We start from the raw sequence: 72,089 nt of genomic DNA, 5'->3' as shown, positions 1-72,089 counted from the left end.
TGCAAGCCATTTTAAGCCTAGCCAATTATCCCTGGTGAGACTCAAACCCTGCATCTTGGGTTTGTAAGGTAAACACCTTAACCATTAAGCCACCCTCCCAACCCATGTCTGTGTGCTGATCAGCTCCATGAAGATTGACCATATGGCCATACAGATATGGATACTCTGGCAAAGAGGTCTATAGTTCTGGTGGTCAGTGCATGCACCACCTCTGTGCAAGGGTATAACAGTTGCTGTTGTTCAGTCATCTGAGGTCCAGCCAATTGTTTCCATATGATTGCAAGGTTTTCCCAATGGTGTTAGTAATTTATGATGGATCTCATGTAGGATGCAGCCTGTGATGTTAGCATGTCCAACAGATGCTGTGTATCCTCCATATGGAGGCCATTTACAACCGGCTCTGTAGATATGGAAGTTATGGGACAGGATGTAGGAATGTCATGTGTCGCATGTAGTGGGGACGGGGTGAAGTTGACGCAGAACATGTTGGACTGCAGGTTAGCTATGGGTACAGACATATTCTATGTGGCATCATCATTATGTATGAGCTAACCAACAATCTGGGCCTGTCCTTTGAGGTTAGATATGTAACTACACTGTGCATTGTGGTTCTGCTTTTTGTGGGTGGCTAATTTTGTCACTTACTGAGTCTACACAACATCACAACAGCACTATGTGGTTGTTTAGCTGAGAAGGTCGTGCCGCAATTTTAGGGGGGCACCGTCACCCCAACTCTCAGACAACAATGTTCACTTCTTATTGTACAGCTGAGTTCATGCAGGCATAATGCTGCTGGCATAATGCATTGGTGTAGAGCTCTGTATACTTGCCTGTCCCATCAGAGAGGGGAGGTGCAGTCGAGCTATGTAAAACATCCCACAGGAGGTAATAAATGGCTTTGTTGAAACATATGTCTGTATTGTCTGCAAGGGGGGTTAGTGCTGGTAGTTTTAATGACATTGATCTGTAGTCAGATCTCACTAAGGAGGGCCTCACATTGGGGGGTTGCAGTGGTCACCTATATTAGTAAACACATGATGCAATACATTGGTTCCCCTTGGGGAATGTCATGGCACTAATCCAGGGCATTGTAGTGAAGGACATAGACTAACCTTTGGGCAAGCAAGCTGCTGCATGACTAAGCAACACAGCTGATGGTCACATAATGCCACCCCACACCATGGTGTAATGATATATCTTGATAGACACACATACATGCAAATACACACAACGGATGTCTGGAATGATGGAGCTGCTCCTGTAGCCAGCTATTGCTTGATTATGTGCCCTTCCAGTACTGAGTGGCACCAGTAGTGTCTCTGGGAAATCATAATGTTTCACAAAATCTGGATGTGTATCCATCCTTTATGAGCATGTATACACCACCTGCATTACCTTGAACACTGCCATTTTGTGGTTTGAAGATGTGGATGGATGTGTAGTCTGGTATGGCTGTGGTGCTGTCCATATCCTTGAACCAGATGTCCTTTGCACACATGTCTGCATAATCCAGTGTGGGGACACATTCTACAGAATGGAGTTCAGTGTTGCCATACCCACTGTGTAGCAGCACAACCATGATGTTGTATAAAGATGGTGTTCTCATTGCCAACTTTTCCCTGAACAGTGCATCTAAGATGCATTGTGGGAGTGTCAGTAGCCATGGCTGGTACTCCAAATCTCAGGGGTGAGAGATGAACACCATCACTGCTGAAGCATTGATGTCTGTTGAGCAAGGCATCCAAGCAGACATGTAGTGGATCCCCTGATGATGACACCATACGCCAAGGCAATTATTGACTTGTCTTGGTTCTGATGTGTATGGAACCATCATCCTAGGTGAGGGTCAACTGCAGCTGAAAGCTATGCATATACCCATGAGAGACACAGACAGGCTAAACACAGTCATGTGTCTGCATACTGGTTAGTGATGTATGTCCCTAGTAATACACACCTGCAGGAACTATGATGTCAATATTATGTTAACTGATATCCCTTGAATTGAGGCAATGTGTGTTAAGGCATATTGTGTCAACCCACAAACAGCTCTCTGTGATCTGTCCCATATGTAACCATATGACACAGACATCCATGTGTCTCACAATGTAATCACCTCTGACTAAGAGGTATGATTTTGTGTTTTGCCTTAGGTATTTGACCAGTGAGAGAGTGGTGCATGCAGTATTATGTGTACTGTGTACTCCAGAGGCAGGATTTTCTCAGGTGTGTGTTTGGCAATGTGTCTAGTAAGGAGCTGCATACATACAGGCGTGTGTGATGTGGGTATAGGTGGTGCAGGATGTGAGCTGTGCATGTTGGCATACTGCTCATTGCCATATGTAATGACTGCTATTGGAGACACTATGGTAGCAATGTTTAAAATGCAGTCACGTTTGTCTAGTTGTGTTTGTGTGTCATAAAAGTAGAGGGGTGGGAGCACTCCCAACATCTCAGCAGCAGGTTCTGCAAAGTGAGGTCCTGCTGCCACATGCTTGGGGTTGACAGCCTGATATACAGTGTTTGCAGGCACACCTTGCAGTGAAGATGCAGATGCCAGTGCATGCATAGAGGACTTGTTCAACTTTGCTGACATTAGGTTGGCCTCACAAACGTACTATTCCTGTCAAGCAACTAGACAGCACACTAGTTGTTTTGTGACATGATGTGGGAAGACAGATGTGTTCTGGGTACATAACTGTACAGTATGACATGCCTAGGACATGTGGCAGGTGGACACACATTGGCCAAAGGTGGCCACTCTGCTGCACAAGGCTTCACAGCCATGTAATGCAATTATCCACCAGTAATCTGTTGAAGGGTAGGATGCATGACTAGCTGTGAAATTGTCACCTACGATGGCTCACCCCCATTGTGCTGATTGTTATAGTAGGACTTGACATCTATATCACTGGACATTGCACATTATATTGTGGTGTTACAGCAATGCTGCAAATCCCCCTCTTGTCAGTTCCCTAGTGACATACAACCAACCCTGGAACAGACAGCATAACACATGCAAAAGCCAACCAATTGTCCAGGTTGCTAAATAAGGCATCTACTTAGAAAAGGGTATGCGAAGCCTACAGAGCATTTCATGATGTGGGACAGCTATAAAGATGAACAAACAGGCTGTGTCCTGCTTGTCATCATGAGCTTCATAGTAATGTTTTGCGTGTAATGACAGAAAATGTATCAGAGCATGGTATCCTATGTGAGAGTGGTGTCGGTGAGACCAGCATTTGTAGTTGCCAGGCACGGGCAATTCCGTGGACTCCACTGCTTTCCATAGTCTTCACCAGGTAATTGTGACCTTCCAGCACACACACCACTTGGGTAATGTCCGACTGCAGAATACCTGTGTAAAACCCCTATCTTACCTTCAAAGAGTATAAATATTACATTTCCCTAACATGTTTGTCTGCACTCTGTACATACACCTTGGATGACTCTCTTCTTGGAACCTGCTGAAAGCAACTCAGTACTTAGTAGCACAAAGGACAACTAGCATGTAGTGCCAAGCAGTGTCCTCAGATCTTCGGGTCATGTGACATGAAATGCCATGAAAGGAGTTAGCACAGCTACAAGCAGTAACACTGTCGTACACCTACTGACACTGGACTACACACCGTTTGTTATACTCAAGGCCAAATCATGCGTACTAACTGTAACTGGTGGACCTCATTGAGTATTACACTATGCAATGGATGATGGGAATATGACTCACTCTACCTACCATGGCCTGACAAGGTGTTTGACAATAATAGGCCAACAGCCCTTGCTGGAAACTGTATTGGCTATCTAGGGTGTTATGTCAGCTGGTGGATAGGCAAGTGTCTACCAGTCATAATCAGGTAAGATAGCATTGGAAAACCTATGCTGCAATGATGTCAGTCACCAGTGGATTTCCCCAGACATCATTGATGGCATACACCTTCTAGCCATTCCCTCACTGCAGTCACATCCACTGTCAGTGCCCTCTGACTGACTACATTTGCAGGTGATTGCATATCAGGTGCTTTCATTGAATTCCACACAGAACAAACAGTTATCCAGTATGGCCTGTGACACACATTCAGTTGTTGTCTGAGCCACTGATGAATATTTCTTTTTTTTCTTCTTTCGGCTTTTTCTCGGTTAGGGGTCGCCACAGCAGATCACCTGTCTGCTTATGATTGGAAGTAGAGTTTTTACGGTGTCGAGTTGCTAGCCCGGCGCACAACCTTCCACAAAAGGCACACACATGCATGCACTCATGCCTAGGGCCAATTTAGTGCATCCAATCTACCTACAGCATGTCTTTGGGATGTGGGAGGAAACCGGAGCACCCAGAGGAAACCCACACGACCCACTGACAAATACTAAATTTATTTATTTTATTTATTTATTGACATTTGTTAACCGGGTTGGTCCAGCTAGGCTTGTGGCCCATTTTCAGTGGAGACCTGAGGAGAAAAGCTCCAAAAAAAAACACAAACAGTTTACAGAGAATCAAAAATTTTAGTCAAAAATATGGCCAAAATCAGTTATACAAGAATGTTAGAGAGACAAAGCAGAAGTGCAAACACATGATATATTCATATCAATATTTTTACAGACTAAAAATATATATTTACATATTTAGAAAAACAGTTAAGTCTAACAGTATTGATTGTAGAGTTTTATAAGTATCCACAATAGTGGAATACTTAGCTGTAAGTGGAGGGACTGAAAAGGTGTATAGTAGAGTTGTGGGGAGCTTAAGTAGCGACTTAAGTAGAGGGCATATTTTGGAGTTGAGCAGATGAAGTTTGGGTTTTTCTTTAAAGTGGAATGGGTGAATGATTTAACAAATGTCTCTTGGGAGTTAGTTCCAGGCTTGAGCAATGGAGTGTTTATACAGGAGTTTGCCAGCTATTTTTTGGGGTTGGTAGATTTGTAGTAGTTGCTGATTAGAGGTACGTAGAGTCCGTGGAGTGTAGATAGAGATGAAGGAAGAGAGAGAGCAGGGCAGGATGAAGGTTTGTAAAGAATAAAGTGTAACATTTGAATTTGTGACAGTAGTAGAAGATGGGGGAATTCTAACCAGTGGAGAGTATTTAGGGCAAGGCAGTGATGTGTATTGTATGGAGAGTTTGTGATAAATCTCACTATCTTGTGGTAAGTTTGTTGGAGTTTATTTAAAGTAGAAGTTTGGATGTTGGTGAGTACTGGAGCAGCCTATAGAAGGGAGGGGATTGTGCCAACAACTGCACAATACTATGCTTTGAAAAGTCATCCACTCCTGGGAAATATAATAGTGTCTGCACACCACACATAGTTGAACCATTACTCATGGACATATAGAAACAGAGAGTAATGTAGCCTCTGACTTTCACTGGTCATTGAGATGTGGGGATGCATGCAATGCTGTACAACTTAAACAAAAAGGTCTGTTATGTAACTCCCAGACTGTCATTACCATAATGAATGCGGCATTTATCACAACTATCATTGTGTACAAGGGCACCCTTGCTATGTCATAACACAGGCATATCTTGCAACTGTAGCAGCCACACAGGTTCCATGGTACAGCAATACACATTTCAGATAACATGTTCAATGGAGTCCATGTCAAGAACGTACATGTGTAGTGTGTCTCATAAATGCTCTGGAGGGGCTGTGTATGGCTGCCCACTGTGTATCTCCCATTTATCCATGACACGGCTAACACTTGTCTTACCTGTCCTACACACCTACACTATCACTGTGGAATAAATGGTAAATACTGGAGAGACAGGTATGTAACACATACATCACATCCTATATGTAACAGGCTCCCCATGCATGTGAAGCACCAATCTGCTGTGACACACATCCTGTTCAGGTTACACAATGGGAAGCAGAATAAGACAATCATAGCTGTTGTTGGACAAATGACTGTACTGGAAACAGGACATTGGTAGATGGGTCATCCCCAGCACCACAGCTTTTAGATGTGTTAGATCCCAAAACACTAGTGACACATATCAAAGGTATCTGACCTTTTCACAGATTAGGGATGAATGAGTATGCTGAATGACACCATTGTCCTTGTCTGTCTGTTATACACATATGGATTTATGGAGCCATGCACCTATAGTGCTGCACCTTGCTGAGGACATATTTCTTCTGTGCTAACATTCTATCCTGTGTTGTGATGTCTATGGTTGTATTTGCACTATGTATCCATAGATGTCCCCAACAGAATCCTGAAACAGAAACAGAAACAGGTAAGTGACACACCTTTCACTGTGTAAGCATACAGCCATTACAACATCATACAACATAAGGTACACAAAATTATGTGGCTTTACTTATTAGAGATATCTGCATACAGTTTCTGTCAGTAACCACTACAAGTGGCATGGCAAAACAACAATGCATTACACAACCACATGTTAATTTATATAGTCACCCTGCACATTAGACACATAGCCTCATTTCCCTACATTGTTGATGATGATGATAGGGGTGTGGCACAGGTATCAACACTTGCACAGGGCGTTATGTGGGGGTGCAGCAGGCCTAGACCGATACAAAAGTTAGCAGCATGTGTGTGAGTCAAGAAGGGAAGCAGGCAAGATGGACCATGGAAATGTGCTGTGTGTGTCTGTAGGTGACCTGCATTTGACAGTGGTGTGTGTGTGTGTGTGTGTGTGTGTGTGTGTGTGTGTGTGTGTGTGTGTGTGTGTGTGTGTGTGTGTGTGTGTGTGTGCATGTACACAGTTAAGCTCAGTTCTAGCCCTGCATGTGAGTATGTTGGACAGCTTTGAACCATGCATGGTAGAGTTGACAGCACCGGCTTCTGAGGGTGTATTCTGACCTACCAATATTCCCATTAAACCGACAACTTCTTTTTTAGCTAAAACTACCGAGTTTCTCAGGCCCAGAGTACGCACTACACCTAGAACACCGAGCAAAGTGCATGCTCAAGCTCCCATGCCTCAAAAACAAATGCTTAAAATGGCTGAAGACCTTATCACCCTAATTAGGGAAAGCCATCCTTCCCCTGCTAAGAGACCAAGAACTGAGTTTCTTTCTAATTCTACAGACCAGGAAACTGATGACTCTGGCCATTCTGATTACCAGGACATACCCTTATCTACCTTTGAGGATTCAGATGCAGAGGAATCCATTCCCTCTGCCTCCCCTCCAGAGGATTTTTCTTTTGGTAAAACCTTGCATACTTTAAGAGAGCATTTCCACTGGGAAAGCCACGATTATCCTCAGTCCAAAAAGAGACTCAGAGAATTTTTAGAGTTGCCTCAGCAAAGGCCCCTAGCTATACCCCCAGTCCTGGATGTTGTAGATGATGTCTTTATGGAATCCAGTCTCACTCCAGACACTTTACTATTGGCCCCTAGAAAACCTGACAGGTACTACAGAAAACCTGATTCTCACAAATATCTCTTTAAGAATCCTACTGCGGATCCGGAGACCATTTCCCAGGGGCCTACAGGTATTACAGCTACTACAGTCAAAAAACATACTCCTTCAGACATGGATTTCAGAGCTTTAGACAGATGGGGTAAGAAGGTATATTCCTCTGCAACTCTTTCCATCAGGGCATTGAATTACCAGTTTCGTATGTTGAAGTACCAGCAACATATTATTGAACAAATTAAACAAAAAATGGTGTTACTTCCAGATTGTGCAGAAAATAAAGATTTACAAGAGTTAATGCATTCTGCAAACAAAGTTAGTAAGCATACTTTGCAGTGTGACTTTGATGCCCTAGAAGCATCTTGCAGGGCTGCAGTCACTGGATCTGTACTGCGAAGGCATGCTTGGCTGAAGGAACAAACCTTGCCAGACCATGTCAAATCAAAATTACTATACACTCAATTGAATCAGGACCATTTGTTTTGCACCAAAGCAGAAGAGGTTCTTAAAAAGATGGAAGAAAAAGCTAAATCTATGCAAACTGTTAAAGAATTCTTACAAGTGCAGCCACCTAGATTCAGTAGGCATTAGCCCATAGCCGGCCTTAGGCATAGGCCAACTAGGCGGCCGCCTAGGGCTCTGGTCTGCCAGGGGCACTTTTCCAGTAATTATTCAGTGTAGGTAGACTAGGATGGGGGCATCAGGTAGTGTGAAGGGGGCGCCGGGGAGCCCTTTTGCCTAGGGTGCCAGATGACATAAGGCCACTCCTATTAGCATACAAAAAACTGGTCCTTTCTAGTCCCTTCCAGGCCTTCAGAGTCCTAACCCAGGGGAACCAGACCACCAAGACTACAGTCTCAGGGTATGCGGAGATCTAAACAATGGAGTACTCCCACCTCAAAAACAGGGAGTAGCAAGCCACCCTCTTATGGTAAAAGTTCACAGTGACTTGGCAATTATCCTTCCCAGCCCTGCCCATCTACTTGCACCCCTAGGAGGAAAACTTGCCCTTCATGCCAAAAACTGGGTGCCCATTACTCAGGACCAATGGGTTCTAAACATTGTATCCCAGGGGTACAGATTCTCCTTCCATTCCCTGCCAACCCCAAGCAGGTTTCCAGAATTTCCTCCAAACCAATTGGCAGAGGCTCAAAAGCAAGTACATTCCCTGCTCAATATCAGGGCCATCCAACCTGTTCCAGTAGAACAAAGGGGACAGGGTTTCTACTCCAGACTGTTCCTGGTGCCCAGAAAAGAGGGCACTTGGTGCCCAATCCTGGATCTATCAATTCTCAACACCTTTCTGGTGGTCCCAAAATTCAAAATGCTAACCCTACAACAGCATCTCCCTATGCTAGCCAAGGATGTCTGGCTAGTCACCCTAGACTTAAAAGAAGCCTATCTGCACATCCCCATGGGGGAGTCTTGTAGGAGATATCTCCACTTCAGGGCAGGCTCTATGCACTATCAGTTCTCTGCACTTCCCTTTGGCTTATCTACTGTGCCCAGAGTATTCACAAAGTGGCTGGCTCCAGCCATTGCATACTGCAGACAGAGAAATATCCAAATTTTCCCATAGTTGGATGATTGCCTGATCAAGGCGTTCAGTCAGGAATTACTACTTCAACACCTAGCATTTGTAAAACAACTCCTATCTTCATCTGGGTACACCATCAATGAAAATAAATCACAACTGGTGCCCAGTCAAAAAATTGTATTCCTGGGAGCAAGCTTGAACACAGCTTACCAGATGGCCTTTCTCACTCCAGAAAAACAGATCTATTTGAACAACTACTTCAAACACATGGCCACCAAAACCCAGCTATCTGCAAGGAAAATACTGCAAGCCCTAGGGTTCATGGCCTCATGCATTCTTCTAATTCCATATGCAAGACTGCATATGAGGAAACTTCAATGGTACTTAAACGTTCTTTGGTGCCAACATTATTAGGACCTGGAAACAGTCATTCCGATCATTCCTTGTCTAAGAGCAGAGTTCCTTTTGTGGGCAGAAGCATGCAACCACAACAAGGGACTGCCTTTCACTCAACCCCTTGCTGTGCAAACCCTGACTACAGATGCATCAGACAATGCATGGGGGGCTCACATGGCAGGCAAATGCATTCAAAGAAAATGGACCCCAGGACAAATTCTCCTGCACATCAATCAAAAAGAGATGCTTGTTGTACAGTATGCTCTGACAGCCTTCAAATACCTAATCCTTCCAGGACAGCTGCTAATAAAAACAAACAACACCACAGTTATGTGGTACATGAACAAACAGGAGGGAACCCATTCTTACCCACTCTGCAGGTTAGCCATGGCCCTGTGGATCACAGCCTTGAGCAACCAAGTGTATCTGCAAGCTCAGTTCCTGCCAGGCAAACCAAATTCACTGGCAGACGACTTAAGTAGAAATCTCCTGGACCCACATGAGTGAAAATTGTAGCCCAACACCTTCAACCTTCTAATTCAGAGGTGAGGGACACCAGAGGTGGACCTCTTTGCCTCCCCCAAAAATCACCAGTTGAGCAAATTGTGCACCAGGAACCCTCACAGCAGGACTGGGAAGATGGATGCTTTATCCTTCAAATGGGAAAATCTCTCAATTTATGCCTTTCCCCCTCTGGCCCTCCTCTCAAGGTACTACTTAGGATCAGACAGAACAGCCCAAGGACAATTCTTATTGACCCAGATTGGCCACACCAGCACTGGTACCCACTCTTATGCAGCCTGACAACAGTGCCACGATTGCACCTTCATCAGACTGCTTCCCTGCTGTCTCAGCAGGAGGGACAGATTTTGCATCCACAGCTGCAAACCCTAAACCTTGTAGCCTGGCTTATCCCTTGAATACTCCACCAGCAACCCTTAGCAAGCAGGTGCTGGACGTCATTCTTGAGGCCAAAAGGCCCAGTACTAGAAAATCTATGCTGAAAAGTGGAAAATATATTGCTCTTGGAGTCAGTCTCATGGAAAGGACACAGCTGTGCCCTCCTTACCTCAAATCATTGATTACCTAGCAGAGCTACTCCACAAAAGCCTGTCCTTCTCCTCTATTAAGATTCATGCCTCTGCCATCTCAGCTCATTATAATACTTTGCCACCTCTATTCTCTCACCCTCTCATCAAACAGTTTCTGAAAGGGGCTAACAACTTAGGCCTCCTAGGAGAGCACTCATCCCTGCCTGTGACCTTAACTTTGTACTAGAAAAGCTCACGCTCCCCCCTTTTGAACCTGCAGTTTCAGCAGAGTTAAAATTACTTTCTTGGAAAACAGCCTTGCCTGTAGCTATAACCTCAGCTAGAGTGTCTGAGTTACAGGCACTAATGGCTATGGAACCCTTCATTATTTTCCATGCTGACAGGGATTCCCTCAGGACTAACCAGTCCTTTATGCCTAAGGTGGTCTCCAGTGTGGCTCTAAACCAAGCCATCCATTTGTCAACCTTCTTCCCTTATCCTCAAAATAAAGGGGAGAGGACCCTGCGCTCATTGGATGTGCACAGACAGCTCAGGTTCTACCTTGACAGGACTAAACCTTTCAGAAAATCTGACCAACTGCTAGTCAGTTTTGCTACAAGGGCAGAGGGCAAGGCCATTTCAAAGCAAACCATTTCAAAATGGATAGCACACTGCATCCATTTCTGCTACAAGCACCATGGAAAACCTACCCCACAGGGGATCAGAATACATTCCACTGGGGCTACTTCTAACTCTACAGCATTTCTCAGGGGAGTCCCTACCAGGGACATTCTGGAAGCTGCAACCTGGAGTTCTGTACACACTTTCACCAAGCATTACCACTTACCTATTTTTTCTAAATCCAGAGCTAGATTTGCTACAGCAGTCTTTCAAGGCCTGCTAGCCAGCCCTAACTCCTCTTGAATGCCTCCACCCTTCCTCAGCTTTGGGAATCAACTCAAGTGTGATGACTGCAACAGTGAAACACGAAGAACATAGAACAGTTGTGTACACTTACCTTAAATGTAGATGTTCGAGTGTATTCATTGTTGCAGTCCTGGTTTTCCTCCCTCCAGCCCCCCTGTTTTTCTCTATCCTTTCTACCTATCCTCTATATGGCCATTTTTTATGGCAGAGGTATTTACTTTTTACTGGTGGTGTTCCACACCTTGTACTAGCTTCCTATTTGGGGGGCTGCTGACATCTGGGGCAAGAAAAACTGATGTAATGGTGTCGGCTGCCTGTTTTATACCTCTGACGTCCTGATGTCATGGAAGAGGCAACAGCATCTGATGAAGAAATCCCAAGACTCTGGTATTCAGGCCAACTGAGGGCTACCTGCAGGCAGATAACCCAAGTGTGTTGACTGCAACAGTGAATACACTCGAACATCTACATTTATGGTAAGTGTACACAACTGTACTTTCTGATCTGCAGGCCAGTGACTTGCATCGTTGACAAGCAGACATTTCATTTGAAATGCATTGTGTGGATAAAGAGGGCATGACTCAGTCATTAATTGCTGGCTTCACAATAATGTAATTTAAATGCTACACACCATGGGATATGAACCCAAGACTGTGTGTTGCAAAATGTATTGTTTGCAAGGCATTTAACAGACTGAGTTACTGAATCACTGTTAGAGCATTTAAAATATATTAGCACACACATACAGGCTGTGACATACTTTTTTTTTACAGCCATCATTATGTGCATGCTTTATATAGATGTATTTCTGCACCAGGTCCCAGTTGTACATGCATTTTACCAGTAATGCTTTATCAGGTATATTTGTAAATGTTGCTGATAAAAGGGGACCTTTACCTGCTATTACAGACCTCACTTACATCCATTATTCTGTGCTTGGCTTTCAAGTGGTGTACTCTTGCACCAGACTCTAAAGTGCACTTCCAATTTTTCCATGTATCTTTAAGCAAGTTTGTGTGACGCAGCGCGATGCATAGCTCTGCTTAAACACACTTAATGAGTGTAACTTCTATGTTTTACTTAAGCCACCTGTTTTAATTAGCTGTGTGGTGTGGCACGTTAATGCAGTGGTCTACATGTGCAATGGTGTTGGGTTTGCAATAGGGGACAGGTGTTTGTATTGTACATGTTTATTATTTAATACACATATAACAGTATAGCTCCATTTAACTGAGCTTAGCAAAGCTGCACAAGTTGGTGTGTCATGCAGCATTGCACTAAAAATATAGAAAGAAAAGAAAACTAGGGAGATAAAAAAGTGATGAAATCGGGTGCAAGCAAGGGAAAAACATAGTAAAAGGCAGGTAGGTATGTGTAGGAAAGAACCAGAGCTATCCTTTTGATGTACAGCAACAACTGTGCACTTTGACAGAATTTGTAGATGGCTTTGGATTCTAACCCCAAGAGAGAGGTGTGAGGACAACATAATTGTGTAGGTGAGGAAGACAGACAAGATGGCAGAAAAGGTGGTGTGTGACACAAGAGGGGGTAAACACCTTGGATGGGGATGGTGTTGTGGAATATCAGTTCAATGTGCCTCCACAAGCTACCAGTGTGACTCACATCCCCTCCCTTGGGACTTACAACACTGCTCTATCACTACCCTGAGGGTGGCACTGGTGGAGGATGGGATCTAGGGCAAGTCTGCCCTACCAGGGTGGCCATCATGATCTCCATATGTCGCAGGCATTGCCCATACCCATTGTAGATGATCCTGCTCATCAACCCTGGCAGTTCATCAAAGGTGACAACCCCCCCTCTACAATTGCTACCAGATGAGGGCTCACCATGTCCTGTGAGGTGGTACTACCCAATGCCACAGATAGTGCAGGAGCAGCAGAGGACGCACCACCAGGCTGGGTTCTAGATGTGCTGGGACTCATGACACGGCCGGATGTGGCAAGGTAGGCAGATCACAAGGAACCGGCCAACCTTGATGCACTGCAGTAAAGCAGTTCTAACACATTAAGGTTAATATTAACCAAACTAATGTTAGTATTAACAGAATGGAACATAATATTTATTAATCCAAATACAAATTAAGGTATGTTATGTGTAACACAACATTAAGTAACATAACACAAAGTATGTTAACAGCAATCCAGTATGAATTAAACCATAAGGCCAACAAAACAGTTAGTTTAACAAAATATTTTAATATTAAATTATAATAATAAATGACAATAATAAATTAAAGAAGATAAGGAGTGGGGAGAGAGAAACATACTATTGGTTACTTCACAGGTAATATTACTACATAAAGTATTACTGCATACTTCTACAGATGTGCAGTGTCAATTGTGATAACAGTGACTACAATTCATCTGTAGCTGATGTAGCATGTACATACCTGTCAAGCTGTTAACATGGGACAGTATGGGCCAAGCACTAACAAATGCAGGTACACAACTACACAGAACAGTTTCACATAATGTGGACTTACATAACTACCAAGGTGTTTTGCAAACAGATTTGAAAATATATTGCATTCCAGGTAATCATGGAACAGACAGATAAGGCAGTTGTGATTACATTAAGAGAAATTTGACAGTTGAGAGGTATGTTTGTGTGCATTAAGTAATCTAGACAGCTGTCAGGCCTTAGTTGGCAGGCATGGGAGTAAACTCCAAAAGCTGTGACTGCAGGGGACATCTGCAAATAATGTAACAATTAACTCCAGCAACTTAGAACCAAAATGAATACAGCCCTAATGCACATATTAAGACAGATTTACTTAGGAAAACACAATGCTGCTTAACACTTTATTGGTACTGCTGTTTATTATCTGTGAAGTCTACATACAATATCTGCCCATAAGGTGGCTACCTCACACATATACCTTTTGTTCCTGGAGTGGGAAGAAAAGGGTGTTATGTAAATGAAACTGGCCTTGAGACAGCCTTGAACCATAGCATGAGTTGATCAATACATTATTCAGGCCATTACTTTTGCATTCTACACTTATTACAATATTAGACTTGACTGCAGCAACCATACTATACATATAAAATGCATAGAGCTCTAGTGCAATTATGTTATGATGCCACAATCCTGCTTTACACCTTTTTGCTTACTGTTATTGGTATTGTTTACTGTTTACTGCAATGCAGTTGCTATTGTTTAGTTATTGCACTACACTTCTAATTGCCCGTTTATTGCAATACAGCTTTGTGTTGTTTATTCTTTATTCCAGTACAGTTTTTTATTCTTTATTGTTTCTTGCTCTACAGTTAGCATAATATATCTGTACTTACCACACTCATGGCGCATCGTGGCCAAGCACCAGGCATGTGACTGGACGTTATGATCCCTCTCAGCTGCAGCTGTTGGGAGAGAAGCACACCATTATACTTACCAGTTTTACACAGATTCAGCTTGCATTTTAGTAAAATATTGGAAGAAATACCTACATATGTCTGGGGCATGCACATCCCTCACCTCTTGGACCCATGTGTCCAAAGTTCCCCTCTTTCTATGCTTCAGGTCCCCATAGTGGTGACAACACTGCTCACCAGGGTGGGGGATGCCAGTAGCACTGGTAAGGTCCCTGGCCAACCAATACCAGGCCTCAACCTTATATTCTGAACCTTGGTAACCACCCTTCAGCAGCCTAGGTTCATAACTGTGTATCAGGAGCCCAACAAAAACCCTGGAATCCTGCACACCCCATCTGTGTACCTGAAAGCAAGAACCTTCTCCAACACCACCTGGTATATTATCAGTTAGACAGACTCCAATGAATGCTGCAGAATTCCCATCTATTGCCCTTAATATAGATGGTTTTCCTGACCTTACATGTCATTCATCAACATTCAAAAAAAGCACCGCAGTGCTTAGCATCACACAAACTATAGTAGCAGTTAATAGGTACATAAGTTCATAGATGTGTACTAGGCTAATGGCCCTGGAGTCTTTACAAGCTTAGCCCATAGGATTACACTGACATCAAGCCACCTGACTTTAGTTCCCAGTGCCTCTGTCAAGTAGAGCTACTGGAGTGATCCCCGGGGTGATGTTTAAGCAGTGCTTAGCAGCACGTAGCTCAGACAAATGTAAAAGTTATGTTTTTAAATTAAACAAAAATTTTGATTACATTAAACAAATGGTAGGTCCACTAGGGACTTAAACCCAGGACCTACGAAGCTTTAAGCTGTCACTCTACCCATTTAGCTACTTGGCTAGTATACAAACTACTGTACCTTCACATACGCTACTAAGCTACCACAGTGCACCATGCAAGCAGGCTTAAAAAAGCAGAAATAAATAATAATTACATCTGGTTTCTATTTATAGATGTCTAGTAGGTGTCTGCTGTCTATGTGTAAGCCCAGCTTGGCATTGGTGAGCTAATCACTGTAGAAACAGACATTAAAAAACAGAAAAAAAAAAAAAAGAAAAAAAGCACATAAAAACAACAGATATCATAACTAATTATATCCGGTTTCTATTTTTAGATGTCTGGCAAGTGTCAGCTGTGTATGTATAAGTGCTGCCTGGCATTGCTACCTTTCGCGCCATGCAAACTGACTTTAACTAAAAAAAAAATAATAATAATTCAGCAAAAATTTAAAACACAAACTATTAATTCACAGCACATTTCAACTGCAGCAGGGAACATTCCAGGGAGCTTCACCATGTAAATAATATCTGACCAGCCTCAGCAATTCTGGCTACATGAATTCAATATTGCTGTAACTATGCTCTTCCTCGGCAGTGTGCCATGATTAATATGCATGGAGTGCTACCGAGGGGGACACATAGCCGTGTAAATGGGTACATTCCATGCAGGCTCTACACAGAACCTACACGGATTTTACTGAATCCTGGGGAATATGTTTTCACCTTCACTTTATTGCCTTAATCTTTTGGCAGTCTCAGACTGTGGTGATTTTATTTTCTCATTTTTTTCAATTTCATCGTTGGATACATTTAAAACCGCAATAAATTGGTACAGAGTATTTTTAATATAACCACATTTATTAACAAAACAATTTCAGATGGCCCAAAATATTCAAATATGTGTGCATCTAAAACCAGCTGTTATACTTTAAGAACAGATAGTACAAAGCAGTGAGCTAAATAATTTTATAATTTTGCTAAATCATTGTACAAACTGAAGCCTGTTTAGCAGGCTGTTATTGGACCCAAATATTATATATATATATATATATATATATATATATATATATATATATATATATATATGTGTGTGTGTGTGTGTGTGTGTGCATATATATATATATATATATATATATATATATATATATATATATATATAGAGAGAGAGAGAGAGAGAGAGTTATTATTATATGTGTGAAACTCACCTTACTGTTGTTCAGAAGGTCAAGTGTAAAGGTGTAAATTTTTAAAACTGCAATTGAAAATCCTGTCGACTCCAAAATGTTGACATGTAGTTCGCATTCATGCGTTTGAGTGTCTCTGTTTTAAACTGGATTGCACTACAGTGGGGATTGGGAAAAGTACCATTTTCCTCACTGTAATGTAATCTTGGAGCTAGAATATATAATTAGCACTGGGTGTGCGGGTGTATAAATGTGTATGACTTGTGAACATTGTTGTTACCAGATGGTGAATGGTACAAAAAATGCTGGATGTCAATCACTGCCTTTCAAACATTTCGACATTAGAGCAGTCGGTGTGACAGTTTCCGATGGTGGGGTTCAGTGATGTGAGCATTGATAGGATCACAGGATCATAGGAAGTTACTAGGCTATTGGCCCTAAGGCTCTTACACGCCTAGCCAAGAATTTAGCCCATGTTCCAACAAGTCAGGACCCTATGCTACTGTCCAGCAGGGAAATAGGTGGAATCCCAGGGGTGTATTTTCTGTTCCCCATCCAGTTATCCAGGTTGCGCTTACAAAGGTTTAATGAGATACTCTGCTTCACATGGAGAGGGAGTCTATTCCACAAAAGGGGGAGTCTCTGGGACACAAATCTGTCCCTCCAGCAAGTCATATTGATGTCACAGACTAGGTTAAGGTCTCGTGTGGGTTACTTGAGTGGAGCTTGAGTTGTGGATATGCAGCAGTCCAATCAGGGCAGGGTCTGAGATTGCTTTCTATGCCAGACAAAAGCCAACTCTGAGGAGTCTGTAGGAGACTGAGTAGAGGGACAGGGCTTTTAGCCTATCTGTGTAGGGTAGGTGTTTGAGGCCCTGGATTCTCTGGATGAGGAATCTCTGCGGTCTGTCCAGCTGCTGCATGTGTTTTGTGAAGTACATGCTGAAAGGGGCATTGTATTCAATAATCGGTCTTATAAGGGAAGAATACAGGGATGTTATAACCACCTTGTCCCTGGATGAGATATCCTTACTAATGAGGTGGGCCATGTAGAAAGCTTTCTGTACAACAGCGGCAATATGGTGGTCAAAAATCAGTTTGCTATCAACCCTTACAACTGATTGTGTTAGTGCCTTATTATCCCTGTGATTACTTGTAGGAACATCATTCTCCCCAGAAGGAATGATGATGCATTTTTTGGCATTCAGTTTGAGGCCATGTTTGTAGCACCAGATTTTTTTTGGGTGAGACCCTCTTGGAAGATGTCCACATCACTAGGGGAATTGAAGAAAGCACCCAGCTTGCAGTCATCTGCAAACCTGGTCAGCCATAGCCCATTAAATTTGGCCTGCACCTCTGAGAAGTATATCCCAAACAGCAGAGGCTCCAACACCAATTCCTGGGGTACACCACTTGTTACATCATCAATAGTTTTTTCATGATTTTCATAGTAAACCATATATATATATATATATATATATATATATATATATATATATATATATATATATAAAACTATGGTGGTGGTGCTGCGGTAGTGTTGTCGCCTGACAGTAAGACGTTGTCCTGTTCAATTCTCAGCTAGAGCGTCTTCTGTCTGGAGACATGTGTGAATGGACGTACCTTCGTTGAAGGTTGTGCGTCAGGGATGGCAACTCAGCACATAAAAATCTACTGCCAATCATTAGTAGATCGGAGTTCCGCTGTGGCGACCCCTAACCCGGAAAAGCCAAAAGACACAACAATATATATATATATATATATATATATATATATATATATATATATATATACACACACACACACACACACACACACACACACACACACACACACACACACACACACACACACACACACACACGCGCGTACACACACACACACGTTTGTTTGCAGGATAATTGTACTAATCAGAATTGATAGTTTCAGGCTCAGCCAATACATCAGAGTAAGTCACTTATAATAAGGGCAAGTCTTTTAGAATCAAGATGTTAATATAAATTATTTTGGGAGTTACTCTGTTACAAGAAATCTTGAATATTTTGATTATAACAATTATCTGTATCAGTCTGAAACTTTAGACTACAAGCTTTCTTGTTGAAACTATGTAGCTTTGTATGCAGGGAATTCTATGAATTTAATGTAGTACTTGTCAAGTTGTTTTCATAATAAGCTTTAACTTGGATCCTTTATTCCACAATAGCTATGGTGTTAACAGAAAGAATCGATTGCTGTAAACTGAAAAAGGACACTGGCATCCAGTTGGCTGTCCCAAGCTGTTTACAATTGCATTGCACATTTGTCTTTTGAATTCGTGCCTCCTTCACATAGCTGCTAATTATCACTTTAAATATGAAATTTAACCTATAAATCCTAACATGTCTGTTTCAATATATGTGAGATACAAGGGAATAGAGTTTATTGTTGTTCATGCTATGTCTGTTTGGGATGTGAGAATGCTTTCTTTCATTTAGCAATTGGTTGTGTTTTCGCTGTAAAATATGAACTAAAAGATTTAATTTAAATCCAAATCTATTATTGTAAAAGAAAACAAAAAGGAAATAGTAAACACACTGAAAGGTTTGAAAAGTGTTTTATGATAATTAGGAAGAGTCATCACCAGTGTCTAACCCATTTTCTTTTATATCCTTAAATACAAGCCATCTCATCTTTTCCACTAGTCATAGCCTAAAATGCTGTTTACATTATAGGTTCATAGGTATTTACTAGGCTATCTGCCCGAGGGCATTTTTAAGCCTAGCCAGAGTATGTTGGCTTTCGCCGCCCCATTGATTAATTAACTGAGCCTCTGTCAAGCAGAGCCAATGAAGTGATCCCAGGGTGTATTTTCTGTTACCCATCCACTCGTCAAGGCTTCTCTTGAAGAGTGTTAGTGAGGGGCTCTGCCTAATGTAGTTAGGAATTTTGTTCCAAAGCAAGGGGAGTCTCTGTGACAGGAATCTATCCCTCCAGCATGTTCTATTTATTGTTGTGGCGAGGTTTAGCTCACTAGAGCGCGTGGCTCGCAGTGACTTGGATTTCTTTAGGTGGAGCATGTCCATCAATTCTGAGTTGGACATGGCTTTGTAAGTCAGGCAGAGATTACCTCCGAGTAAGCGATATGCCACTGAGTACAGCCAGAGTTTTTTCAGTCGGTCTGCATAGGACATATGTTTGAGGCCAGTAATCCTCTTGGTGAGGTGCTTTTGTGGTCTTTCCAGCTGTTGGAAGTGTCTTGTGAGGTACATCCCAAATGGGGCATTGTACTCTATGATGGGTCTGATGAGTGATGAGTAGAGGGGCACTAGAATCTCTTTATTTCTAGATGCGAACCCCTTAGTAATTAGATGGGCCACATAGAAGGATTTCATAACTACTTTGGCAATATGATTGTCAAAGGAGAGATTACTATCTACCTGGGTCCCCAGATCTCTTATTACCTCTTCTGTATTAAGGGGGCTGCCACCTATGTGGTAATTCGTGGGTGTTTTGTTTTTCCCAAATGAGATGACTATGCATTTTTTGGCATTTAGCTTGAGACCATGACTTTGACACCAGGTGTCTGTTTCAGTAAGGCCTTTTTGAAGGATGTCCGTAGAAGCCGAAGTCAATTATGGCTCCCAGTTTGCAGTCATCGGCGAACATGGTTAGCCATAGTCCTCCTGTGTTTGTCTGTACTTCTGAGAAATATATGCCGAACAGTAGGGGTCCCAGAACCGAGCCTTGCGGGACACCACTTGTGACTGCTTTAGAGTCAGACCTGGGGCCCACTATTCTTACCATGTGAGTTTTGTCTGTAAGCCAGTTGGCAACCGATCTTGTGATGTAGGGGTTTATGTTTTACATTTTACAACTCAAGTTAATGCCATACACTATATTAGATTCATGTGCAATCCTCATGCGTGATGTTGCACCAAATCCCATAAGAAGTTGTCTGATTACTTTTCTACCCTATCCCTGTTCTCCCATATGCTTTCCCTTTGTGGTCACCCTAATTTTCCTTTTGGTATGCTTTTCAATCTTGTAGTATTAATACTACTTTCCATTGTTTTTTCATTGCCTCCTCCCCTCCTTTACCCATTCATTTTCTGTCTTCTTCCCCTTGTCCAGGAATCTCTTTCTGCAATATTGTTTTTCTCACCTTCCTGTTTTGAATGATTATGGTACTAAATTCACTACTCAGCTGTTACATAATGTTAATTTCTCTTTGTTTCCAGAAGCTGTCCTCTTTTTTTGTTCCTCATATACAGAATTCCCAGGTATCTCTTCTTATCTTTGAATGTTTCACTAAATCATCTGTGCCTCCTACCAGACTTCCTGTACCCACTGACATTCCCATAAAATCTGCATCATCCCTACTACTTCATCTCGACACCTCCAGTATGTACTAGCCTTTCCTCATTCCTTTACAATTTTCTTGGTGGTTAGATACCATCTATGCAATACTCTCTAGCTTTGATCTCCCACTCCATGTACTTTCTCATCCTCTTCAGCTGTTCTACTTCTCCAGATTTCTTCATTTTACTTCCCTGTCTTTGCCCCCATTGATTTTTGAGGTTGCCTTCACCCTGCTTCATGCATCCTAGTTCATTAAGTGCTGCTTCATTCACTTGCTTTAGTATGCTTCTCCATGTCTCCCTCTCCTGTACTTTCTTTTGCTTAACCTGTTTCAAATCTGTTTTTTACCAGTGAATGATGTTTTATGTCAGCGCATATGTTAGGATTTTTGAGATCCTCTCCTGTTCCCATTCATTATCATTTTTGACTAGTTTATTTTTTCCCCCTTACATATATTGACTCAGTCTTCTGTGCTTTACATTATTTTTTGTAACCTTTTGTCCCCAGGGTCTATTGTTATGCTACATAATAGGTAGACAATTATTGGTAGGATTATCACTCTTGCTGCATTAATTCTCCCAAGCAATGTATACGTCTCCTCCTCCCCACATCCCGCTTGTCCATTCCATTCTTTCCAACTTCTTCTGTGTCCCTCACGGTGTTCCTAACATAGAGCCCTAGGTACTTCGTGAATTTTGCCAGTTATATCTTACCTGGTCTCCCCTTCCTTTTTACAAATCTTATGACTACTATCTTTTTGTTGTCACACCTGAGTCCAGACACTTCCTTAAACTCCTTGAATGTTTTATTATATTTCCCATTGCCACAGCTATATCCTCTGCCGTTAACATGCAGTCATCTGTATAGAACACAAACTGGGATTTTATCTCCTCATTTTCTACAACCTTTACTAAACTGTGTCTGACTTCCACTGGCAGCTCCTCAGTCACAAGCCTGAACAAGCCTGGTAATAATGGGTACCATTGGCTGATCCCCCTCTCTATCATTATCTCCTTACAGCTCTTTCATCTTTCAATATTTCAGTTTCTGTGTCTGGGTATATGGTTTGTAACCAACATATGAACATTTCTTCTACCTGCCTTTCTACGGAGTCTTTCACTGGAATTCCTACCTTACTATGCTAAAGCCTTTATGCAAGTTAAAGAGTACAATGCCATGTGCTGCTTCATGTTTCTTTTCCTTCCTTTGCATAAATTCCAGTAGGTTCCACAAGATTTTTTTTCTTCCTTCTTTCCATTCATGAAGCAATATTGCCTTCAGTATTATTTTTGCCAATACAGTCTTCCTGACAAAATATTCGACAAAATCTTGATACTGACATTAATCAAGTGACAGACCTATCACTTCTGACCTCCCCCTTAAGCCCAAGTCATACTTTTACATATTTTGCCTAAGTACCGTATTCTCTTGTATTCCTCCTCTATGACCTTCTACATTTCCTCTTCTACCCATTTTTAAAACCCTAGTGGGAATCTTCTGACCCATCAGCTTTCCTGTCCTTCATACTGTACATGGCTTTCCATGGCTCATCCCTTGTCATGCCTAAATATAACTTGCCTCTTCTTTTGTCCCCCAGCATATATCCCTCTACATTCTTTCCTTAGTTCAATTTTGAGGGTTCTGTCCCTTCCTGCTGTGTGTAAATCTCCCTGTAGTATTCTTTGAATCTTTCTCTTGGTACATCATCCTCTAAATAGTTTCCATTTCCTGCCCTTATTCTCTTTACCTGTCTTTCTGTTTACATCTTCTTGTATGCCATTGCTAGTTGTTTCCCTTGTGTCTCCACCAACTATTGGCAACCCATAAAGATGCATCCACTGCATAAATCAGAGATGTAGTTTCATACTGAATATTGTCTAGTATTTTTTTTCTTAATCTTGCAGTGACATTTGAAAATATTTTGCTAAACAAATTTCACAAATAAGATCACTGTTATCATTTAGCATGTATATCTCTCATAACTTAGAAATTGGGCCAGATTCAGGAAGCCTCCGTGTAAGAGTTATAACTCTTACACAGAGGCTGCAGTTAAACGGTGTGATGTCAGCATGTCATGCATATGCATGAGGTGCATGAGGCATGCTGAATCACACCGTAACTCTTACACAGTCCATGTAAGACAGTAGGGGGCGTGTCCGTAAGCTAAGCCCTGCAAGCGGACACGCCCCCGGAAGTCTAGAATGGCTGAAAGTAAACAGCCACGAGAGAGGCCATGGAAATGTGAATAAACACACTACACAACACATGCCCTCACAGACCAGCAATGTAAAAAGTGAACAGATGTTATAAAATGAAAATAAAAACTGTTTTATTTTCTTTAAACCCCGTAAATGTTTGCTACTGCGTGCGCTCGTGTGCGCGGGTGTGCTACTAGTGCAACTGCAGTTAGCAATCAGTGGAGAAGGATATAAGAACTAAATATGCAAAGTAAGCCAAGAAGTAATAGCATAGCGGTAGAGTTGTCGGCTTAAGAACAGGCAGGCAAGGTTCGAACCCACACAACAACCTTTTTTTTTTGTAAATAAGCACTAAAAAGGCCCCTGACAGTATTGTACAAATATAAAAGTATTTCCTTTTGTAAAATGGAATGAAATGAAGCATATATTTTCAAGTAATACAATAATAAAATTATTTAGAAATGTAGTGATAGCTAAGCTGCTGTGAGACAGAGTGCCCGTAGCTGAGTAGTGTTTCAAAGGCTGCAAATTGCTTGCCCGTAGCTAAGCACCGGTTTAACAGGCTCAAACTGTGTGCAACTAGCTGTGCTTAGCTCAACATGCGTGTTACTAGCCAATTAAGGTTTATCCCAGCGCACACTGTTTGCGCGGAGGTGCACGTCGCTCCCAGAAGCTAACCGCCGGTGCGCATGCATTAGCTCCACGCAAACGAGCACAGACCTGGTTTTAAGTGCTTAAAAGTGCCTTAGGCACTTTTGATTGACAGGTCCTGTACTCAGTTTGAAAGAAAAATAAATTCCCACTGTCAGTCTCAAACCCAGGACCACGGTGACACTAGTCTGTATGACCTACCACTAAGCCATGACTCTCATACAAGAATATCGTGCTAAAATTAATATAACATGTAATAGTAGGAATCACTATAAAGGCAATATAGGATGTGTACTACCCAAAGTATGTCAGGTAGAATTTTAGTGCCTGAATTACTGGATTCCCATACTAGTTTAGTGTTAACAGAAACAGCCCTGCTAATTGGTAGCTTGTGCATAATAATGTAAGGTAATGTACATATATGAAAGTATGTATATTTACACACACATATATATATATATATATATATATATATATATATATATATATATATATATATATATATATGTATATATTAATACATATGAAATATAGTGGTAGGTGTCAGTATCCATACACACTCACTGCAGGAAACAGGGAAGATAAATGCAGCAACCATAATCTGCAACACAGTCTGACTCCTGTGAGACCTACTAACCCTTTTAACTGCTTAAAGGTGCCTCCAGCACTCTGATTGATAGGCCCTGTACTCAATGTGAAAGCAAAATAAAAGCATACTATTAGGCCCTACCACAAGACCAGTGTAACACTAGTCTGTATGAGCTACCAGTAAGCCATGACACTCATACAGGAATATAGTGCTAAAATAAGTAGAACATGTAATAGTAGGAATGAAGATAAAGGCAATATAGGATGTGTACTACCCAAAGCATGTCAGGTAGACTTATACTGTCCCAATTGCTGGATTCCCATACTAGTTTACTGTTAACAGAAACAGCCCTGCTAATTGTTAGCTTGTACCCAATAATGTCAGCTAATGTACATGTATGAAAGTATGTATATGTACACACACACTCACACACACACACACACACACACACACACATATATATATATATATATATATATATATATATATATATATATATTAATACATATGAAATATAGTTGTAGGTGTCAGTATGCATACACACTCACTGCAGGGAACAGGTGAGAGAAATGCAGCAACCTGAATTTACAACACAGCATGAAGCATGAGAGACTTACTAACCTTCACACTCACAGAACACTGTCACCAGCATACCAGCATGGTCCACGCCCTTACAATCTGAAAGGGCAACGCCTATCTCACATACCCTTTTATAGCACTGTCCTGAAATCACAGTGAGACATGCAATCAGTACACAACTGGCTGCATTCAATTAGCAAATGCTGCCTTACAATTGGTGCAGAGGCCATCACATGGACCTATGCAGATACCTACAAAAGCATCCAGTACTAACACTCCACACATGCAATACATTCATTGCACAAAACCGACGGAGAAAGAGAGAGAGAGAGACAGAGAGAGAAAAAAAAAAGAAAGAGCAGCAACAAAACCAGCAGCAGCAGCAGCAGCAAACAGCAGGTAGCACCACTGACACAGCAACAGCTGACACAAACACAGGTAATGCAAAGTAGCAGGTTAATACTGTGTTTACTGTGAAACCTCCAAATGTATCATAGTTCACTGTCTATAGGTATGTCCATGAGATAGGTTGTGTGTACATAGTCCTGATATATATACATATGTAATATTGCTGTACATGTCATCCATACTTAAAACTTCCATAGCTTAGAACACAAGGCCAGTTATGCATATGATGCAGTAGTTCACAGGGTCAGTAGAGGTTCCTCCTCATTGGTGTGGGACCAGTGTGTATGTATGGCACTGTTCAGGTACATATCCTGTAGTATGGCCAGGGTTTACTATCAGTCTGTAATGTGGTGCTATGTCCTCTAGGGGTGAACGTATCACACATCCAGGGATACCATTTTGTAACAGTGATGCTGTGTGTTCTGCAATGTTGAGGGTGGCCCTCACCTGGACATGTGAGATGATAGGGAGGTTACATTCATCTGTGATAACTAATTCCACTTGTGTAGGAGAATGGGGGGGATACCTGTACCTAAGCTGTCTGCAACAATGTTGCCAATATCTGTGCATTTGGTGAATGTGAAGCATCTTACCACTGCTAACCACAGATGGCTTGCCTTCATGTGAATCTGCCCTGTGCTGCAGTAGCCTCCTGCTATTGTTATACAATGTGCCTGTATCTGTAGTCCACTGGACAGGATAAATAAGTGGTGTGCATACGGTCTGGGTTAGATATGTGTGTGCATATTACATGCACTATGTGGGATGTCTGTGGTAAGCTTTTGAAAAGGGGCCAGCAGTGTGTGTTGTGGCTTCCACTGGCCCAGTGGGCTGCATGGATAGCATCACAGTCCTAACTAGTGAATAACTGTGTAATTACATACATACATAGCAAGGTAGTGTACTGTGCTTGTGGTGTTGTTGGGATATGTATATCCAGGCTGAGTAATGTGTGTCCACATCACAGTGTTGGGTGGCAACACACATACAGTATGTTGGGATGAACACCCAGAGTGTTCCAGAAGTGTTGCCTGTGCAGAAATATCTGGCCATTACCTGCGCATCCCCCACAACTCACACACATGCAACATATGGCAGAAGCAGCATAGCAGTACACATAGGTTCATAGGTTCATACTAGGCTATTTGCCCTAGGGCATTGATAAGCCTAGCCAGAATGTGTTTGTCTTTTGCCACCCAATTAAAATTTATTTTGCTATGCCCTTTTCCGAGGTTAGTATACTGTGCCTCTGTCTAACAGTGACATAGAAGTGATACCCGGGGTACAACTATGATCTCCCATCCACTCATCCAGATTCCTATTGAAGAGAGTCAATGAGGGACTCTGCCTAACCTGTACTGTGAGTTCATTACAGAGTGAAGGGAGCCTCAGGATTATGAATCTGTCCCTCCAGCATGTCCCATTTATTTCAGTGCTAAGGTTCAGGTCTCTTGAGCGTGTGGCCGTATGGGATTCTGATTTCTTGAGGTGCAGCATGTCCATTACTTCTGGGTTGGACATGGCTGTATATGTCAGGCACAGATTGCCTCTGAACAGGCAGTATGCCACTGAGTCCAGCTGGACTTTCTTTAACCGGGCAGCATATGGCATCTGTTTGAGCCCTTTGATCCTCTTGATGAGGTACTGTTGGGGTTTTCCCAATTGCTGTAGGTGTCTGGTTACGCAGACAGTCGCCCATGGGTTCTCGTGGGGGCATCCGTGGCTGTACTACCTCTGGCTGACGTGCCCAAGGAGGTATGTCAAACTCCACTATGTTTCGGACTGTTATGCAGGCACAGGTGCGTATGGAAAGGTACACCAGACAGGGTCTGAGGGAGCTGACAGCATGTTGCACAGCCATGACAGATGGCATGCGTGACATTGCAAATGCTATTCGTAATTTCATAGATGTCATTGACAGACGTTGCGGGGACATACAACAGCTGCTCCACAACCAGATGTCCATGGGCCAGGGCGATGGTGTGCGTTTGCGGCGTCGACATGGCCGTATGCCAGCAACAACAGAAGCTGGCAGTCACCGCCGACAACAACAGGCCCACTCATGCACCTCAAGTGCCAGCAGCAGCCCCAGCAATGCTGGGTTAGTGCTGTCATCAGGACGCCCCAGGAGACCATGTGCACGTGGCTCTGGACAGTCCAACAGGGAACTGTGTCCAGTCAACACACACCCACTTCCGATGACAGTACCCAGTCTGGGTTAGTACCGGATATGGTCCATAGCACCCCTGCCAGGCACAGGTACCGTGTCCATGCCCACAGACACTGATCTGGATGACCTGACAGGTGCAGTCTGTGGCTGGCCACAAAACCCTGTACATGGCAGCCATTATGTGGGACTGTGTGTGTGCTTACACACATGCAGAAATTTAACACCTAGGGCAAACACATACACACACACACACTGCACCAACACTGGTCCACCCTGTACTGCTGCCCCTCACAAACACACATACACACACATGTCAATTGGCGGTAGCCGTGGCTGGCTTGGGCATACCTAACCCACACCCTGTGCATATGATGACATTGTGCCACCTCCTGCATACATCAGTGCAGGAAAGGGTAAACACGTTGCTGATGCACAGGGTGACTACATAGATATGTATAAGTAGTAACATGTTGGTAACTGTTCACTGTTCCACTATGATTGTGTGTATATCCCAGCATTCCTGCTGCAGTAACTGTATGAATGTCCTGAATTGTTATCTGCACCCATACTACTTACCAAAGTGTACCAGCTGCACACCATCACATGCTACCATTGACTATGGGAATGTGCATCATGTGCTGTATTGTAGATTCAACTATATGTATCTGTTCTGTCACACATGCATTTACACACACCCTGCTACCCCCATACATGCACACGTTCACCTGCCATTTCCATTATTTATTACCCTACATGAGTAGCTGTCGACACATGACAGGTACACATTTGAAAAGTGCACTATTCGGATTACTACCGATTTCCTCATCTCTACCTGTACTCACAGGGTGCAGGCAACCTCATTAGTTTAAAAGTGTAATGTGCATCAGGTACTGTGGTTCCCTGATGGCCACATCCAACATGTTTTCCATACAGAAATGCAAACACAGAAACATCCCACATCCACACACTTGCCACATTCAGGTTTCAAAACACTATCTAGGTATATTCTGGTACATGTGCATGTTACAGTAGCATGTAGCACTATACTGAGTACTGGCAGTTGTCTGTTGTCATGTTGTTTGTATAGGGTGCTGTCAACATCACTGTTTGTTAAGGGAAATGTGCACCCTGCAGTGCATAGCCCCATTTGGCAAAAGCCACATCCCACCCCCAGCATTGTGCACACACACTAACCCCACTTACACTAAAACACATACTTTCCATTTGCAAGATTTAAACCCCTACCTAAGTGTGTTATGACACTAGAAACAGACACATTAGCAGAGTGTGCTATTTGCATTAGTTGGAGAAATTGTTTCTAATGCTGTACTTAGAGGATGCTGACATCATCTGTGTTTAGGAAGAGGGATGTGCACCCTGTAGTGTGTTCTCCCAGTTGGCAAAAGGCACTTTTCCCTCACAGCATTATGCACACACACAAACCCTTCATATATTAACTCACATACATTCCCTTGGCAGAATTCAAACCCCTACCTAACTATGTTATGACACTGGAGAAAGACGCATTAGCGGAGTGCACTATTCGCATTACTAGGAGATTTCTTTTCTCCTGATATACTTATAGGGTGCTGACATCATTGGTGTTTAGAAGGGGAATGGGCATCCTGTGGTGTGTTTTCACAGTTGCCAAAAGGGGTGTTCCTTTCATACACACACACACACTAACCCCACTTCACACACACTTGCCACTTGCCGGATTCAAACCCCTACCTAATTGTTATGACACTAGAAATGGACGCATTAGTAGAGCGCGCTATTCGCATTTCGGGGAGCTTTCTTTTCTCCTGATATACTTATAGGGTGCTGACATCATCAGTGTTTAGAAAGGGGAATGGGCATCCTGTGGTGTGTTTACACAGTTGCCAAAAGGAACATTCCTTCCATACATACTTACTAACCCCCCTTCACACACATCTGCCAGATTCAAACCCCTACCTAATTGTGTTATGACATTAGAGATGGACGCCTTAGCGGAGTGCGCTATTCGGATTATTGGGAGATTTCCTTTCTCCTGATATACTTATAGGGTGCTGACATCATCAGTGTTTAGAAAGGGGAATGGGCATCCTGTGGTGTGTTTACACAGTTGCCAAAAGTGATGTTCTTTTCATACATACTAACACACAAACTAACCCCCTTTGACACACACTTGCCACTTGCTGGATTCAAACCCCTACCTAACTATGTTATGACACTAGAGACAGACGCATTAGCAGAGTGCACTATTCGGATTACTGGGAGATTTCCTTTCTCCTGATATACTTATAGGGTGCTGACATCATCAGTGTTTAGAAAGGGGAATGGGCATCCTGTGGTGTGTTTACACAGTTGCCAAAAGGGATGTTCCTTTCCTACACACACTAACCCCCCTTAACAAACACTTGCCACTTACTGGATTCAAACCCCTACCTAACTATGTTATGACACTAGAGACGGATGCATTAGCAGAACACGCTATTCAGATAACTGGAAGATTTCCTTTCTACTGATATACTTGTAGGGTGCTGACATCATCAGTGTTTAGAAAGGGGAATGAGCATCCTGTGGTGTGCTTTCCCAGTTGCTAAGAGGAACATTACCCTCACACAGACTTGCACACAGACCAACCACAATCACCCACACACACACACTCTGGATAAGCTGTCATTCCCTAGGGCAAACAGCCTAGTGTGGACCTCTACACCCATATGTTTAACTGTCAGATGCACATTATTTGGTGCTGATAGCAGTGTTTGCAGGTCTTTATTGCCATAACATTACCTGTTTGTATGAACAACTTGTGTATCTATGGACGATGTTTGCATATGGGGGACATCCACTATATCATGTATATCTCTGTAGTCATTTAAGTGTGAGCACTGGTCACATTGCTATAATGTTGTTGGTTACTGGAATAACACGTACATATACCAGATATATGTGGCAAAATGCTAAACTGATATTTGGACTAAGTGTGTGAGCATGCCCAGTTCAGCCTTCCCATGGCATGTTGTGTGAAAGATGTCTCATTTATCAAAGTGTGTGAGCATGCCCAGTGTGAGCTTTCCATATGTTAAACTCTGCAGCCCATCACATTTGTGGATGAGTGTGAACTTCAACAAATATCCCCTGTTTATGGTTGTGTGTTCTGTGTCATGTTGTGTAGTTACTGTCCAAATGCTTTTTGTGTGAACACAACAGGGATTATACTGTGCCTGCAGGTTTTGCATGGGATACTTTGCATACAATTGTCAACATCTGTTCATACTGACCTAACACTGTAGTACTGTATAGTGTAGTGGTTCAGTACTTTCAATGTGGTGGACAGTATCCTGGGCTTTAGTCCTATCACTGCTTTACATTTCCATAGTGAGCACAACAGCCTGGTTAGGGTCCAGTTGTGCACATCTGCACAAAGATGGTGCCTGTATGGACCCTGGTAATTACCGCCCCATAAGCTTAACAAGTCTAGTCTGCAAAGCTATGCAGAGGATCATAATGGAGCTCATAAAAAAAGATATAGGGAACATGCAGACATTGGACCCGTCCCAGTTTGGCTTTGTCAAGGGCAGATCATGCCTTTTGAACTTGGTCGACTTCTTCAAAACAGTCACTAAGGCCATTGATGAGGGAAAGGCAGTCCATACAGCCTACCTTGACCTTGCAAAGGCTTTCAACACAATACCCCACTCGGGTATTGTAGAAAAACCTACCAACTTAAATGTAAACCCATATGTCACAAGATGGGTTGCAAACTGGCTTAAGGACAGGACCCACAGGGTTAGAGTTGCTGGCGCTATGTCAGACTCCAAGCCGGTCACAAGTGGTGTCCCACAGGGCTCAGTCCTTGGCCCCCTATTGTTCGGCATCTACTTCTCAGAAGTACAGGCCAACATGGGAGGACTTTGGCTGACAAAGTTTGCAGATGACTGCAAACTGGGCGCCATAGTGGAAAGTGCATCAGACACGGATATCCTTCAGAAGGGACTCACGAAAACTGATAGCTGGTGCCAGAGCCATGGCCTGAAGTTAAATGCCAAAACATGTATAGTCATACCCTTCGGGAAAAGCAAGGTAACCCCAAGCTACCATATAGGTGGCAATCCTCTAAGCGCAGAAGAGGTTATCAGGGACCTGGGGACCCAGGTTGACAGTGGCCTTTCTTTTGAAACTCACGTTGCTAAAGTGGTTAGAAAGACCTTCTACATTGCCCACCTGATCATGAAGGGATTCACATCCAGATCTAGTGAGGTCATTGTTCCCCTGTACTCTTTACTTATCAGACCAATGATCGAGTACAATGCCCCATTCGGGATGTATCTCACCCGACATCTGCAGCAAATGGAGAGACCCCAAAAGTCCCTCACCCAAAGGATAAAGGGACTCCAACATCTGTCATATGCTGCCAGATTGAAGAAACTCCAGCTCTATTCAGTCGCATACCGTCTGCTCCAGAGGTGACATGTGCCTGACATACAAGGCCATGTCCAACCAGGAATTAATGGACATGCTCCACCTCAAAAACTCCAAATCCACCAGAACCACTAGGGCAAGTGACTTAAACCTTAACAGGGATATAAGTAGGACATGCTGGAGGGATAGATTTATCACTCAGAGACTCCCTATGCTGTGGAATAGAATCCCGGTCCATGTGAGGCAGAGCACCTTGCTGGCTCTGTTCAAGAGGAATCTTGACCTGTGGATGGGAGACCGTAGGTTTACCCTGGGAATCATCTCTGTGTCACTGCTGGACAGAGGCACAACAAACTAATGGGCACAGTATTGTTTCCATATAAGGGTGGCGTAAGCCACAAAACTCTGGGCTAGGCTTATAAATGCCTTAGGGCAGATAGCCTAGTATAAACCTATGAACCTATCTGACCATGTTGCATTATGTTCAGATATTAACTACTTAAAACAGCCTCATCCAACATCAGTAGTGCATTCCACAACATAGGCGTACATTGGCAAACACTACTGATGTGCCCTAGGCCATTTCTAATGCTAGTCAGAGAGTGTGTTTGTCCTTTGACACATTGTAAGTGTAGTTTGCCATGACATATGTCATGTTTAGTATACTGTGCCTCTGTCTACCCGTGTCATAACAGTGATACCCAGGGTAAATCTACCATCTCCCATCCACTCATTAAGATTCCTGTTGAGGAGAATCAACGAGTGACTCTATGGATAACCTGTACTGGTAGTTTACTCATGCGTGGGGGTGGCTTCTGTGTTATGGATAATGCAGTACAGCTTGTCCTATGTATGTCAGTGCTGGGGTTCAGGTCCTTCATGTGCATAGCTCACTGCCATTCAGATTGTACAAGGTGCAGCATGTTCATTGATTCCAGCTTGGACATGGCTATCTACATCAGGCACAGCTTGCGTCTGGGTGGCCAGCATGGCAGTGTGTGGAGTTGTATTCTGTTTAATCAGGCAACACATTACATCTGTTCAAGCTGTTTTATACTCCTGGTGGGGTACTGCTGTGGACTTTACAGTTAATGGAGGTGTCTGCTGAGGTACACCCCACAAGGGCTGTTGTAGTCAATTGTAACGCTGATGAAGGATGACTGCAGAACCACAATGACCTCCCCTTATCTAAATGTCATAACCTTCATGATTAGGTTGGTATATGGATTGTTTCTGTTAACACTACAGCCACATGTTTGTCCAATGCAGGATATCTATCACCTTGTGTACCCAGGTCTGTCATTACATGTTAAGTATGTAATGGGTTAACACCTATGTGGTAATTGGTAGTCACTTACTGTATATCCACAGAGGTTGACTATACAGTTTTCTCCATTTAACATGCTGACATGGCTATGGCACCAGTTGTCTGTTTCTATGTGGCCCTTTTGTGGGATGCTTGTGTCAGCTGGAGTGTCTGATATGTTGGGTGGTTTGTAGTCCTCTGCAAACATGTTCAGGCACAGTCCTTACATGTTGGCCTGTGCCTATGGGGCATATATACCAGACGGGGAAGGTCCCAGGACCAAGCTTTGTGGGATACCTGTTATATGTGGTTTGTAGTCTGACATGGCTGCAGCATGTCTGACCATGTGAGTTCTGTCGTTGGTCTGGTTTGCAACCCCTCTAGTGACATAGGGGTGTATATATAAGCTGGTGAGCATATCTATATTGAACACGTAGGGTATTGTATGGAAGGCTTTGCAAGGTCCAGCTACACTGTGTGGACCACATTGCCCTCATCAGTGACCTCAATTACTGTTTCAACTGAGTCACACATGTTTAGGGGCAGGGTCTGCACTTAATAAACCCACACTGGGTAGGGTCGGGTGTTAATAGATCCCCAATATCTGTATGTCTGAGGTACATGCTGAACCTTTCCATAGCTGTGCAGACCAAGCTTCTCAGGATTCTGTGGTGTTTGATTTTAGTATCCATTCAGGCGACACCTTTCTTGAGAACGACCACTGTTGTTGTACACTCCTCTTTGGGCACATATCCTGTGGTAAGGCTGACATAATGTCAGGGAGGCAGCAGTCTGCTAGGAAAGATATTTTCCATTATGGGGGGGGGGGGGTTGCACTGCACCTGTCAGGATGTATGTTGGCAATACGTGTGTGTGTTTGGTATGTTGTTTGTAATATTTGTGTGATCCAGAGCATATCTGGGAATTCACAACACGCTCCCTACCATCAGTTGCAGCAGCCTTGGGGTTATCCTTAGTGTCCTGTACAATTGTATCATAATAGGTTCATAGGTTCATACTAGGCTATCCACCCTAGGGCCTAGGGCATTTGTAAGCTTAGCCACAGTGTGTGTGGCTTTGCCCTGCTATGTGAATATTATGGCCATTTATGATTTACTTAGCTGTGCCTCTGTCTGGACATGACACAGTAAAGACCCCCAGTGTACATCTACAATTATCCTTCCATTTTGCTAACTTCCTGTTGAAGAGTGTCAGTGAGGGGCTCTGCCTAACATGTAGTGGTATTCCGTTCCAGGGTGTGGAGAGACTCAGGGTTAGGTATCTGTCCCTCCAGCACATCCTATTTGATTATGTGTTGAGGTTGACATCTCTGACTCACACAGCTCCGATGGCTTTGAGTTTTCTGGGGTGGAGCATGTCCATTACTTCTATGTTGGACATGGACTTGTACAACAGACATACAATGCCTCTGTGTAGGCAGTATGTGACTGCATTCAGCTGTGGTGTCTACAGCCAGGCAGCATATGAGATATATCTGAGACCCTTTCTGACTCTTGGTGAGGTACCTTTGAGGTCTTTCTAACTGCTGCAGGTGCCAGGTAATGTACATCCGAAATGAGGCATTGTACTACAGTATGGTCTGATAAGGGAACAGTATAGGGGCACATTGACCTTTGTTGACGTAGATGTGAATCCTTTCATGATACAGTGTCCAATATAGACAGTCTTCCTAGCCAAATTGGCGATGTGACTGTCACATAACAGGTTACTGTCCACTTGTGTCACTAGGTCCCTGATTACTCCTTCCACACATAATGGTTTACCACCTATGTGGCAATTTGTGTACCTTGTTTTGTATTTGGTGGTATATTCATACTGTCCACTGTCTTCAGGACAGTGGGGTGGGGTTCCTGTGTGTGAGAGTGTGGTCTGTAGCATGCTACAGACTGTACAGCAGTCTTGCCTATGGTTAGTTGCACATGGGTGGACTGCAATGACATAAGCATTGTCAGTTAACTGGACGTATAGGTGTCTGTGCTGAATATGGATACTCACCCTCCTTTTATGTTTTGTTCCAGGTTTTATGGCCATAACACATGATATGTGGTATTACCTGGTAGTGCTGGTGTGCTGTCATGAGGCTTGCAGCAAGTTTCTATCACTGGACAGACATCAATGTTCTCCATACTGGGGAGGGCCTCAGGAGCATGCATATTGAGGTTTACACATCTGGCATTGATCAGCATTACCCTTCTGTTTCTTTCCAGTTTTGTTTTCTATGGTGGTTGGTTAGTCTTTTCGGCCTTGCCTACGAAAGGATCTCTGTAGGTTGCAAAAGCCTTAGGCAATATCAAGACGCTCATGGGTAACAGGTGCAAGCCATCCCTGGAACAGCAGCATGTCTCACTATGGAGTCACCTATTACAACTGTATCAGGCATGTTGTTTCTCCTTCTGTCCTGTGACTGTTTGGCACACCAGCTTTGTGTACTATGTGTTTCATGTGCTATGTATGGAGGTTGTTTTATTGGGTGTCTGCTTTGGAGGCTTGTGTTGGTGTTGTGTGTTTGTAATTAGGGTCTCTGGGAATGTTTTTGTGTTTATGTGTTTGGTTTACAGTCGTTGTAGGTCTATGTGGGACTGGGTTTGTGGTGTATGTGGTTACCTTGTCCTCCTGATTAATTTTAACAGTAGTGATTTGGGGGTGCTCAGGCACCGGTTTCGCTACCTGGTTGCGTCTATCACATATATTGGTATTTATTGGGGTGAGTTGTTGCTGTGTGTGTACTTGGGACAGGTGTCACATTGCCACTGGATTCACAGATTCTACTTGTTTTGCCTGGCCTTAGTGGATTGTATGTGTGGACACATTTTATTGCCATACTAGTGATCACTGATTACTTCACTTTTTATGTTTGATCTATCATGTGGTAGCTTCCTCATTCTCTTCAATGGTTTAGTAATTGCTGGAGTCCAGCATGACAGATGCCTGGGTGCATGGCATTGTGTCTTGTTGTTATTTGTGATTGCAGACTCCAAGCACTCTTGGCTGTGTTCATGGTATGCCTGTATGACATGTTCTGCAGTGTGTCCCATATTCTGGACTTGCACAGGGACTTTCATGGATTCCACATTGGTTTGTAGGGGTGCAAGCTATGCTTTATACATGTGTTTCACTGTGGTATTCTGGCCAGGGACTGGAGTCAGGATGTGTAACTACAGTGTGATTACTCTATGGTCTGGTCTTACCAGTGAGGGATACACTTCTCATCTTGACATCCATTACACATATTTCTGATTATCACATCCAGTATGCTTACCCCTCTTGTGGAAGTGTTACATTTTGCATGTCCATTTTGTTTGATGGATTCTGGGAAATTGTCTACAAATGTGTCGGTGCTAGTATAATACAAAGAGTATAGTGACAAACGTCTCAAAAGCTGACTTCACTCTTCTTCAGACTGAGATGGTATCCTTTAAGCCCACTGGGCCAGTGGAAACCACAACACACAATGGTGACTCCTTCACAGACGCTTTCTACGGACATCTCCAAGAAAGCATGGACCATGCAATCACAAATAAAACCAAGACCTTCTCCACCAGGGGAAAGTGGCCTGTCTGGTGGACCCCAGCCATAAACAAACTGTATAACAACTGAAGGATACTAATGCAAGACAGAGCTACATCTCCTAAAGGGAAGGCAGCTGTTAATAGCACTAATAAAAAGCTACATTCTCTCATAAGGACATCCAAGGTCAACTTTGAGACAAAAATCACCAAAGACAATTAAGATAACCACAATGCCTTCTTCAGTTATGTCAGAAACCAAGGTGGGAACCCTCAGATATGCTCAGAGTTGGTACACAACAACATATATTTCAGTGACCTGACAGATATTGGCAACATTCTGGCAGACAGGTTCAGTGCAATTTTCCCCCTCCCTCACCCCCAAAAGAAGATAGTTATCACAGCTTAATGTAACCTCACTGTCATCTCAGATGTCCATGTGAGAGCCGCACTCAGCAAAGACAAGAACACAGCATCAATGGGACCTGATGGTATCCCCAGTTGCATGCTATGTGAACTCCAGAAGGAGCTAAACCCGTATATACAAATGCTATTTAACCTTAGCCTTGCTACAGGATATGTACCTGAACACTGGCGTACAGCAACAGTGGTCCCACTCCACAAAGGAGATGCCTCCACAGACCCTGGGAACTACCACCACACAAGCTTAACCAGCCTTGTCTGCAAAGCTATGGAAAGAGTCATTATGGAGCTCTTAAACAAAGACATTGGTGACCTACAGACCCTTGATCCCACCCAGTTCAGCTTTGTACAGGGCAGATCCTGCCTTTTGCACCTAGTTGACTATTTTGAAACTGTCAGTAGGGCCATTGATGAGGGCTAGGTGGTCCACACAGCCTACCTGCACTTGGCTAAGGCCTTTGACACAATACCCCACTCAGGCATCACAGACAAGCTCAACAGCTGAAATATAACACCATATGTCACAGGATAGGTTGCAAAATGGCTAAGAAACAGAACCCATAAAGTCGACATTGCAGGTGCCTTGTCAGATTCAAAGCCAGTCACAGGTGGTGTCCCACAAGGATCTGTCCTGGGACCCCTCTTATTTGGCATTTACTTTTCAGATGTGAAAGCAAACATAGTAGGGTTGTGGCTGACAAAGTTTCCAGATGACTGCAACCTAAGCACCATAGTGAATACATCAGCCGGCACACACATCCTACAGAATGCCCTCACAAAGACAGATAGCTGGTGCCGGAATCATGGCCTGAAACTGAATGCAACTGATGTGTAGTCATCCCTTTTGGGAGGAACAAAGTACCCACAAATCAATACATAGACAGCAACCCACTGAGTACAGAAAACAAATCAGACACCTGGGGACCCATGTAGATAGTGACCTCTCGTTTGACACCCATGTTGCCAAAGTGGTTAGAAAGACTTTCTATCTTGCCCACCTTATCATGAAGGGTTTTCCATCCAGATCAAAGGAGGTCATTGTACCCCTATACTTCTCCCTTATCAGGCCCATGATTGAATACAAAGCCCCATTTGGTATGTACCTCACCCAGCACTTGCAACAGCTGGAGAGACCCCAAAAGTACCTTACCAAGAGGATCAAGGGTCTACAACACATGTCATATGCTTCCAGACTAAAGAAAATCCAGCTTTATTGAGTAGCATACCGCCTACTTACAGGTGACCTATGCCTGACATACAAGACCATGTCCAATCAGGATTTGGTGGACATGCTCCACTGCAAGCAATCCAAATCCACCAGAACCATGAGAGCTACAGATTTGAACCTCAGCACATACATGTATAGGACATGCTGGAGGGACAGAGTCATAACTCAGAGGCTTCTCACACTCTAGCAAAGAATCCAAGTTCATGTTAGACAGAGTCCCTCACTGACTCTCTTCAACAGAAATCTGGACAAGTGGATGTGAGATTGTAGGTTTACCCCAGGGGTCCTCCCTGTGTCACTACTACACAGAGGCACAGTCAAGTTATTCGATTAAATAAGGGGGTCATAATGTGTCACTACTAAGTCAGAGGCACAATATTCGGAATCTATTCTGTACACTTATTACCACTATAAGGGGTGTCAATAGCCACATCACTATGGCTAGGCTTATAAATGCACTAGGGCAGATAGCCTAGTAGTAAACTATGAAACTATGGTGTATGTGTAGGTATTGTCAGTCAAGCAATATAATGTGGTTTGGAGGGCTTGATATCTTCCTGTATTCCAACATTTCTTTGTCTATTCCTTCTAGCATGTCGAGGGATCAGTTGCTAGTGTCCTCTCCTGCTCAGCTGGTGAACCTGGGAATATTGAGGCAATGTTACACTTGCCTCATGTACACAGACAACCCTCTCCTTCTCCCACAAAACACAAATACATGTGAGAGATGCAACTATATAGCCAAACTGGAGGCTGAGCTCTCTCAACATAGGACTGGCAAGACCAGAGAGGAGGAGAAGGTAACCACACACACCACAAACCCAGTCTCACATAGCACTATCACAACTTCAAATCATACACATAAACACACAAAGACATACTCGGAGGCTCTGATCAAAAATCTACCAAAACAGCAGAGGCCACCAAAGCAGACACCCAAACAACTGCCTCCACAGGGCACAGCACATGCAACACATAGACCACAGAGTCAGTGTGCCAAACAGTCACAGCCCTTAAGGCTAAACATAATGCCAGACACACTCGTCATAGGTGACTCCATAGTCAGACACACTGATGTCCCGCTCACCAGATTGAGTAAGGAGAAGGTCACAGTAAGCTGCCTATCGGGCGCTGGAATCCGCCACATAACGCAAGCATTCAGGTCACTCAACTGCAAGTACAAGTATGACTCAGTCATTGTCCATGCTGGTGTGAATGACCTGAGATGTACCTCCCTAGACTACATGAAAAGAAACATAGAGGAGCTCTCTGATTATGTAGCCCAGGCAGGTATGACCCTGACCTTGAGCAGTATCCTACCTTCACCAAGAATGATGCCACAATACAGAGACAAGATGATCAGCTTTAATAATTGGCTTAAACTATGTTGTCATTCAAAGGGGATCCAATGTCTGCCTGCCTGGGATGACATGCTGGACAAGCCACGCTGCTTCGCAAGGGACGGCTTGCACCTGTCACCCCTGGGCTTCCGGATTTTGGCTAAGGCTCTTGCCACCCCCATTGTGCCTTTTTTAGGCAAGGCTCAAATTCTAAACCTACCACCCTAGAACACAAAATAGGAAAAAAACTAAGGGTAATGCTGCTCAATCCCAGAAGTCTCAACCTCAAGATGCACGCACTCGAAGCCCTTCTCAGTATGGAGAACATCGATGTCTGTGCTGTGACTGAAACCTGGTTCAAGGCTCCTGAGAGCACCCCGGCACTATCAGGTTTTACCTCATATCATGCGTTCCAGCCCCAAAATCCGGACAACACCAAGAAAGGAGGGGGGGTGTCCATATTCATCAAGGACACCCTCTCCTCAAGGTTGCTGGCAATGCACGATGCATCAGAGACCATCCAGGTGCAATTAACCGTAGGCAAGACTGCTCTGCAGTTTGTAGCATATTACAGGCCACCCTCTCAAACTCAGGAACCTCACACAGCTTTCCTGAAAACACTGGAGGGGATAAATGTATCTCCAAACACCATCATACTGGGTGATTTCAACTATCCAAATATAGACTGGGATCACTACTCAAGCCCCAACACTCTAGCCCAAAGGTTCCTAGAGTTCATTAACTCAAATGTCATGGAACAACTAGTCACCATCCCCACAAGAGGAGAAAACATACTAGATCTCATCATCACGAACATGGGGTCACAATGTTCAACACCAGAAGTATACCCATCATTGGTGAGATCAGATCATAAACTAATCTCACTGGAAGTCCACATCCCACCCCCACCCCAGATAAAAAAGACCACAGTGAAGAACTTCTCAAAAGCCGACTTCACACTTCTAAAGACTGGTGTGGTCTCTTTCAAGGCCCCCAAGCCAGCAGAAACCATTACCCAAACAGCTGAATCACTTACAAATGCCTTCTACCAGCACTTCCAGGACTGCATGGATCAGGTAATCCCAAACAAAACAAAGACTCTTTGTACCAAAGGCAAGTGTCCAGTCTGGTGGACCCCAGCCATAAACAAGCTCTACAACAAAAGGAAGAAGCTACTACAAGATAGAGCAAAATCTGTAGAAGGGAAGACACCCCTGATCATTATAAGTAAAAACCTGAGATCTCTCATAAAATCATCCAAGGCAAATTTTGAGGGAAAAATCGCTAAGGACTCAAAGACAATCATAAGGCCTTTTTTAGCTATGTTAGAAACCTGGGAGGAAACTCCCAGATATGCTCAGAATTAGTTCAAAATAATGTAAAAATCACTGAACCTACAGACATTGCCAACATACTGGCTGACAGGTTCAGTGCAGATCTCCCCCCCCAAAAGGAGAGATATCTATACCAGAGGATTGTAGCCCCCCAAACATCTCAAATGCTCAGGTGAGAACTGCTCTATCCAAGGCGAAAATCACAGCATCCATGGGACCAGATGGTGTCCCCGGTTGTGTGCTCCACAAACTCAATGAGGAATTAAACCCGCAGTTAGGGCAGCTGTTTAATCTTAGCCTCACCTCAGGATACATACCCAAGGAGTGGCGTACAGCAACGATGGTCCCACTTCACAAAGGAGGTGCCTCCACCGACCCCGGAAACTACCGTCCCATCAGCTTGACAAGCCTGGTCTGCAAAGCTATGGAGAGGGTCATAATGGAACTCATAAATAAAGACATAGGGGACTTGCAGACTTTGGATCTAACCCAGTTTGGCTTTGTCAAGGGCAGATCATGCCTTTTAAACTTGGTTGACTTTTTTGAAACAGTCACCAAGGCCATTGATGAGGGCAAGGCAGTCCACACAGCCTACCTTGACCTGGCAAAGGCTTTCGACACAATACCCCACTCGGGTATCATTGAAAACTCACCAGCTTAAATGTAAACCCATACGTCACAAGATGGGTCGCAAACTGGCTAAGCGACAGAACCCACAGGGTCAGAGTTGCTGGCGCCATGTCAGACTCCACGCCTGTCACAAGTGGTGTCCCACAGGGCTCAGTCCTGGGCTCACTTTTGTTCGGCATCTACTTTTCAGAAGTACAAGCAAACACAGGAGGATTATGGCTGACAAAGTTTGCAGATGACTGCAAACTGGGCACCATAGTTGAAAACCCATCTGACACAGACATCCTTCAGAAGGGTCTCATAGAAACGGATAACTGGTGCCAGAGCCATGGCCTAAAGTTAAACGCTACAAAATGCATAGTCATACCCTTCGGGACAAACAAGGTTACCCCTAGTTACCATATAGTTGGCAATCCTCTAAGCACAGAAGAGGTTATCAGGAATCTGGGGACCCAGGTTGACAGTAACCTTTCGTTTGACACTAACATTGCCAAAGTAGTTAGGAAGACCTTCTACATTGCCCACCTGATCATGAAGGGATTCACATCTAGATCAAGAGAGGTCATCGTTCCCCTGTACTCATCACTCATCAGACCAATGATTGAGTACAATGCCCCATTCGGAATGTATCTGACCCGACACCTGCAGCAGTTGGAAAGGCCCCAAAAATTACTCACCAAAAGGATAAAGGGTCTCAAACATATGTCTTATGCTGCCCGACTGAAGGAACTCCAGCTGTATTCAGTCGCTTACCGTCTGCTCAGAGGTGACCTGTGCCTGACATACAAGGCCATGTCCAACCCGGAATTAATGAACATGCTTCACCTCAAAAACTCTAAATCCATCAGAACTACAATGGCAAGAGACTTAAACCTCAACACGGCTATTAAGAGGACGTGCTGGAGGGACAGATTCATCACCCAGAGACTCCCTATGCTGTGGAACAACATCCCGGTACATGTGAGGCAGAGCACCTCGCTGGCTTTGTTCAAGAGAAATCTTGACCAATGGATGGGAGATCGCAGGTATACCCCAGGGATAACCTCAGTGTCACTGCTTGACAGAGGCACAGCAAAATAATGGGCATATTATCCTTCAAACTAAAGGGGTGGCGGAAGCCACAAAACTCTGGGCTAGGCTTATAAATGCCCTAGGGCAGATAGCCTAGTATGAACCTATGAACATAGGCCTGGTGCGGTTCCTGCTATTAGGACAGTGGTCTGCAGCAAGCTATATAGTAGTAGGCAGTTTTAGCCATTGGTATTTGACCAATGCTAATCCATGTTGCTTCTCGTTGTGGTACCAACATGGGGGTGTGGTTATCCATGACATTTATTGCTAGTCACCCTTGTTTTGTAGTTGTTCCATGTTTTTGCAGATGTACATCACTGTATGAGGTGTGACCTGGTAGTGTTAGCGTCCTGATGTGGGCTTTGACCCAGTTTTCTATTACAGCACTGATATCTGCATTCTCTATACTGTGTGCATTTACACTGCATGCATCTTGCTGTTTATACTTCTGGCATTGGGTAGCATTACATCTAGGTTCCTATCCCCTGTGGTACCTATGAAGGTGGGTTTGTGTTTTTGTGGTTTATGATTGGTGAGGGTGGATGTTAGTCAGGGTCCTCGGGTGTGCATATGGTACATGGTGTTACATTACTTAACACATGGCATTCATGCCTCAGGTGGTGCTGCAGGGCTGCCTCTGTCGGATGCACATACTACACTCCCTGTACATGTTTGGAAGCCGGTTGTGTCATGTTAGGCGTCCCTGTTACTATATGAGTGAGTCGGAGGGGGTATCAGTCCCAGTGTTCCTACTGAGCTAGTGTATGAGCTATGCGTTGCCTCTTTGCCAAGGCCAGGGCATACTGGGCACGCCTCCTTCTGCCTACTGGGGCAAGGTCAGGTTGTTCCTCCTCCGAGTCACCCTCTGCCTGTGGTGGCCTTGGCAATGGTGGGGGTATGTTTGGCCCAGCCCTATGCTGGTCCTGCTGCAGCTGTTTCTGCAGGATCATATTATGTAGCATAGCACATATCATGATCATTTGGGTACATGTAGTTGGTCTGTACTGCAAGGCTCCACCAGATGTGTCCAGACACCGGAACCATGACTTGAGCAGCCCAAACACACGCTCTATGACATTACGTGTTTGTGCGTGTGCCTCATTATGGCGTTCCTGTTCGGGTGTGTGTGCATTTCTGATGGGTGTCATCAGCCACGGCTCAAGTGCATAACCTGCATCCCCCACTAAGTGTCCGTGTGGGAAGTCCCCACTGGCAAATGATTGGTACAGCTGCTTCAGATGCCAGATGTGGGAATCGTGGTAGCTCCCAGGGCAGCCAGCACACACATTCATTATTATGCCCTGGGCATCACACATGACCTGGCAGTTGATGGAGGGGAGTCCCTTGTGGTTAATATAGGCTCTACCCCACTCACCGGCTGGTGCTTTGATGCGTATGTGCATGCAGTCTATTGTACCCAGTACCTCAGGGTATCCCGCTATTTGCTGGAAGAGATGCATATTGCTGGCCAATACCTCACGGGCATTGGGGAAATATACATGATCACCGACATGTGCTGACATGGCATCCAGGAACTGGTGCAGTACCCTGGAGGCTGATGCCTGTGATATCCCCATCATATCACCAGTTGGTCTCTGGAAGGTACCTGTTGCTAGTATTCTTAGGCCAACACATACCTTGGTTTCCACTGGGATGGGTTCCCTCTGTTGGTTCTGTGTGTGAGACGTGGCCTGCACAGCTCAACAATTTGCTGCAGAAGGTCTCTGTCCACTCTGTAGCTCTACTATCTCCAGCTCATGTAACCCATGGTAGGTGACCCTGGGCCTGTATACTCTCCTCCTTCTCCTCACTCTGGGTTGTCTGTCAGCATCTGCATTGTCACCACCCTCAGCAATTCGCCTATGCCTGATTATAACAGCTATGGCAGCCCCTAGCATTTCTGCTCTGAGTTCAGCTTTTTCAGTTTTCAATTCTGATAGCTTACTCCTTTCTTGCAGTATCTCTTGAGAGAAACACCCTGCACTGCTGTTTGCAGTGTTTTAAGTGCTGGGTTGGGCTTCTAGTCTGCCTGTGTAATTGCCTGCTTCCAATTGTTATCACCAATTAACTCCAGCAGTATCCTCTGGCAGCTTCCTTGTATTCTGGTTGTTTTCTTCTTCCTCTCTGTTTCCTCAGGGGGAACAATGTGCACACCAGCTTAAGCACGCTCACAGTTACTTAAACGTGCGCACACATCCTTACACGGTTTGAACTGGGCTGATTCATGGTAAAACACGCGCACACAGCCTTATACATCAGGCAACAGGCTTCCTGCTGTTTACATTGCCTTCCACACGTGCACACCTGCGCAAACCGTTGTAAACGGTTTGCAACACGCTCCCACATGTTGAACCTGTCTTAAACGCGCGCACACGCGAGCATGCACGTATATCAAGAAAGTTTGAATGTAGAGATAGTGTGCACCCTCTATTTCTTGACTTTCCTAGTGTTCTGTTGGGACACATCTCTCTCCCTGATGTCTGTCTGTCATCTGTCACGTTACACTGCCCTCCAATGTGATACATTTATTTCTATCATTCCCCCCCATGATGTCACCTACCTCTTACTCTATTCCTCCCCCTTCTATAACTCTTACACTACTCAGAAAGTGCTCATTACCTATGTGGCAGTGTGATTCAGTATTGTAACCCTCATTTACATAGGATTGCCTAGTAATGCTTAGTTACATGTCTTACACGGAGCTACCCCCCTTGACAACCACTACACGGAGGCCATATTTTTTTTGGTCTGCTAGTCCCTGCATTGTCATTCCATGTAATACATAAATCCCACAATTGTGGGCTTATAAGATTTGGTTTTCATTTTTTAGCAGCGCACCCCATTTGCGCGGGTGTGCGCTGCAGTTAAACATCAAAATCCCCCGAAAAAAAAAAGTTAGTTTAAATAATTTTGCAACACTTTTTAATGCCAATGGCCACATATTTGGCCATTGGCATGCTAGATGAAACATATGCACCCTTTATTTGGAGCTGACATAGCTCCGTTGTCAGTTTTGCAGAAATGTACTCAGTTGTCAGCTGAGTACATTTCTGCAGCTAAAACGTCCGTTACACGGACTGCTTTGGGCTTCCTGGATTGCTCAAATACCTCATTTGCATATCTTTCAGCTACAAATGAGGTATTGAGCATTTCCACGCCCAGTCCGTGTAAGAGATGTTTTAGCTGTCTCTTACATGGAGGTTTGGGCTGTTCCTGGATCGGGAGGCTTACACTACTCTTAAACTCCGAGCAAGCCTTCGTGAATCCGGCCGATTATTTATTATAGATTGTAGAGAAGTGACATAATTTGGGAATTTAAATGCCTCAAGGATGAAGTCCTATCTGCCAGTCTTCGACTCAATTTGCCTCATGTATTTAGTCATTAGGAAATAATGTGCATGCAGAAAGTGAGATGTACAGTTCCTTTATTAACTGAAAGTATGTTCAACTAGATTTAAGTGGTATGAATGGATGGATGAAGCAAATCACCACTAGAGATGTAATATACTAGCAAATCGTATTTAATTAAACATGTTTAGATACCTTTTGTGGAGCTAACAGTTACAATACCTTGTAGATATAGAAATCACATTTCTAAATGTGCTTATACTAAAACATCCTTCTGTCACTGCTTAGCTCTTTGCTGAACAGAAAGTGGAAGCCATTATTCCATGTTTTGCATCCTGACCTCACTCATATCCCATCAAAACAAAAATGTTTTCATCAATTTTCATATTGGCAGTTTCTGCAATATTACTACAGATCTTCTTCTTGAACAATTTAGGATGTAATGGAGTCTTTGATCAAAAATTTCTTTAAATGTCATTCTGACTGTTTCTCCTTCTCATACATACATATATATATATACATATATATATATATATATATATATATATATATATATATATATATATATATATATATATATATATATATATATATATATATATACTTCAGTAGATCAAAGTTTTACTAGTTTGAACCACATATGGCAGAGACCAAATGTTTGAGCTCGTAAAAGTTCGAACACTGACGTAAATCCACATAAAACCAAAAAACACAAAACTAAACGTCTACTGCAGGGGGACCTGCCACATCCCCCTTACTTAAATATATCAACTCTGAGACTGCACTACATTGCAGAAATGGGAAATCTTCCCTTTTACTCTGTACGGTGATCTCCATTCAGTCAGATCGGACTTTTAAAAGTTTGAACATATGGTCTCGGCCATATGTGATTTGAACTTATAAACGTTCGATCTACTGAAGGGGACCCATGTGTGTGTGTGTGTGTGTATATATGTGTGTGTGTGTGTGTGTGTGTGTGTGTGTGTGTGTGTGTGTGTGTGTGTGTGTGTGTGTGTGTATATATATATATATATATATATATATATATATATATATATATATATATATATATAAATCATTTCTCATATTTCTATCATAGTTTTATTTTGGTTTCATCTATGTTTCATTCAATAATTCTAAATTTTTGTTCTGAGACTGAACGGCACTAACAAATTGAAACTCAACCATTATCCCATTTTATAATTCTAATTGTGACAAACTTAAACTTATTCATAGTTGCAATCTTCACACTTCCACAATGGTTATTTTCAAACAGTGTGGCTATGCCTATAAGTAAATAATGTAAGCTCAAGTTATTTTCGATCACTATAGCAATATAAAGCTTTTGCTAAGAAATGCCCACTTACATAAAATGCTTAAAGTTGGTGATGTTATGTTTTAAGTATGTGTGAAGTTGTATTTTCAAATGTAAATGTTCAGATGAATTTAGAATGTTTCAGATATATTGGATAAGTGCAGCAATTCACATGCCCATTAAAATTGCTGAAAGGTAAGGCAAGTGGCTCACCATGCAGCTATATATAATAAGTTTTAAAAATATAAAAGGGTTTATGCATTTTCTTTAGTGGTGTGGACACCCAGATTATGGGAAAGAGACAGATAATAAAGAATGAAAAATGGGAGACACAGCAAAGAGAGACAGACAGAAGAAACACATCAGGAAAGTTTTGCTAGAGGAGGTGGAACAGGATGGATTATGTATTTTTGGTGGGCGATATACCACCTATCTTCAGAATGTTTTATATAAGTGGATAGTTTGGAAAGGAAGTAAGTTAGAGGGTTTAAGAGAGAGGATTAGGGAAGGAGGGAGGTGAGAAGGAGTTGTCACTAGACATATCTGGTCTGCAGGATCTCAAATATTTCCACTACCTCACAGTTGTGCAGTGGAATGTCCCAAAGCTGAGGGGTGCTGGCTGCCTGAATGTAGCAGCAAGTCTTGCACTCACAAAAAAGCAAGATGATCTCACATGGGCCAAAGCTGACTCTCCACTGACCATGCCACTATGTCCTTTGCTAAGTCCTGAAGCTCATGAGATTCATGAGTTACCAGACTGCACTTGAGACAGGGTGCCTATTGGACCTTCACTACCATCCTGACCCTCTGTGTACATCGCTGGACATGCATCGGATGAATGTTCCATGTCCTGGGAGGTACATGGCTGGTGGTCCTTGGGATCTCCGGACCTATGGAAAAATAAACATAAATGGGATAGAAAGGGAAAACATAGAAATGTAAAGTAATGTATAATGAAAATAAGAAAGAAAAAGGAGGGTAGTTAGACGCACTGAATGGGCACAGCAAATTCACTCATAATTCGGTATACTTGAGTATATACTTTATTAATAGTGCTTACATAGCATATAAAATGCAAGTTTAAGAAATGAAATTTTTTTATGGGGGACAACCCCATTTAACCCCTGCTCATTATATATACCAACTCTGAGGTTTCACAACAGTGAGGAAAGAGCATGTACACTTTCTAAATATAACTACTCCAATTTTGTCAGTGTTTTTCAGTTTAGATATTTTTCAGTTTACAACTTTTTACTTTTAAATACTTTGTTGTTGATCATTTTACTGATGATTATATGTTGTTTTGATCATTTCAGGTACAACTACATATATATATATATATATATATATATATATATATATATATATATATATACATATATATATATACATATATATTTATCTAGGACTTTTGATTGAAAGATCAAAAGTCCGAATTCATTATCAACGAACATACTTTACCGAAAGTGCTTTCACTGAAAAAGCACTTATGGTAAAGTATGTTTAAAAAAAAAAAACAACATTAAACCTACTTCTATGCAGTGGGGCAAGCCCCCCCTGCAACCCCACACCCCACTACTTTAATATTCTCACTCCGAGGTTGCACTACAGTAGGGAAAAGGGAATTTTCCCTTATCTGCACCATAGTTGACCAGAACATTGAGCATAGTTATCCGAATGTGCTGCTTCGGTGAACACCACTTGCGGTTATGTGTGCTCGGGGATTTCTGCTTCGGTGGACAGTGCATTTGGGGATCTGTACAGATCCTATACATATATATATATATATATATATATATATATATATATATATATATATATATATATATATATATATATATATATATATATATATATATATATATATATTTATTTTTTTTTTTTTTTTTTTTTGAGAGAGAGAGAGATAGCTATAGATAGATAGATATCGTAACTGAATGAATTTGTTCTGATGAAATTCATTTGCTTAAGGGAAATCAGTCATTACTACATTAGATTGTCACTTACCTATAATTGTATTTGATGAAACCAAGTAATGTTTTTACCTGAAGTCCACATTTCCCATTATAATCATGCATTTAAGTGTTATGAAATCATGATATTTGAATGTGTGATTGAGGTAATCCTATCAAAATTATGTTTTAGTGAGTGGAATTATTATTATTTGTGTTAATTTACTGTTAGAAGGAGCTAAGGTGTTCCATATTATAAAGGATGGCTATGGATTAGCCTTCATTATGTTCTAAGCTACAAACTGAATTGATACAGTTTTCTTTGAAACTGCTGTCTTTGAGACTACTGTCAGATAACGAAGTTGCATTTGGACATGTCATGTGCTGCTAAGCATTCTCACTGCCAGGAAGGCCCAGAGCAATTTACCCACATCCACCTGAAAGAGTGTTTATAGCTATTCGACCACACACACACACACACACACACACACACACACACACACACACACACACACACACACACACACACACACACACACACACACACACACACACACACATACACACACACAAACACACATTACTGTAATTCATAGATGCTTGTGGTAGATGCTGATGAAAAGTGCAAACTTTTTCAAGTAAGATAAATATAGCTTCAGTTTTATAAAGCATTAGCAACCTATGGAAATTCAACTTAATGGATAATTGCATCTACAAAAATGTATTTTTGTTTTAAACTGAAGTCAGTGTCATATGCAACTGTTGTATGTTAATAGCAGTAACAGTGGTGGGTAATGACAGGAGTAGGGAAGTGTAATTTGTTAAAGCTAAGCATCCATGGTATTGTTATTTTCATAGGAAATGTATAGTGAGAAGTCACAGAGCACTTCATTGTGTGCAGATCTATTTGCAGAGCATACGAGGACACTAGATAGCATAAAACGTTGCTATTTATTGTGTTCAACTTTCTGTCCTAAAAACAGCAACGACTTGTGTCCTTTTCTTTTCTGGCAACATATTTTTAATAATCACATGCCAAATTCATAACAGTTTTTGCTAAATCGTACAGATAAAAGAATTCTGATTGTTGTTTGATAGAAACCATAACAGAGTATCACAAATCACTAGTTATATAACAAGCATAACTCAAACAAAACATCTAAATGTATACAAGAACCAAACACCCCATTCTTATTCATACATGCACTAATAGAACTCACTGACCTGTATAATGGGCTGGTAGTAATTACATCTTGGGTTTATCTCCTAGTGATGCATCCAGAACATTCCACTACTTATTCTTGATTTCTACACAACAGTCACATTTTCTTAGGTGTAGTATACTTGGAAAGGTTCTCAGTGTTTCCCTGTCTAATATCTCCTACAGCTCTGGAATCTGTGCAATGCCAATTTTTCCAATTTTCTTGTAAAAGGTCAAAACTTAGAATTTTCTCTTACTATCACTCCATCTTTGGGCCATATTCACAGTTATGTTAACAGGATTCCTTGCCATCTCTTTTGGTAGTACTTTGAATTTCCACTGCACATATTCTTTACTTTTTATTAGTCTCTGTACCCGCTGCTCCAATCCTGCAAAATATCCTACATTTTGTTCCCTTGTCACTCAAGACTCCTCTTTTTCCTTCAAGAGTGCATTCCATAAACATATAAGAAAAATTATCTCAACAGATTGCTATCAGTATTGCTTTCTATAGAGCAGTGGGGCTAACTACAATAACACAATAAACCCAGTATTAATGCGTCTGAAGGTAAAATCTTCAGTTTTTGGCATAGGATGTTAACTGTCATTTACCTTCAGTTGCCATTGCTATACGATTCCAATCATCATGCAAATTCTGACATCAGAAATAGAGAAATTTGTTTATGGGTTATTTCTGGAAATTTGTCTGAATCTGTTTTTTTGACTAGATTAAAAGTGTGAAAAGGGGATGATAGGATAGTTGTAAATATGAGGGACATACGAAGGGTAGACCCTGTAGGGAAGAACTGTGCAGGATGGTGATGGGAGAGCAAGAAATCTATGTACTTCTTCACAAGATAATAGTGCATTTCTATAAATAATTTGAGGAATTTAGACAGTCACAATTAAGAGTGAATGACAACAACTTAATAATACTGTATGCCCAATTGGGAAAAATTCAGTGTGTCATGCATACTCAGAAATGAGGTGGAGAACTATGTATGGTGTGTAATTTTTGTTGTGGAGAAATGCCCATTTCATTTTTTTTTTTTTTTTTTTTTTTTTTGAGAGAGAGAGAGAAGAATGTTGGGCAAGGTATTTAGGAATAAGGGGGTAGATAGAAAGTTTTGATTTGGTAGCAGGTGCAGACACACAGGGCATACTAGGTAGACAATGATGGTGTTGGACACAAAATGTTGGGGGAGAGTATGACTGAGGATGAGGATGGGACTTTGGCGGTGCATACTCATCCAGTACAGTGAGAATCTAGAAGTCACATTTTGAGCTATCATCACTGTCTCCAGTCACAGGTGCATTAGACAGAGACAGGCAGGGCATTAATTTGGCTAGTAGCTGAAGGATTTTTTTTATTTTCTCTAATGTGTGCATTGAGGCTCCATTCCATTATCTCCTTCATCAGCTCTGTCAACCCTTGATGGGTTGCATAATCCCTACTCCCACTGGCAATACTCTCAGTGGGTACAAGTGCACCAGCCTCTGGGGAGAAGTAGCCATTGCAGTTGGTGCCTGTATTTCAAGAGTTGTGGAAGCAGCATTGCCTATTTAGTGCTGGGTACAAATGTTACCTCTGGTGGTGCAACTGCAACCACCTATGGAGCGATGGCATTCTTAGCCCCCATGGCTAGTCTAGTCCCCATGCTGGTGGTCATACATGTTGCAGTAGAAATTATAGTCCAAATAACATTAGAGAAAAAAATAAATTGGGGAGAGAGAGAGAGAGAGACAGTTGGGGGACAGACAACACAGAAAAATATCAAAAATGTCATGTAATCACAATATATCACAGTCCATTAATACTGCCACATAAATATTTAAAGATTTGCCACATCCACACAAGAATATGTAACCATACATGCATGTTAAACTACACACAAATCTCATAAATATTATACATGTTATACCAAGAGTATGTCTATTGCATATATGCTGTTTACATTGCAATTAATAAAATGTCCAAGTAAAATTATTACAAAGTCATTCTAAATTACTGATTGCAGGAAAATTAGACTTTTAGATAATGCAGACTAATTGCTGTTTCTTTAATGTGAGTCCATACATAGCTATATTGACTGAAACATTGCTAATGCAATGTTGCAAGAACTATTTGAGCAGGTATGTGTGTTCATTATATATAGACTACACCTACTCATTTGTGATTATGTTGGGCAATTCTGGACTGATGTCCACAGAATTGATAAATAATAAAGTTAAATGTATTACTGAATGGCTGTCATTCATACCTGAGCCATACTTACCCTATGCCTCCCTTAGGTGTTGTAGTCTCTCCCAATGTACCTCCCCATTTCTTTCCATCTCCACAGAAGCTATAAAAAACTAAAAAAAAAAAAAATAAGAACACCTTTTTGTGCTGTCAATTCATGGTATTATATTGGCTAGTGATGGGCCACTATATCGACTCAGCAAAATCTGTCATTGGTCCTAAAATACTCCTGCAATTGGCAATGTAGTCCTTGCACCTTTTCAAGTCACAGTGGTGGTAATTATTTTATTTATTTATTTTATTTTACATTTGTTGACCGGGCTAGTCTGGCTGGATACATGTCCATTTTCAGCAGAGGCCCGAGGAGAAAAGCTCCACTATATACTAATAAATATTAATAAAAAAAAAAAATGTAATGACATTGTTTGTCAGTGTATTGAATGCCTGTTTCAGTGGTCACAACCTTGGCCGAACTATTCCCTGCCTCCGCTTTGTACTGCAGGCTGGTATAGGTGTTCTGCATTAGCCTTTGACTGAAACATTTAATAAGGAGTCAAACAAAGATCTTGTATGCCTCCTGCTACCACCTTTGTACTCTAAATTGAACATCACCTTCATCTTGACTGTCATGAATTCTCAAAGATATCATAAAAACATGGCAGGGAATTTACAGCCAATTAAGATCTCCTGTGGACAAGCTTAAAAGTAACAACAGACAGGCTAAACAACTGCATCTGACTGATAGAAAGCATAGACATTTACTGGAAGACTTGGCCAAATGTGTTAATCAGTATATGAACAAATACTCCACAGCAATTCCAACAACTGTTGGTTAATTGTTGGTTAATGTTGATAAACCAGCTACAGTTCAAATAATATGATAGTATTTCTGGGCATGTCCACTGGGATGGCTGATAGCAATCATACCTAGGACATTGTCACAAATAAATATACAATGAAAATCTGAATGATATTATTGTTGTTCACTGTTTTCCTTATGCAAATATTGTTTAAGTGCTACACAGTAACTTGTGTTACAGACTGTGAGTGATAGCACCTTGAAATTAAACCCAAGACAAAAATAAACCTAAACTTATTTGTTTTGTAATAACTTTTAATGCCACAGGAGAACAAACATTCTCAGAATATAAGTTAAGGTATACAATATTGAACATGGCTGGGTATAGACCTAATTCAGACAACCATTTAACTGTTGCACTTTGATGTGTTTCTTATTTTTTTTTTTAAGTTGTTGTATTAGGACATGAAATGTCGGATCTCTACAATCATTACTGCATACTGACAGTGCTCTTTACCAACTGTTGTGCAAAGAAAAAAAACACATTTAGAATGCTGCCTTTGTGTGATGGCCTGCTGTTTTCATTAACCACATGATGCATTTATGTTATACCACATTCTGAAGAAGAAGCCATACAGAGTTTACAGCACTAGATATTTTACAAAGTATATATCAGTACAATGTACAATCAGGCTAATGAAAACTATTATTCCACTGAAGCTGTGTTCACACATATTTCTCAACCCATTTTACTCTACTCTTCATATTTCCCTAAACCATAATATTATGAATTGTGCTGCCTCTTACTTTTGTATAAGAACTATTTGTAATATCATGCACATACAAGTGTGCTTTAGCTTGACTATATTCAGACTATAATTACTACAGCTGACATCATTCATAGTGATTGTGTTCAGCATCCATTATATGCACTTGTGTTGCAACATTCATGTTTCAAATTGCAAGTGTAGTTCATGATCAAATTATTCTTCTTCTTTCGGCTTTTCCCGGTTAGGGGTCGCCATAGTGGATCACCTGTCCACTCATGATTGGCAGTGGAATTTTACAGTGTCAAGTTGCCAGCCCAGTGCCCAACCTTCCACAGAAGGCACATGCACACACTCACGCCTAGGGCCAATTTAGAGTGCCCAATCCACCTATAGCATGTCTTTGAGATGTGGGAGGAAACCGGAGCAGCCGGAGGAAACCCACGTGACCACAGGGAGGACATGCAGACTCTGCACAGAAGGCACCCCAGCTGAGAATTGAACTGGAGAACCTCTTGCTGTGAGGCAGCAATGCTAACCACTGCACCACTGTGGCCGCCTTTAGTTCATGATCCACTACAGAAAAAAAAGTAGAAACTTTATTCTGACTCCTAAATTCAAACTATCCCTAATGTGGATGCAAATCATATACACCTTCTGCTGTTTTTTCAGAATTTACTTCATTAACACATTGAACCGCTGAGAAAGTTACATAGCAGGTGTATTTTCTGCATTCAGTAATGTTCAGAATCCTGACTAAGGTGTAACACTGCCAGTGTCATTTGCACAACCAATAACTAAGTCTTTGCAGATACAAAATAAAATTTAAATGTTTGCCTTCAGAAGTGAACTGTCATTCATTGTTGCCCACCACTTATGAGCCTAGACATGCAATGCCAATCAGAGCACAAAGGATGAAGCCAAAAAAATTAAACTTAAATCAGCGTGATGATTTCTCAACTTTGTGTCCTTATACAAGTAAAATGATGGCAACAGGTCCCGACTCTCAAAGAGATGTCATTTACTATAGATTTTAACTCTGCACCTGTGGGATTACCATTAAACATTGACATGATTAGCATTGTTTTCCACCTGAACATTGACAAAGTAATATATAGAATGTTAAGCAGTCAGCTTTGAACTTCTGACATTTAGTTTTAGACATCAATATAATCATGTTTTCTCACAGTTGTCATTTGTCCAGATACAGTATAAGTCTTGCTGAATGTGATCCTTGCAGAAGTGATGATAGCCAAGCCTTGCCATTTGTACCATGGATGTATAGTTCATAATGAATTGGACCTGTTTTGTGTATTTTTACTTTGTATATATTTGATATGACTTACAACCACTTTGCCACCACAGACAGGTAATCATCTTACAAAGCGTAAACAAACTTTGTATCGAGATTCTCTCCAAAGCCAGTAAATAAAACATTCTCAGTAAGATTTTCTATCACGGTTCTTTCTTAATCTAGTAAATAAAACATTTTCAGTAAGATTTTTCTCTCTGACACACCCTCTGTAAATGTACTTCTCATTAGCAGTAGTGATAATGAAGTAATTGAAAATGCAGAACTGCTAATGAGTCACACTTGCAAGGCATTACCTAGCCAAAGTTATTATTCCCTCTGTCTTGCTCAGATGTGTGCATGTCACTGTGTAGGTACTAATGCCATGTTTACCTGCCAGACATTTTCAGCAGATTGAGTGAATTAGGAATGATAATGAGCTGACATATGATTTACATATTCAACATACCTAGAATGTTTAATCTTCACTATATAAGCAGGGGCTGGGGCTATGGAACTTCTGTCATGCTAGGAAAATCAGCTTGGTTTCCCAAGTGCTGCCAAACTAAACTACTATTGCTAACTCTTAGATCTGTTGCATTTATGATACTTTTTTGTAGAACTCTTTTAAAATCTCTTAAGGTATGCAATGCTTTCTACAAGTACTGCTTACAGGTTTATATTTTGAATGCTTTTACTTACAATGAGTGTTGTCTAACTTTGAAAAGTTATATTTGTAATGAACATATAACCATTGTTATTACAGTGCTCTTTTACTTCTATTTCATGTGTTTCTGGCTACAATTCAAGGATGCAGACACATGCATGACTTGTGAAGCTTATGTGGGTTATTGTCCATTAAGAAACTGCTCTCTGCTAATGATATTCCTTCTGCATAATACTTGTAAATTTGAATTCTTCTATGTCCCTGAACTCAGTTTGTGTTCCTCTCTGTAGTAGTTGTTGTCTAGGGGGCACATTTTGAAATTGTACAGGTGTTTTTGGTATAATTCAGATTTTTTTAAATCATTCCCTGCATAATGAGTTTTTTCCTACCCAGTATTAGATCAACTTGAAACTTTACACCCCCTGCTGTGGTATATGTTGTGTATGATATATTATTTCTTCACAACAGGGACATGGCACCAAAACCAAGAAAGAAGGCATCAGCCCATAGAAACAACCATTCTCAGATGTTGCAAATGACCTCATAGTTCAGACACTGTCTCTACTAGGTATGGATCTTAGATCCTCATTAAGCTGACAGGCCCATCAGTAAGCATGTCTGGCAGCAGGAGGTCAATGAAACAAATGCTGTAGATGGCCATGTGCATGACTCAAAAGCATTATCTGTCAAGAATGATATCAACAGAACCAAAGCTGTGGCACAGAAATGAATAACTACTAGAGGATGGGCCTTCTACCAAGCCACCTCCAAATGAGATGGAAGAGTTCCTGTTGACTACATGAGATGCAGGTAGCTCAGAACAGTTAGAGTTTTTTTGGATATGGAGCAGAAAAGGAAGACAACTACAGGATGTCACCTAGAGATGTTCCAGGTCTGATATTCAAACATATAAACATAGTAAATTTTTAAGATTTTTCATAAGCAGTCTTATGTTTATAATACCTTATCAGCTACAATTTGTACATCTAGGGACATCTGGCATTGAAGTTCAATGACCACCTGCACATGTTATGGTCATAGTTTTTTTTTTGTTTATATATATATATATATATATATATATATATATATATATATATATATATATATTGGGCATCATAAGCAAAGGTTCCAGTGCATATCGTGCATCCTCCACTAGATCACTAGATGTCCTTATGGAAAGTCTCCCCTTAAAAACTTTAGGTACAGGTCACAAATGTGCATATTTAGGAGTCCTGGAAACTGCAAGATTGACCTGTACACTTTATATATATATATATATATATATATATATATATGTGTGTGTGTGTGTGTGTGTGTGTGTGTGTGTGTGTAGAGAGAGATAGATTTTTATATATATATATATATATATATATATATATATATATCTGTATGGTAAATATATGACACCCTGTGCCGTACAGACCACCTGACAGTTGATGGAGAGATAACCATTTATATTTATGTATCTGCTTCTTAGTTCACCAGGTGGAGCTTTTATTTCAAAGTGGGTATCGTCTATGGTCCCCAGTTCCTCCGGAAAATGGACTATGGCAAATAAATTTTGCATGTAGGTAGTTCTCTCCTTTGGGGTATGGAGAAATCAGATATGCTCCCCCACATGTTGCAGCTTTGCACTCAGAAACTGGTGGAGTATTCTTGAGGAGAGGTGAATGACACCCCCAATGCATCTCCTATGGGCTGCTGAAAAGTCTCTGTAGCTATTATATGTAGTACTACACATGCCTTAGTTTCCACAGGGATAGGCTCTCCACGATATCCATGGGGTCTCAGGTGTGGAGAGCATATGTTCATTATTTGTTTTATACTATCCCTGTCCAATCTGTAGTGATCTGTTATTTCTACTTCATGTAGCCCATGGTAGGTCAGATATGGTCTGAGCACCCTATGCCTTCTAGGCCAAGGTCTGCAGCAGCATCTTATATTAGAACCTGTTGCCCATACATATTTATAATGACTGCAGCAACTCCTAACATTATTCATAAATTCCCCATGGCTGTATTCCAGCATGTTTTGGATTTCAGAGCTAAAATGAGAGTAATATATCTGCACTTATTTGATATGTTTCTGAATCACTCCACCATGATTATTTGCTTCATTATGAAGTACTGCAGCTGTTTATTCACTCATTTGACTGGAACTGTTTGGCATTTTGCATCTTTTGCCAGAGGTCCTGAGTAATTCTGTTTTAATCCAAGGCATCCAAGAGAAAAATCAAGAAAATAAGTATATTATAATATGTAAGTATTTAAGTATATGAGTATATAAATATATTGTGTGTGCCTATTGCACTTTTTAAACTGCATTTTGTCTGTTCACTACCTTTTTTTCTGATTTTTGCTGCTGAGACTGTGTATTTTCTGCACTTGTTTCAAAGTAAATTTTCAGCCTAGATAGCATTGTCTATATTCACACCTGCTGAATCTAGCATGTTTTTTTCACACATTAGGAAAGAGTCCACTTGTACCCTTGTGGCAGAAGAGCACAGATTCAATATTGTCTAAGCTGGAGATTACTGGAGGAAGGTTCATTGTGTACTTTCCTATCTGAAGATTAATTTAAAACTGTTTAATTTTGCCTTTATTTAAGCCTTACACATTGTGCAATGGTGGTTAGCAGTGCCTTGTACAGACACAAATACCTTGAAACACAGTTTTTCCCTCCAACTGTCAGTGGAACCCTCACAAGCTTCTCTGTTGTACTAAAAGCAGCTTAGTTGCGCACTGAGCAGAGTCGCCATACCTGTCATCCACAGCCCTGAGCTGAACAACCCTTGATAGTCAAAAAACTAATTAACCTAGCCCACTCCATTCAATAATAGCTCATATAGAAAAACAAAGCTGTTATAATGGAGCATCCAAAAGTCAAGAGGACTCCAGAAACTATACAATTTGCCCACACTGTTACACAAATTGAAACCACTACACATAATAATGCATACAAATGTGTCTCAGCAAATAAGCTCTTAAAGCAAAACACATCTAAACTTAATGTCCTGGTCATAGGTGACTCCACAGTGAGACACACAGATGTTCCCCTGTCCAGGCTGGTTAAGGACAAGGTCACTTCTATGTGTCTGTCAGGTGTCAGGATCTGTCAAATCATGCATACACTCAAGTCACTCAAAACTAAGTACATGTTATGACTCAGTCATAGTTCATGTTAGGGTGAACGACTTGAGATGTACCTCTCTGGACTATGTGAAGAGAGAAATGACAGAACTCTCTGATTTTGTCTTTCAGGCAGGAATGACACTAGCGCTAAGCAGAACTCTACCTTCACCTAGGATAATGCCACAGGATAAACATAAATGTCAACTTCAACAATTTGCTTTAGCTTCTGCTGTCAGTCCTGGAGGATCCAGTATCTGTTAACCTGGGATGACATGGTTGACAGGCCATGCTGTTTTGTCAGAAATGGTCTGCATCTGTCTCCTCTAGGTTTTTAGATACTGGCAAAGGCACTTGCCTCCCCTATAATGCCTTTTTTTAGGCAATATCAAAACAACAAAATTTCCGCCGTAACAAAATCCACCCAAAGCAAACTCAAGGTTCGGCTTTTTAATTCTAGACATCTAAACATGAAGCTGCACTCCCGGGAAACACTCTTCACCCTAGAAAATGCTGACATCTGTGCAGTCACTGACACATGGTTAAAGGCTGTGGAGAGCAGCCCAGCTATGAAGTGCTGCTATGCTTTCCACACATTCAGACTTCAAAATGATCATAAAAAACAAAGGTGGAGGGGTATCCATCTTGGGTCTATATTATATCATCGAATGCTTAAAAAAGCGAACGCTGATTGATCGACCTAATTTAAGTGAAAGCTTACAATCTCGAACTGTCAGATCAGCGATTTTTTTTTCCCAGGGAAAAAAATCGCTGATCCAAAACACATACATACAACACAAGCACACCAAACAAACAGAAATCTACACACATACACCTAAAATCTGATACGTAACCCTACACTAAACTATGCACACACCACTAACTACCCACTTACCTTAACCCAAACCCTAACCCTAAGGTCCAACACTATCGCACACTCACCTCACCCGCTCCCTAACCCTAACTCACTTAAATCCGCCGTAACCCTCATGTCCACTCAATCGCACACACACCTAACCCGAGCCCTAACCCTAACTCACCTAAATCACCCTAACACTCACATCCACACAATCGCACACTTACCTGAATCCGACCGGTAACTTTCCACCATAACACTGAAAATACCGAAGCAACAGAAATGGACAACCAAATTCTTTCCCTAGGAAAAAGTTTGAGTTTCTGCTGCTTCGATATTTTGCAGTTTTGCGAAAATAAGTTCGATCAATCAGCGTTCGCTTTTTTAAGCGTTCAAGGATATAATATAGAACCTCCATCTTCATTAAAGCCAAGTGCACCCTGAGACTGGTCAAACAGGATGACTTTTTTGAACTAGTTCATGTCCAATTAACTCTAGGCAAATTCCCCTACCACATCATTGTTAGCTACAGGTCCTCCATTATGAACCAAGGAAAGCACATTGCCCACCTGGACTTATTGAAATCACTCTCCATACAGCCCAAACCTTAGTAATGGGTGATTTCACCTATACTTCCATCAACTGGGTGGCATACACAAGCTCAAACATGCTCTCCAGAAGTTTCTGGACTTTGTCAACTCAAATCTTCTGGAACAGATAGTCTGTACCCCCACAAGGGGCTCAAAAATCCTAGACATAGTTTTCGCCAACACGGGGAGTCACTGCACTCCCTCAAGTGTAATGCCTTCCCTGTTAAGATCAGACCATAATACCATCTCATTTGAAGTAGCTTTTGGACTTGACAACCCCACAGGAGCAAAAAAACTGAAAAATGTTTCCAAAGCAAACTTCAGACTACTAAGCAATGGTATAAATTTGTTTTCTGCCTCCTGCACTCACAGAAAGCAATGATTCCTGTGCAGAGGTATATTCAGATTCCCCTGTACAAACACCTAAACAGCTGTATAGACTTGGCTGTACCTGAATGGATCAAAACCAGGTACTCCTGAAAAAACAAGCTACCCTAGTGGACCTTAAGAATAAACAGGGTATATAACAAAAGGAAGAAACTGATGTCCAAGAATAAGAGGGGACTGACTCAGCAGAGGAATTACCTGTTCAGGTTGAACAAGCAAATCCGAACTCTAGTGAAATCCTCTAAAGCTAAGTATGAAGCTAAAATAGCATCTCTAGCTAAAGTTAATCATAAAGAATTCTTCAACTACATCTGATATCTAAAAGGGAATGGCCAACTATGTGCAGAACCAGCAAAAGATGGTACCGCTCATACTGCACAGGAGGAAATCTTCAACCTGCTAGCCAACAGATTTGGTGCAAACTTCATCCCCCTGGCCCTACTGGCCATACCCCAAAGCATACCGGACACCAGTCCTCTGTCTCCTATCTCTGGAGGTCGGGTCTTATATGTGCACTCCAATGCCAAAAACACAGCCTCAATGGGTCCAGATGACATCCCAGGTTGCTTATTAAGCAATCTAGAATAGGACCTAGGAGATCCACTTAGCTTTCCTTCTAACCATAGCCTGAGAACTAGCTTTGTCCCAGCAGAGTGGAGAACAGCAACAGTAATTCCTTTGCACAAAGGGGGGCTATCAACAGATGCCTGAAAATATAGACTCATAAGTCTAACCACTCTCATCTGCAAGGCTGTGGAAAGAATCATCAGGGACCTTATCAAAAAGGACATAAGTGACCGTAACACTCTATTCCCAACCCAGATTGGCTTCATTAATTGTAGATCATGCTTATTAAACCTAGTGGACTTCTTTGAGAGAGTCTCCAAAGACCTGGATGAAGGTAAGACAGTGCATGCTGCCTATCTTGACAAGGCCAAGGCTTTTGACACAATCCTCCACTCACTCTCAAAGGTTCATAGGTTCATAGGTTCGTAGGTATGTACTAGGCCAATGGCCCTGGATCATTTATAAGCCTAGCCCAAAAACATTGCCCAGGCGCCTTGCCACCCGATGTTAGTTCACAGTGCCCCATCCAGCAGGGTAACTGGAATGATCCCTGGAGTGACCTTTCTGTTACCCATCCACTCGTCAAGATTTCTCTTGAAGAGGGCCAGCAAGGTGCTCTATTTGCATGAATGGGAAAATTTATTCCAGAGTATGGGCAGTCTTTGGGAGATGAACCTGCCCCTCCAGCATGTTCTGTTAATTGTGGCAATGAGGTTGTGATCTCTTGAGTGTGTGTTGCGGGGGGATTGGCATTTCTTTAGGAGTAGCATTTCAAATAGAGCTGAGTCAGACATGGCTTTGTAAGTCAAGCAGAGATCACCTCTAAGTAGATGATAAGAGACTGAGAACAGCTGAAGTTTCTTGAGTCTGTCCATGTAGGACATGTATTTAAGGCATAGGATCCTTTTTGTGAGGTGCTTTTGTGGCCTCTCCAGCTGTTGTAGTTGTCTGGTCAGGTACATGCCAAACAGGGCATTATATTTGATGATTCTTCTAACGAGGGATGAGTAGAGAGGGATGATGACCTCTTTCTTCCTGGATGTGAAACCTTTGGCTATAAGATGTGCCACATAGAATGCATTTCTGGCCATAGTGGCAATGGGGTGGTTGAAGGTGAGGTGGCTATCGACCTGGGTGCCCAGATTTCTTATGGCCCCTTCAGTGTTCACTGGGCTCCCATCAATGTGGTAATTCATGGGAACTGAGTTTTTTCCAAAGCGGATGATAATGCATTTTTTGGCGTTAAGTTTTAGGCCATGGTTCTGACACTAGTCATTGGTCTCAGAGAGACCCATTCATAGGATGTCTGCATCCCTTGGGGAGTTGATAATGACTTCTAGCTTGCAATCATCAGTGAACTTGACCAGCCAGAGTCCTTCTGTGTTGGCCTGGACTTCTGAGAAGTAGATGCCAAACAGAGGGCCCAGGACTGAGCCCTGTGGGACTCCACTCATGACTGGTCAACAGTCTGACTTGGAATCCGCAACTTTCATCTGTGGGTCCTGTCTGTGAGCCAATTTGCAACCCACCTAGTGATGTAAGGCTTGATTCATAGGTTCATAGGTTGGTACTAGGCTATCAGTCCTAGGGCCTATACAAGCCTAGCCATAACAATTCCCTGGCTATTTCTTCCCACACTATTTACTTACCTGGACCTCTGTCTAGCAGGGTGACTGATGTGATCCCCGGGGTGAATTTCCTTTCTCCCATCCAGTCATCAAGGTTCCTTTTGAAGAGGGCCAAAGAGGCACTCTGCTTGACATGTATGGGCAATCCACTCCAGAGTCTGGGGAGTCTATGGGTCAGGAACCAATCCCTTTAGCATGTTTTGTTTATTGTGATGACAAGGTTTAGATCCCTGGAGCATGTGGCTCTGAGAGATTAGGATTTCTTTAAGTGTAGCATGTCCAACAGCTCTGGGTTTGACATGGCCTTGTATGTTAAGCAGAGATCGCCTCGGAGTAGACGATATGCGACAGAGTATAGCTGGAGTTTTTTAAGGCGGTCAGCATAGGGCATCTGCTTTAGATCTGTGATTCTTTTAGTGAGGTTTTCTGTGGCCTTTCCAGCTGTTGCAGATGTCTTGAGAGGTACATACCAAATGGGGTGCTGTATTCTATAATGTGTCTAATGAGGGATTAGTACAGTGGGACAATGACCTCTTTTTTTCTGGATGAAAAGCCCCTAGTGATGAGGTGTGCCACATAGAAGGATTTCCTGACTGTTGTGGCGATGTGGTTATTGAAGGTGAGACCACTGTCCACCTGTGTCCCTAAGTCACTTATCACACTTCCGGTGTTTAGTGTACTGCCAACTTTGTGGTAATTCATGGGTACATGTTTTTCCCAAAGGGGATAACTATACATTTCTTGGCATTGAGCTTGAGCCCATGACTCTGGCACCAAGCATCTGTTTCTGTAAGGCCCTTTTGCAGAGTATCAACATCATTTTGGGATTCAGTAATGGCTCCCAGTTTGCAGTCATCTGCAAACTTTGTTAGCCAGAGTCCCTTAGTGTTGGCCTGTACTTCAGAGAAGTAGATGCCAAACAAGAGAGGTCCCAGGACTGAACCCTGAGGTACTCCAGTTGTCACTTGTCTGGAGTTGGATTTGGAGTCAGCTACTTTTACAGTGTGGGTTCTGTCAGTAAGCCAGTTGGCAACCCATCAAGTGACGTAGGGATTAGTGCCCAGCTTAGTAAGTTTATCTATGATTCCAGAGTGGGGGGTGGTGTCAAAGGCCTTGGCAAGTCCAGATAGGCTGTGTGGACTGTCTTACCCTCGTCCACGGCTCTGGAGACTCATTCAAATAAGTCAATCAGGTTCAGGAGACAGGATCAGCCCTTCACGAACCCAAACTGGGTGGGGTCCAGTGTTTTAAGGTTGCCAATGTCTTTGTTTATGAGTTCCATGATAATACATTCCATGGCCTTGCAGATCAGGCTCATCAGACTGATAGGACATTGATTCCCAGGATCCAAGGTGGATTCCCCCCTTGTGGAGAGGGATAACTGTAGCTGTGCGCCACTCAGTAGGCATGAAGCCTGAGGTGAGGGTATGATTAAACATGACACTTAGGTGAGGTGCCAGTTCATTTTGTAGTTCATGTAGTACACAGCCCGGGATGTCATCTGGTCCCATGGATGCTGTATTCTTAGCTTTAGAGAGTGCATTTTTTACCTGTGTGGCCATTATTACCAGAATTTGGCAATCTTCCAGTATTGAGATGGGCCATTTAGGGGGTGAGAGGGGGTGAAGTTGGCACTGAATCGATCTGACAAGATATTGGCAATATCCTTGGGATCAGTATATTTAATGCCATTCTGTTGTAGCTCAGAGCAGATCTGAGCATTGCTATTTAGATTCTTGACATAGTTATAGAATGCCTTGTGGTTGTCTTTGGAATCTTTGGCAATTTTATTTTCGTAACTAGCTTTGGAGGATTTTATGAGGGATCTCAGCTTCTTACTGAGGCTGATAAGGGAGTTTTTTGCATCCTGGGATTTTCCTCTTTTCTGCAACAGTTTCTTCCTTTTGTTGTAAAGTTTGTTTATGGCAGGGGACCACCAGATTGGCTTCCTTTTTTGGAGGAGAACATCTTGATTCTATTTGGGATGGCACGATTCATGCATGAGTGGATGCACTCGTACAGTGCCTTAGTGTAGGACTCAGCAGTCGAACTTTTAGTTCCCATCTGCATGGGTGTCATGAAGTTTGTAACTTCTGACTTGAGTAACATGAAGTTGGCTTTGGAGAAATTTTTTATGGAGGTTTCCTTACTGGGGGGTGGGGGTGGGATGTGGATGTTAAGGGTGATTAGCTTATGGTCGACCTGACCAACAAGGGGGTGACCATAGGTGTGGAGCATCGAATTCCCATGCTGGTAATGACCAGGTCTAGGATATTTGAGCCCCTGGTGGGACTATGGATTAGTTGATTCAGGGCATTGGAATTTATGAATTCCAAGACCCGTTGGGCAAAGGTGTTGGTACACGAGTAGTTTTCCCAATTAATGGCAGGGTAGTTGAAATCACCCAGTATTAGGGTGTTTGGTTGTATATTAATATTTTCCAGTATGTTTAGAAAGGTGTAGTGAGAATCTTTGGGCATGGTGGGGGATCTGTAGCAAGCTACAGTTTGGATTGCAGTCTTACCTAGTGTTAGTTGCACCTGGAGAATTTCAGACACATAGTGCTGGGCAACTAACCTGGTGGTGTGAATATCCTTGGTGAATATGGACACTCCTCCACCTTTAGTGTTTCAATCCTGGTTTGGATGCCGAAAAGTGTGGTAAGAGTTGTAGCCTGGTATTGCAGGGGTGCTCTCTGGAGCCTTGAACCAGGTCACAGTTACTGCACAAATATCAATGTTTTCCATTTTTAGGAGTTCCTCAAGAGAGTGCATTTTGAGGTTTAGACTTCTAGCATTGAGTAGCATTACCTTCAGATTTTGCATATGATTTTGCAGATGCCTAGTTTTGTGAGTTTATCAATGATACCTGAGTGTGGAATGGTATCAAAGGCCTTGGCCAAGTCGAGATAGGCTGCATGCACTGACATACCCTCATCCACAGCCTTGGTGACTGCCTCAAAGAAGTCAACCAGGCTCAGCAGGCAGGATCTCTCCTTGACAAAACCAAACTGTGTGGGGTTAAGAGTTTGGAGATTACATATAGGTCCATGATGATGTGCTCTATAGCTTTGCATACCAGATTCATCAGGCTAATGGGGTGATAGCTCCCATGGTCTGTAGTTGCTCACCCTTTATGAAGCAGGATGACTGTAGCAGTGTGCCATTCATTAGGGACACAAGCTGAGGTAAGGCTGTGATTGAACAGAGCACACGGATGTGGTGCCAGTTTGTTTTGTAGCTCATGTAAGATGCAGCCAGAGATACTGTCAGGTCCCATGAATGCTGTATTCTTGGCTTTGGACAATGCAGCTTTTACTTGTGCCACAGAAATGGTAGGGACCAGGCTTTCTTCTGGTATTGTGATAGGGCTCTTTGGGGGGGTGGAGGGGTAAAGTTGGCACTGCATCTGTCAGCCAATATGTATATCTGTTGGCTCAGTATAGGAGGTGCCATTCTGCAATAACTCAGAACAAATCTCAGCTGGAGATTAACCCTTATATCACTAAATAGGTAGCCACCTGGCTCGCTGACAGAGCACTTGCTGTCAGAGTTGGTAGTTCCACCTCTACCAGTAGACCTGTCAACAGTTGCATATCAGAAGATTCTGTACTGGGCACTTTACTATTTGGAATCTACTTCTCAGAAGTCCAGGCTAAATTATCCAGCCATTGACTCACTAAGTTGGCTGATGATTGCAAACTGGATGCAATCATTTAGTCCCCCAATGATGTTAACATACTACAGAAAGGGCTAACATAGACAAATGATTGATGCCAAAACCATGGTCTAAAACTAAACACAAAAATGCATTATTATTCCCCTCTGGCAAAGTAGACTTTCCTGCTAACTATAGTATTGACAACTCCTCTTTATACTCAAATCCAGTGGTGTGAGACCTGGGAACACAGGTAGATAACAACCTGAACTTCAACCACTAAGTTTCGACTGTGGTAAGGAATTCATTTTACTTATCATACATCATAACTAAGGACATTGCATCCAGGTCTAAGGATGTTAGAGCCCGACTGTACTCGACTCTCATCAAACCACTAACAGACTGCACTGCTCCTTTTTGCATGCCCCTCAACAGATGCCTGCAGCAGCTGGAGAGACCGCAAAGGTTTCTCACCAAGAAAATACATTGTCTCCAAACCATGACTTATGTAGATAGACTAAAAGCCCTGTCACTGCACTCTGTATCATATAGGTTGCTGAGAAGATACTTGTACCTGGCCTACAGGGCAGTCTCTGACCCTGCCCTGATGGGTATGCTTCACATCCACATATCTAACAGTGCAAGAGTCACTCACTTTAGGGATCTAAGCCTAGCCTGTGACATTAGCAAAATACGCTGGACCAACAAATATGTCTCCCAGAGACTGCACTCCTCTAGAACAAATTCCCATTTCATGTGAAGTACAGCTCCTCACTAACACTATACAAGTGCAACCTGGACAATTGGATGGGCGACCACAAATTCACCCTGGGGGTGGCACCCATGTCCCTCATGGACAGGGGGAGTCGATGTTGACCATAGACTAACTCTGCAAAGTACATGCACTTAATAAGTTCAAATGGGGCAATTTGGGATTAACATGGTTAGGTTTATAAGGGCTATTAGGATGGTAGCCTAGTAACCTCCTATGAACCTATGAACCTATTATCATATTTGGTCACTAACCCTTATTCTGCATCCTTATGCAATGAGTACTGCTGTTTGCTGACTTACAGAGCAAGTGAGCTGAGAGTAATGTGTAGGCATTCCTGAATGCTATTCTTTACATTATTATTGCTGTCTCAAAAGTCTTAATAAAATCAAAGAAACTCATTTTAGCATACCATTTATATGCCCCTGTCTCACTATCTGCAGCATAAAAGTTGTGCACTTCTGTCCTGAAAACTGATTCACCTATGCATTGCTATATCAGTTACCAAAAATGAACAATACAAAGATAATTCCGGAGATCATTAGCTTCTCCTGTAGGAATATCTGTTTTAAACATTTCTTACAGATTTATGAAAGCTTCCAAAATTGTGAATATGAACATGTTTTTAATGTCTTCATTCAAAAGTTTTGCATATTCCTTCTAGAGCCTTTGCTGAATAACTATTATAGTATAACCTGTTCAGTTTGCCATACATTTTGATCCAATACACATTAACTGAAATAATCATATTGGGCAGAACTACAGAAAGTCAATGCAAGGGTAGATGAGTTTATTTATTTATTTAGCTAGTTACTGACATTTGATTACCAGGAAAGTCCGACTGGGTAAGAGCCCAATTTCACTGAAGGTCTGGGTAGAAAAGCTTCAAAGTATTACAACAGATTCTAAGAATAATATTTTTTTCAGTCTTTAAAAATAATATAAAAACAAATACAGTTTAAATAATTATACCAAATCAGACATAATCTGACAACATTGGTTAAGAGTAGATACAAGTTAGATGGCAATGATTCAATAGTCACAGAAATGTTAGCCAGTTTATGGAGAAATTATAGGTAAGTTACTATAACAGAAACAAGAATTCCAGTGCAAAGTGAGAGAAAAGCCAGGGGAGGGAAATTGAGAGAAGTAAGCAGGCGAAGAAGGGAGACTAAGGAGATATAAGGTATGAAGAGGTATTTATTCACATTTAGGAATATAGTTTATCATGGTGTTGAGCAAGAACAGAGCCAGCTTTTGGCTAAGAAGTCTTTCATTATAGTTTTGAAGGATGAGAGGGAAGATAGTGACTTGATGGACAGAAATAAGGAGTTCTAGGCCATAGCAAAATGGTATAAGTACAGACAATGCCCAGCAGGTTTGATAGGTGTGTAGACGGACAGGAGCTTTTGGTCATTGAATTGTAATGACTAACTAGGAACATAGCTGTGTAGAACATTATTTAGTGCCAGACAAGCAGATGGATTTTGGATAATTTTATAGGTGGTAAGAAGAGTTAGAAGTCTACCTAACATAGCCTCATGAAGGCTAGAATTTTTTATATTTATTAGTGAGACTTAGAGCATACTTATTTTTTTGAGTATATAATGTACATAACAGGTGACTTTGCCCATATCATGGAAAACTATGTGTTTTTCCTACTTAAGTATAATCTCTCATTCACAGTGGGGATTCATTGTTGAAAGCAAACTGAAAACATGTTCTGTACAATTCAGCCAGAGAAAATGTCATAAAATGCTAAGTAGTGACCAGTCTGAGCATGTTTTTCGCAATACCTTTTTTCTTTCTAGTGCTAGATTGCAACTCCTCACCTGTGTTTTAACTACCTTTCTTTTATTTTGTAGCAGTAAGATTGTATAACTATGCTTGATCACCTACCTACTGAGATGATGGTGACATTGCCCTACCCCTTTTGGGTTTGTTTGACATATGGCTGCTTACCTGCCTATAGTATGGTGAATACAGCCTTGTAATATCTACAGATTTTAATGTTTTGAGCCACATTTTACACTACATACATTTTTAGGCTGGATTTTTTAATGCTGAAGTGTACACCATCTGAGTAAATAGACAACACAAGCACAACTCACATCTTCTTCCTCCTAATTTTAGTTTTCCTATTGATTTTGTTGCAGCCTTAAATATCAAAGGGGAGTCATAAAGGATACCATAATGTGTAGACCATTTAGTCTAATCTTTATGAGTGAATAGACAGCACAAAAATGTGGTAGGGATGTTCTTGAATACAGATCATGTATACTTAGTGTACACAGTGTAGGCGTTCATGCATCTGGCTGTTTATTCTGACAATTTCTGAGGTCATCTGCAACCTTTAACATTGGCAAATGCTTGTTTTAGTTTAGGAAATTGTGAAAAATGTCTTTTTTGTAGATGTATGGATGACCATTGTTCTGGAAAATAACTTATGAAGTCACCATGCATCATCTAAGTTTTGTGCATGCAGCAATGGGCATTTAAGGGGCTGACAGTTTTGGATTTATGTAACTAAACATCATAGATGATTATTTTCTAAAATAAACAATTACACACTGTCTGCTAATTTTACATATGTTATGTTTGTAACTTTAGATTTTTATGATTGAGCAGCAAGGCATATTGCTACAAAGTATGCTTTACAGAAAAAAGGCATAGATTAATCTGGGCCTTCATATTTCTTCATGAAGCAATGCTAAGGTATGCAATATAAATTTAACATAGGTTTTCCAAATAAAAAGCAATATACTAACCTTCATATTTTAAGACCTCTTCATAATACTCAAGAAACTTCTTTAGCAAGAATGTCTCATTAGTTAAACCTTGCAGAAAACAGAATAATGTATTCCTGGAAATCAAGACAAGCAGTAATGCTGCTTCATTTTTTCAGTTATTCAAGTGCCAAAGGAAGCAACTTTAGCTGTCAGAAGCAGCTGCAGAGATTACCTATCACTATATATTTCTGATTACATACCAAGTACTTCCTAAATGTATCACTGAAATGCCTTGAGCCGATACTGTGCTGCAGGTATTAAATGAACTCAGAAGCAGACATATTGCTGTAGGTCTTTCTGCATGGCTGAGCTCTGTCAAAGATGGAAATACCCACCAGTGATAGCTTGCTTTAGTGAACGGGGGCATAGGTCAGCTCACTCATTTATACTGTAGCTCCCAAGTGGTATCACAGACACTGAGAAGGATGCTGACAGACAGGCCTCTCCTGTGCAGGCATCACTGCTGTAGACATTCGTCTGGCAAATACACACCAGGACAAAAACATAGAAAGTACAGAATCTACTTCAGTGTTGAAAGATATAAGTACCATAGCTTCCTTAGCATATTGATCTGTTTACAGTGTTGAGAGTTTCAGGAAATGTAATATTTATGACTTATTTTCAACTCTGTCCTGAAAAAAATTCTCTGTTCTTTAATGGTCTTCTCATCTAATTTTCCTGTTTTTATACCATCTTTCATTTACAAGCAGGCTTGGTTTCCTTTACTTGTTAGAAAATGAAATGTGAAATAATAGTTTCATAACTTTCCATTCACATAGTTTTATCTGTAGGCAGTGATGCTAATGGAAAAGCAATTAGCATTTTCAAAAGTATTTTTTATTTTAAATAGATGAGTAAAAGTGGAATGGATAAGGGATATTGCAAAGAGAGATACTTGATAAGTTTGATCATAGAAATATTCGCAATAATATTTATTTTGATGCTATGTGCAGACTGTTCAGATTTTCCAGTCTTATTCATGGAGTATAGGTGGAGGTCAGTAGAGGATATTTTGATCACAGGATGGTTGAAGATAAAAGCATTGCTATATAGGCATCATTCTAGTGCCAATTTCAGTCAGCAGACTTCAGCTTTATAGTGCAGAAAGCATGAAGAGCTGATAGTTTTCTGTCAGGGTTTCCTTTTAAAACAAGTAGGTACACTAAGTGATCACTGACTGATAAACATACCTTGTGTGTCCTTTTCTGTTTGTCTGTCTGTATATATTGATTTTTTTCCTATTAAAATAATAGATCCATTTTTGTCAGGAAAAATAGCTAAGTAAATAAATAAAG

Source organism: Protopterus annectens, chromosome 4.part1, assembly GCF_019279795.1.
Source record: "Protopterus annectens isolate FY-2018-M chromosome 4.part1, PAN1.0, whole genome shotgun sequence".
NCBI classification, from domain to species: domain Eukaryota; kingdom Metazoa; phylum Chordata; order Ceratodontiformes; family Protopteridae; genus Protopterus; species Protopterus annectens.
This window is presented reverse-complemented; position numbering follows the sequence as displayed.